Genomic DNA, 72,089 nt, shown 5'->3' with positions numbered 1-72,089 from the left:
GACGAGTCGACTCCCAGTCGAGGATGCACAATAATTCAAATTTGGAACAGTGGCCGAGTCGTCTCCAGTAAAGCACGAGTCGACTCCTGCAACAGGCGAGTCGACTCCTGATCGCGCGAGTCGACTCCGATCCCAACGGTAATATTGTCAGGAAGTGCAGACTGTGTCCAACGGCTCTATTTTTGTCTCTAACGGCTAGATTCTTGTTTCCACGCCATCTAAAGCTATAAAAACAAGAGGAGAGCTAGGGGAGAAAGTATGGAAGTGGGAGAAAACATTTAGGGAAGATATTTGAAAGAGATTACAAGGAAAATCTCCCATAAGCACAAAAGGGCCATTCAAAGTAAAATAGAGAGAAGAAGAGCATCCAAGTGAATCCCAAAGCTTCCTCTCCATCCGTGTGCTGCCTCGGAGATCCTCTACTTCGTGCAAAATCAGAAGAGGGGCAAGTGAAGAAGAAGCCGAGTTCCTCCATCTACAAATTAGTTTGAGGGCTTCTTCTCTTTTCTTTACTTATTTACATTTGCTATATTTGCTTATTTGAGAAGCTTGTATTTGATTTAAACTCTTGTTCTAATATCTTGTAACTTGATTCAATCAAGGGATTGAATCAAGGGGATAAGGTTTGTTGGTGAGCCAAAGGGAAAAACCAACGTTGTAAGGTTGTGGTTGGTGAGCCTTTGGGGAAAACCAACTGAGTTGATTGTGAACCCGGAAAACAATCATTGTAAGGTTGTGGTTGGTGAGCCTTTGGGAAAACCAACTGGGTTGGATTGTGAGCCCGTGAAAACAATCGGTTGGTTCTAGTCGGTGAGCCTGTGAAAACCGACCGAGTTCGTTGTGATCTCGCAAAACAACAAGTTGGGTTGTGAGCTTGTAAAACAACCGACTGTAATCTAAGGGATTATAGTGAAATTCCCAAGAGGTCTTGGGGAGTGGATGTAGGTGCTGGGGTGCACCGAACCACTATACATCTTTGTGTTTGTGATGCCTTATCTCTTGTATTTCATGCCTTCCATTCATGCTTGATTGTGTAATATCTCTAGCTTTGTTTTCTATAGAGTTATAAGTGATTTGCTTAGCTTCCACTCCATTCTTACCATACACATAGATTAAGATTGATCATACAACTATAAGTTAATTTTAGATCAATTGCACCCTAAAGCCATAGTCTAATTGCTCTAGCTTAATCTTCCACTGCATTACTTGTAATTGCCTAGAGCTTAAGTAAATAACATCCTATTATTCTGCTGCAGTCTATTCAAAGTAAAAATTAGGGAACATAATTTTTAGAAAACCCAATTCACCCCCCCTCTTGGGTTGTCACCTTGGGCAACATTGTTTGAAATCCTAACGGCTCTATTTTTGTTTCTAACGGATCTATTGCTTGCAGAAGTATAAAAAGGAGTTTTTAGGTGCATGAAAAAGACTTCTTACCAACCTAACACTAAAGCATTCAAGAGAGAAGAAAGAGAGAGAGTCTCAAGGGAGTTGGTGCTTTCAAGAGGAGAAATCAAGTGCATTCAAGCCTTCTTCATCTGATTTCGTGCTCACTGATGAGAGCACAAAAGTGCGACCTACATGTTACTAAAATTAGTGTTATTGTTAACCGATAATAATAAATTCACTAGATTAATATTATATTTGGATTTAACATAGATTAGTATAAATTATAGATAAAATGCACATTGACTACAAATTTGACTTCAAATCGGGTCCGAGTCGGGTTCGGGTCCGAATCGGATCCATTTCTTTTGAGCCTTTGGAAAATAATTCCGGGCAAATCTAAATTTGCCATAAGGTGCTGGGTGACCCATGACTTGAAAGAATTGCACTTGACCTCCAGCCAGAATAGATGACCCATCCGTCTACAAGCAAAATTTCATATCATACTATATGACTAATCGGATGGAACTTGATGTCTCCCATATCCTCCCAGCCGTCCGCACGCATCACAAAGCTCCCGGCTCCTCCCTCCTTCCGCGTTCAAGATCCACCGCATCCGTGACACGCCTCTGCACCCACGGATCCATCTCATCCCGTGATCCCGTTCTTCTCGCAATCAGCCCAGAAGCAACCTTCCAGCATGCCAGCCCAGCTGCAAGGCGTCTCCAAATCCTCCACGCCATCAACGCGTTCACAGCCAGCCGTCCGTCCTCAGCGGAATCACAGCACAAAGCATCCAGATCAGCCTCTCCCGTGATCTAAGCCGGATTCCCAGCGAGCCCGTGATCCTTCCTTCCGCATCAGGCCGCCATCTTCAAGCATCCCACGGCACCCTCCTGCGATCCCACGGAAATCAGCAACGATTCCGTAGCCAGCCCATCCTCCCAGCGGCATCGCGTGGCTGAAGAAGGAAGTCCACGTCCCCAAACCGTGATCAGCTCCTCCCAGCAATCACGGAAGATCCCAGCATCCGAAGAAGGAAGCCCCAGCCAAGATCGCTCCTCCTCCGCCTCGCAGCCGTCCATCTCACCGCATCCAGCTCCTCCCAGCAGCCGTCCACGAAGCTTCCGCCCGTGATCACCGCATCCAGCTCCTCACAGCGCCCGGATCACGCCAAGATCGACTCCTCCCCGCGTCCTCACCGCGTCTGCCATCTCCCTTCAGCATCAGGCATCCGTCTGCGGCTATAAGAGGAGAAGGAGGAAGAGAAGAGGGGTGTGCTCGGTTGGGGCTGGTCCAAGGAAGAAGAAGGTGCTCCGTTGCTTCGGTTGATCCAAGGAAGAAGAAGAAACAGGGGAACGGAACCTTTTGTTTGTGAGAGAAGAAAGAGGGGAAGAGAATGCTCTGTTTTCAGATTTGAAAACAGAGCATCACGCTTCCTTAGTTTTTTTTTTTATTGTTTTTGTTGTTTATTTTTTAGAAGTTATGTTTTGTATTAGTGATTTTGGGTATTATGTGTTCCTATTTCTTTAGTTTAATTGAGAGCAATGTTTTAATTTTTTTAACTTTAGAGAATTTTATTTTGGTGGAGTGTTTTACTTTTAAGATTTTATTTCTGCTGAAATTTTAATTTCTTTTATGCAATACATTAAATCTTCTTTTATGAAATTTATGTTTGCTTCAATCCTCTTAGTTTCATCCATTTTAATTTTATGCCAGCTTTATTTTTCATTAAAAATGTTTTTTGAATCTAAGTACATGTCTTCTAGTTAATTTCAATTAAAAATCATTCTCCGGTAGACTAGAGAATCCATCAACATCCCCGACGTAATGTTTTTCTTTTGTTATTCAAAAATCGATTTTGAATCCGAGTGAATGTTCTAATTTTTATGCAACTTCAATCGCCTCCCTGTGGATCGACCTCTTACAACCACTATTCTTCGAGTAGAACAGGTAAGAGTAAAATTTAAATTAACTTTTGTTCGTCGGTTCTAACAACGATCTGTCTAGCATATTTTTAGTTAGACAGGAATCGGACGAACAGAATTTTGGCGCCGTTGCCGGGGAGGCAAATCGAGAAGCAAGAACGATCACGAAGATCAAATTGGATTTTGGATGCCCGGAGTGAACGCACTCCGGTAGTAAGTTTTTATTTTTATTATTTTGATTATTTTCAGTTAATAATTTCATAGTTATTAAATTCTGAAATTTGAAATTCGAAAAAAAATTCAAAAAAAAAATTTGAAAAAAAAAATATATTTCAAAATTCAAAAATTCAAAAATTCAAAAAGTTAAATTCAAAATTTGAATTCTGAAATTCGAAATTTGAAATTTAAATTTTAAAAAAATAGAAATAAAAATAAAATAAAATAAAAAAATCTACATTATTTTTGTTAGTAATTGATAAGGTGCAATCCCCCGAGGTGATCATACCTCTATTGGGGCTCCTCACGGAGTAATCTCCAGAGCTTATTCAACGGGCATTCGGAGATTGACTGACGCATAAGGATTGTGTTTAGTTTACATTCAAGTTATTGCTAAAAAAAAATTTTAAATAAAAATTAAAAATTAAGAAAAATAAAAAAAAAATTGCTTGCTCATTTAATCAGTACAACCTAATGACATTGCATAAACTTTAAAAACAAAATATTGATTATTTGCTGCATTTAGTATTAAGCATTTGCATAAAGTAATTAAGGGCAAAACCCATTAAAAAGATAAGGTCGGGAAGTCATTACCTGTCCTTAGCCCAAAAATCACCACCTTGCATACTTATCCTAAGCCAAATTAAATTAAAATCAAATTAGACGTCGGCCTTAGGGTTTTCGAGCTCAATTAGGCTCTTGGAAAGAAGCGGCTGAAAGCCACTCCAGTGAGGATTTAGTAATTGGTGATGTCTAGGAAAGTTTTACAACAGTGAGAACTGTTACGGGTATTGTGGTATCGGTGTATCCCTTCTGGCACCACTGCACACCCCGGGACTTTCCTGGTCACTGGTTACTGGATCACTTAACTGGTAAGCTCAAGCTTAATCTGAAAGGAAGATTAGGAGCTGTCTAATCTAGAGAGAATTTCAGAAACTTTTTTAACCTGATAAGTCTCTATGCAACTAGATTTAAGAAGCTACTAAACCTCACTTAGCTCTAAAATTAATAGGGTCAAATTATTGTGTGGTGTTGATTGTGGTCATCTTGGTCTAGCCCTTCTTCTTATCTTTTAGGATTTCGTTTAAAAAAAAAAAAGTAAATAATTTTGAGTCTAATTAAGTTGTGGAAAATGTATGCATGGTAGAAGGTCATTAAGGGATAAGTTAACCCCATTTGATCCTGAGATTGACAGAACTTTTCATCATAACCTGCGAACTGTAAACCAACCGTCGATCTCTACAATGGGTGAACATATTAGAACCCTGAATGAATTATTCGCTCCTGCATCCGCTAGTCCGCCTACATGTATAGTATTGCCAATAAATAATGCAGCCCAATTTGAAATTCGGGCTGCAACAATAAACATGTTACCCAAGTTTCATGGGTTCGAGAGTGAACAACCCTATATTCATCTAAACAAGTTTTTGACAATCTGTCAAACATTTAGAAATCAAAACTTAGATGAAGAGGGTATTAAATTAAGATTGTTTCCCATGACTTTAGAAGATCGTGCTGCTGCATGGCTGTATTCCCTTGCTTCAAATTCCATCACATCATGGGAACAGTTGTCTAGGAAGTTCATGGCTAAGTTCTATCCCATGGTAAAAACTGAAAAAATTAATGATGCCATTAGAACTTTTAGAGGAAAATCTGAGGAGAAATTTTTTCAACTTTGGGAAAGATTCCATGATCTGTTAGTCAAGTGCCCGCACCATGGGCTTGACAAGGCTGATCTGGTCCACTTCTTTTATAAAGGACTACCTCCGGCACATAGAAACATGATTGAGTCCATGCACAAGGGTAGGTTCATGAACCAAACCCTAGATCAAGCCTATGAATTTCTTGTTGACTTAGCTGAAAACGCCCAAAATTGGAGTAGCTATGGTGAGGAAGTAAATAGAGATGAGTTCGGGTCTAAAAAACCAGGTAATTATGAAATGAAAGCAGACCCAGATCTCAAAAATGTCATGTCCAATCTGGTGACTGGAATGAACAACTTAAGCAAAAAGTTTGATGCTTTCACTGTTTCCACTAGCTCGAGTTCATATAAAGAGTTAAATCCAATCATGAAAGTGGATCACGAGTCAAATAGTTTATATATCTTGTGTAACAGTTCTGAGCATCTAGTGGAGTGTTGTCCTAGTTTACCCAACATAAAGGCCGAGCAAGCAAATGCTCTAAATTCGTATAGTGCCTTCAAGAAGCCCACTCCCAATTCGTTCAGCCCAGTTTACCACCCTGATAATAGGTTCGACCCAAATTTCTCATATAAGCAGAACGAACCTATTCAGCATCAAGGTGGTCCACCAGGTTTTCAGAACAACTTTTCCAGGATAGGGCCACCACAAATGAACCAATCTTTCGTTCCATCTGTACCTCCCTATAATGCTCCTATCCCACAGCAATCTTCACCATTAGAAACCATGATGGCTAATATGATGAAACAACAACAAGATTTTATCAAGCAACAACAACAGACCAATACAGCCCAAGCCCAGACTAACCAATTCCATGCGCAAGCAATTGCAAAACTTGAGGTTAGTCTAAGCCAAATAGCAAACTCTCTAGGGGATAGAAAGAAAGGTGAACTACCTAGTCAACCAGTGCCTAACCCTAGTAGGCAACAGAATCAAGGACCGAGAGGCCAGTTTCAGATTGATTCTAATGGAAACCCTACCCATGAAGTCCAGGCAATTACCACTTTACGGTCTGGCAAGCAAGTGGACAACAAAGTCCAACTTCCTGTGCAAGAAAAAGAAGAAAAGCATGAACCAAACCTCACCCAGAAAAAGGCACAAGAACAAGGAACACAAGGAATAGAGGAGAAACCAATAGAAACTTACACACCTAAGGCTCCCTTTCCTAGTAGACTACAAGACTCAAAGAAAAAATCTTAGTACGATGAAATCATGAAAGTCTTTAAAAATGTTCAAATAAATTTACCCTTCCTAGATGCCATCAGACAGATCCCCTCCTATACAAAATTCTTAAAAGACCTAACCACGGTGAAAAGGAAAACCAGTATTCCTAGACAAGCTGTGATGGCGGCACAAGCCTCATCTCTTATTCAACAACAGATTGCCCTAAAATACAAGGACCCTGGTTGCCCCACTGTTGAAATTAAAATAGGAGACACCATCATTCGGAGAGCCCTATTAGACTTAGGAGCAAGTGTAAACCTATTACCCTATTCTGTCTATACCGAACTAGGTTTGGGGGAATTAAAACCCACAAACATTACCTTGTCATTAGCAGATAGGACTGTGAAGTATCCCAAAGGAATTGTAGAGGATGTGATTGTAAAAGTTAATGAATTCTACTACCCTGTGGATTTTGTAGTCCTTGAAACTGAACCAGTAAAAAATCCAGAAAGTCACATCCCGGTGATCCTAGGTAGACCATTTTTGGCCACTTCAAATGCTGTGATTAGTTGCCGAAATGGAATAATGACTCTAGCCTTTGGGAACATGACTGTCCAGCTCAATGTTTTTCATAGTAGTAGTCAGTCAACTGAGATGGACGATTTGGAAGAAATTCACATGATTGAGAATATAATTAGCAGTTCTTTTGAAGAATCGAGTTATTCTGACCCATTAGAAAGATGTTTGGCTAATTTTGGTCAAGATTGTGTGTCAAGTCAAGAGGTTAATGCATTGTTAGATTCCATTCCAGTGATGGATACTAGCAGATGGGCCACCAAGTTTGAATCATTGCCTATTTCGGAATCTCAGCTAGTGTCATCCAATGTCAAACCTCCACAACTAGAACTTAAAGACCTTTCCGAAAACTTGAAGTATGCATTTCTTGGGGAAAACAAGACCTTACCTGTTATAATTGCATCGAATCTAACTAAAGAACAGGAAGAGAAGCTGTTAAGTATCCTTCGGAAGAATCAGGAAGCTATCGGTTGGTCTATAGCTGATATTAAGGGAATTAGTCCTTCTGTGGTCCAACATAAAATCCATCTAGAAGAAGATGCAAAAATTTCTAGAGAACCACAAAGGCGACTTAATCCAATCATGAAGGACGTAGTTCGAGCCGAGGTCATCAAGCTTTTAGATGCAGGGATTATATACCCTATTTCTGATAGCCAGTGGGTGAGCCCAGTTCAAGTTGTACCCAAGAAATCTGGAATTAGTGTGATCAAGAATGACCAAAATGAGTTAGTCCCAACTCGAATCCAAACTGGATGGCGAGTGTGCATCGACTACAGAAAGCTGAACGCCATGACTAGGAAAGACCACTTCCCACTACCCTTCATTGACCAAATGTTAGAACGTCTAGCTGGCCACTCTCATTACTGTTTTCTTGATGGTTATTCTGGATATAACCAAGTTCCAATTGCACGTGAGGATCAAGAGAAAACCACATTCACCTGTCCTTATGGCACTTTTGCCTATCGTCGCATGCCTTTTGGGTTATGCAATGCACCGGCTACATTCCAACGGTGTATGATGAGCATTTTCTCCGACATGGTGGAGAAATTTTTAGAAGTTTTTATGGATGACTTTTCTGTATTCGGATCTAATTTTAATGAATGTCTCCATCACTTGACCCTTGTTGTAGAACGATGTAAAGAGAAAAATTTAGTTCTTAACTGGGAAAAATGTCATTTTATGGTCCAATCAGGTATTGTTTTGGGACACATTGTGTCACAAAGGGGAATCGAGGTGGATAAAGCTAAAGTAGAATTAATTGCCAAGTTACCACCTCCCAAAACTGTTAGGAAAGTCAGATCCTTTTTAGGGCATGCGGGTTTTTACCGCCGCTTTATCAAGGATTTCAGTAAATTGTCGAAACCCTTATGCGATTTGTTGGCAAAAGATGCTACTTTTAATTTTTCGCCAATTTGTATAACTGCTTTCGAGAGACTAAAGTCTGAACTAACTTCAGCGCCCATCATAAGGAGTCCTGATTGGAGTCGTCCTTTTGAAATCGTGTGTGATGCATCCGATTATGCCATAGGTGCTGTCTTAGGTCAGCGAGTAGAGAAGCTTCCCCATGTGATTCATTATGCAAGCAAAACTCTGAATGACGCCCAACTTAACTATTCTACCACTGAAAAAGAATTGTTGGCAGTGGTTTTTGCCCTAGATAAATTTCGTCCTTACCCGATAGGATCTAAGGTTCTTGTTTATTCCGATCATGCCGCCTTTAAGTACCTTCTCACAAAGAAGGATGCTAAGGCAAGGCTCATTCGTTGGATCCTATTGCTCCAGAAATTTGATCTCGAAATTCGAGATAAAAAGGGATCTGAAAATGTCGTAGCTGACCACTTGTCCAGATTAATTATTGAATCATCTGGAGAATCCATGCCTGTGTCCGAGACCTTCCCTGATGAACAATTAATGATGATTTCCCATACCAATGTTCCATGGTATGCTGATGTAGTCAACTACCTTGTTACTGAACAAATGCCCAGCTCTTGGACCAAACAAGAAAATTTTCGCTTCCTAGCTCGTGTAAAATGGTATTTTTGGGATGAACCATACCTGTTCAAATACTGTCCTGATCAAATCATTAGACGATGCATCCCTGAACACGATCAAAGGAATGTCCTTTTCTTTTGTCATGACCACGCTTGTGGTGGTCATTTCAGTGGTAAAAAGACGGCTGCAAAGGTTTTGCAGTGCGGATTCTATTGGCCCACACTATTTCATGACTCACACGAGTATTGCAAAGCATGTGACCGATGTCAAAGACTAGGAAAAATTTCAAGAAAAAATGAGATGCCCCTAAACCCAATCTTAATTATAGAAATCTTTGATGTTTGGGGTATTGATTTTATGGGTCCTTTTCCTATGTCATTTGGGCACCAGTACATACTCCTAGCTATTGACTATGTATCTAAGTGGATTGAGGCTATCGCGTGTAAGACCAATGATCACAAAGTAGTGATCAAGTTTCTTAAGGAGTCTGTCTTCGCTCGCTTTGGCACCCCTCGTGCTATCATTAGTGATGGGGGGAAACATTTTTGCAATAGAATTTTTAAAGCCCTTGCTAGGAAGTACAACATCACCCATAAGGTCGGTACACCATATCATCCACAAACGAGTGGACAAGTTGAGATTTCCAACAGAGAAATCAAGACCATCCTTGAGAAAACTGTCAATCCATCTCGAAAGGATTGGTCCTTTAGGTTAACAGATGCATTGTGGGCATATCGTACGGCCTACAAAACACCAATTGGAATGTCCCCATACAGGATTGTCTATGGCAAGGCTTGCCATTTACCTGTCGAGTTAGAACACAAGGCCTATTGGGCAATCAAATGCTTAAATTTCGATCTCGACAAGGCGGGAGAACATAGAAAGCTTCAGCTTGACGAGCTTGAAGAAATTAGGAACGATGCTTACGAGTGTGTTAAGAAGTACAAGGATCGCATGAAAGTCATGCATGATAAAATGATTACTCGTAAAGAGTTTTACCAAGGACAAAAAGTTCTCTTATATGATTCTCGATTACATCTATTCCCTGGAAAACTTAAATCCCGCTGGACTGGCCCATACACGGTAGAGAAAGTACATCCGCATGGTGCGGTAGTAATATACAATACTAAAGATGGTAGGTCATTTCAAGTTAATGGACATCGTTTAAAACCATACCTTGAGTATTTGAGTCCAGAAGTCGAGGAGACACTTCTGACCGACCCTGTTTATCATGAATGAATTATAATTGTCTGGCTGAAGACATAAAACTTAGCGCTTTTGGGAGGCAACCCAACATATGAATATCTTCTATAAAAAAAAAAAAAATTACTAACATGCAGGTTTGGGAGATTTTGCCCCAATTTTTAATTTACCTACCCATATCAGGTAACTTCTCCTCTGTCCTCTTACTGCTTTAAATTTTCTTTAACATTGAGGACAATGTTAGATTTAGGTTTGGGGGTATTTTTAAGCATTTGAAATTTTATAAAAATTAAAAAAAAGAGTTTTTATAAAAATTAAAAAAAAAAGAGTTTTTAGGTAAAATTTTTGAAAAAAAAAAAAAAAAATTCAACACACAAGGTATATAAAATCTAAGAGCCCAATGACTAGTTGGAAGTAGTGCAAAGTGAGTTCTTTTTATTAAGTTCCTTTTAGTGAGTTGTAAGCTAATTAGTGCTTTGAATTTCACAACACATCTGGCCTGCATTTTCTAAGGTATAGGTTCGACATTGTGTTGAGAATATGGTAGCAACCTCGAATCCTGATGAACCATCTTTTTTTGATCCAAAAAAAAAAAATGGTGGATTTAGTCAGGTACATCGAAAAGGGCTACCTATTGTCAAAGGTCAGCGGGTTTGTGATGAGGAACCCGAGCATAGGTCCGTAGGGGAGTCTTGATGCCCGACACCTCATGCCAACTGGTGTGAGAATTGTCGACTAATTGCTCGCTACATGGAGGAATCATCACAGGAGTAAAAGTACACAATATATATACATTATCATTTCTCTTTAATGCAAAAAAAAAAAAACACAAAAAAAAATGAAAAAAAAATGTATACTGACCTTAAGAAAGACAATAGTGTGAAAGCCGTCGTTGTAAAAATTCGAGTAAACTGAAATATTACAGATAAAACCCATGAGGTATTAAAGTAAACATCCACAGCTCTCGAAATCCTGCAGAAAAGATGATTTTGAATCAGCAAATAGGTTTTTTGTCCGACCAATTCTTGGAAACTACTAATATTAGCGATATTTTGGAGATCCAAAACCTTAGCTTGTGCATGGTCCAAACTTCACTGAGCACTCAAGTATAAATAAGTCTTACAACTTCCTAACGGAAAACTTAATAACTTCAACTTAAAGTGCATACTAACCTAGAAATTGGGCTACTTAGTAATTAAAACCTTGTGTGCTTTTGAAATTCTTATCAATTATGTACTTGAAAATTAGACTTTCATTTCATAAAACAAATTTTATTTTGGGATTGAAGTTTGTGGGTAACTTCACTGCAAACCCTCACGAGACAACACTCGTCCACTAGGGTAACCTAGGGGTTTAACGGCTTGTTGCACGTGCTAAGTGCAATCGTAATGCTCTAACGAAAATGAGTATTTATCTTAGTATATTTATATAATAAATTACACTTTTGCACTCTTATTTTATCATTTTTCGCACTGAATTGCTAGAGACTAGCAATAAACTAGTTGGGGGGTGTGATGAGAGCACAAAAGTGCGACCTACATGTTACTAAAATTAGTGTTATTGTTAACCGATAATAATAAATTCACTAGATTAATATTATATTTGGATTTAACATAGATTAGTATAAATTATAGATAAAATGCACATTGACTACAAATTTGACTTCAAATCGGGTCCGAGTCGGGTTCGGGTCCGAATCGGATCCATTTATTTTGAGCCTTTGGAAAATAATTTCGGGCAAATCTAAATTTGCCATAAGGTGCTGGGTGACCCATGACTTGAAAAAATTGCACTTGACCTCCAGCCAGAATAGATGACCCATCCGTCTACAAGCAAAATTTCATATCATACTATATGACTAATCGGATGGAACTTGATGTCTCCCATATCCTCCCAGCCGTCCGCACGCATCACAAAGCTCCCGGCTCCTCCCTCCTTCCGCGTTCAAGATCCACCGCATCCGTGACACGCCTCTGCACCCACGGATCCATCTCATCCCGTGATCCCGTTCTTCTCGCGATCAGCCCAGAAGCAACCTTCCAGCATGCCAGCCCAGCTGCAAGGCGTCTCCAAATCCTCCACGCCATCAACGCGTTCACAGCCAGCCGTCCGTCCTCAGCGGAATCACAGCACAAAGCATCCAGATCAGCCTCTCCCGTGATCTAAGCCGGATTCCCAGCGAGCCCGTGATCCTTCCTTCCGCATCAGGCCGCCATCTTCAAGCATCCCACGGCACCCTCCTGCGATCCCACGGAAATCAGCAACGATTCCGTAGCCAGCCCATCCTCCCAGCGGCATCGCGTGGCTGAAGAAGGAAGTCCACGTCCCCAAACCGTGATCGGCTCCTCCCAGCAATCACGGAAGATCCCAGCATCCGAAGAAGGAAGCCCCAGCCAAGATCGCTCCTCCTCCGCCTCGCAGCCGTCCATCTCACCGCATCCAGCTCCTCCCAGCAGCCGTCCACGAAGCTTCCGCCCGTGATCACCGCATCCAGCTCCTCACAGCGCCCGGATCACGCCAAGATCGACTCCTCCCCGCGTCCTCACCGCGTCTGCCATCTCCCTTCAGCATCAGGCATCCGTCCGCGGCTATAAGAGGAGAAGGAGGAAGAGAAGAGGGGTGTGCTCGGTTGGGGCTGGTCCAAGGAAGAAGAAGGTGCTCCGTTGCTTCGGTTGATCCAAGGAAGAAGAAGAAACAGGGGAACGGAACCTTTTGTTTGTGAGAGAAGAAAGAGGGGAAGAGAATGCTCTGTTTTCAGATTTGAAAACAGAGCATCACGCTTCCTTAGTTTTTTTTTTTTTATTGTTTTTGTTGTTTATTTTTTAGAAGTTATGTTTTGTATTAGTGATTTTGGGTATTATGTGTTCCTATTTCTTTAGTTTAATTGAGAGCAATGTTTTAATTTTTTTAACTTTAGAGAATTTTATTTTGGTGGAGTGTTTTACTTTTAAGATTTTATTTCTGCTGAAATTTTAATTTCTTTTATGCAATACATTAAATCTTCTTTTATGAAATTTATGTTTGCTTCAATCCTCTTAGTTTCATCCATTTTAATTTTATGCCAGCTTTATTTTTCATTAAAAATGTTTTTTGAATCTAAGTACATGTCTTCTAGTTAATTTCAATTAAAAATCATTCTCCGGTAGACTAGAGAATCCATCAACATCCCCGACGTAATGTTTTTCTTTTGTTATTCAAAAATCGATTTTGAATCCGAGTGAATGTTCTAATTTTTATGCAACTTCAATCGCCTCCCTGTGGATCGACCTCTTACAACCACTATTCTTCGAGTAGAACAGGTAAGAGTAAAATTTAAATTAACTTTTGTTCGTCGGTTCTAACAACGATCTGTCTAGCATATTTTTAGTTAGACAGGAATCGGACGAACACTCACCTACTCACTCCCACTCGGCAATCAAAGCTTGCATTCAAGCCGACGTGATCCACATCGGAAGAACCACCATCATCCAAGCTTTCAACAGCAAAGAGGGTTCTTCCGGTTTTGTTGTTCTTTATCGATTTATTTGCTTTCATAGAAGCTTTTAAATTCTTGTAAAACTCTTGAACATTGTGCTTGTTCCAGTCAAGGGACTTGGAACAAGGGTTAGGCATCCCAAGCCTAGTTTAAATTGGGGGATTGTAGGGTTCGTTGTTAGCCCGGGTTAAAACAACGAGTTGGGTAGTTCACTCGAAAAACTTCCGGACTGTAAGCGCCGATTATAGTGAAAAATTTCCAAAGGTGTTTGGGGAGTGGATGTAGGAGCAGTGGAAGCTCCGAACCACTATAAACCTCTGTGTTTGCGATTGATTGTGCTTACCACTTTAATTTTATTTTTGCACCTACACTTGTGTGTATTGTTTAATTAGACTAAAAAATTTTAAAACACCCAATTCACCCCCCTCTTGGGTGACCATCTCTGGGCAACAAGTGGTATCAGAGCAGGTGCTCTGTGTATTCTTGAAGACCTAACCGTCTTTGCCAAAGATCAAGATGGCAACACCCTTCAACAATGTTCCTGCTGAGGGGCAGGCTACCAATAGACCTCCACTTTTCAATGGGACAAATTATTCCTATTGAAAAACTAGAATGAGAATTTTTGTTCAAATACAAGATTATGCCTTGTGGAGGGCTATAATCAAATGACCACACGAACCATCTCACACAGTTAATGGGGTTCAGGTTCCCAAACCTGAGGAGGATTGGGATGAGAATGATAGCAAGATGGTTCAACTCAATGCTAGAGCCATGAATACATTGTTTTGTGCTCTAGATGTAAATGAGTTTAATAGAGTCTCCACCTGTAGTTCCGCCAAGGAAATATGGGATAGGCTTGAAGTTACCCACGAGGGTACTAATCAAGTCAAGGAGTCTAAAATGAACATTCTAGTTCACAAATATGAATTATTTAAGATGCAACCCAACGAAACTATTTCGTGCATGTTCACACGCTTCACTGATATAATTAATGGTCTAAAGAATTTGGGTAAATCTTACACTAATTCAGAGCTTGTGAGGAAAATTCTCAGGTCCTTGCCAAAAATTTGGGAAGCGAAGGTCACGGCGATTGTAGAAGCCAAAGACCTCAACACCTTGGCACTTGAAGAACTATTGGGCTCATTGATAACACATGAGCTCACAATGAAGCAACATGAAGAAGATGTGCCAAAGAAGAAGACAATCGCCCTCAAGGCCATTTCAAGTAATTGTGAATAAGAAAGCAGTGAAAGTGAAGAGGGAAGTGAAGATGAAGACTTGGCCTTAATAGTAAGGAAGTTCAAAAAAATCATAAAATGAAAGAAGGCCTTCCCAAGAAAGAAGTTTGGAGGGAGAAATGATTGAAAAAAGGAAAAAGAAAAAGAAAGAGACCCAATCATATGTTATGATTGCAAGAGACCGGGACACATCCGCTCCGAATGCCCTCAACAGAAGAAGCACTATGGAAAGAAGAAGAAGAAGGCGTTGAAAGCGACTTGGGATGATAGTGACGCATCCTCCTCCGAGGAAGAGAAGGAAGAGACCGCCAATTTGTGTTTCATGGCATTCGACGACGATGAGGTATGCCTTGCAGCCGAAAGCAAAAAGAGAATGTGGTATCTTGATAGCGGTTGCTCAAGGCATATGACCGGTGACAAGAGCCTCTTCGTCACCTTGAAATCAAAAGAAGGAGGAGTAGTCACATTTGGAGACAATGCTAAAGGTCAAATCATTGGCGTTGGTAAAATCTCTATATCACCCTCCTCATTTATTGACAATGTATTGTTAGTTAATGGATTAAAACATAATTTATTAAGTATAAGTCAATTTTGTGACAAGGGCTTTAAAGTGTCATTTGAATCTTCCCTATGCATAATTAGTAGTCCAATTGACAATGGGATCATACTTATGGGACATAGGCTTGGAAATGTTTACATGGTAGATCTTGATGATCTCCCCATGAAAGATGGCCAATGTCTTGTAGCCATGGATGCCAAGGTCAATGAGACTAGCTGGTTATGGCATCGTAGGTTAGGACATGCTAGCATGGATTTAATTTCTAAATTGATTACAAAAGATCTAGTTAAAGGACTACCAAAAATAAATTTTGAAAAGAACAAAATTTGTGCTGCATGTCAACTAGGGAAACAAACAAGAAGCTCTTTCAAACCTAAGAACATAGTCTCAACATCAAAATCCTTAGAACTAATTCACATGGATTTATTTGGACCCACTAGAACTGCTAGTCTAGGGGGTAAGAAGTTTGGTCTTGTAATTGTTGATGACTTTTCACGTTTTACATGGGTTTCATTTCTTGCCCACTAAGATGAGTCCTTTCCTGCTTTTATCAAGTTTCATAATAGGATTTCAAATGAACTTAACCTTAAACTAAAAGCAATTAGGAGTGATCATGGTACCGAGTTTGAAAATCAGCATTTTGAAAAGTTTTGTGAAGAAAACAGTATCAATCACAATTTTTCGGCCCCAGGACACCCCAACAAAGGAAGAATCGCACACTAGCAGATATGGCTCGTACCATGTTGTGCGAATCGGATCTACCAAAGTATTTTTGGGCTAAAGCAATCAATACTACCTACCATATTTTAAACCGTGCTTTAGTTAGATCTATTTTAAAGAAAACACCTTATGAGTTGTTGAAAAATAAGAAGCCCAATATAAGTTATTTTCATGTTTTCGGTTGTCGCTACTTTATTTTAAACAATGGAAAGGACAATCTAAGTAAGTTCAGTGCTAAATCAGATGAGGGGATCTTTTTAGGTTATTCCTCATCTAGTAGAGCATACAGGGTCTTCAACAAGAGAACTCTCGTTGTGAAGAATCCATTCATGTTGTTTTTGATGAAGCTAATGGAGATTCTTCTAGAAAAGAAGAAGATGGTGATGCAGGTATACTTGAAGACAGAATGAAGGAGTTCTCCATACAAGACAAACAGCATGAGGATGAAATTAGGCGACATCTCTCAAAGTTGCAGGAAAGAATCTGACCGCCTGATCAATCCGTCCTGCTGTCCATTGAGTCTCACAAATATTTGCATGTCTAACGCGCTAAAAGTAGGAAATTAGTTGCGGACAATCAAGATTGAGATTGAGGAAAGGAAGTTTTCGAATCACTGATCATTTGACAGGGAATCCGAGACCAATGGTTAAGCGACTGAGGATTCTCGAATCAAGAGTTCAGCAAAGAAGATACAATTCAGCAAGATGAAGAAGATCAACCCCCAGCAAGAAATCAAGATCTTCCGAGGGAATGGAGGTACGCACATGGTCATCCAAGGGATCTAATCCTTGGTGACCCTTCACAAGGGGTAAGGACAAGATCCTCTTTAAGAAACACTAGTAATTATCTTGCATTCATTTCACAGATAGAGCCTAAATCACTAGAAGAAGCCGAAAAAGATGAAAATTGGATAAATGCTATGCAAGAGGAATTAAACCAATTTGAAAGAAATCAAGTTTGGACTCTAATGAAAAGACCACCAAATGTTTTAATTATAGGCACCAAGTGGGTATATAGAAATAAACTAGATGAAGATGGAATAGTAATAAAAAACAAAGCTAGGTTGGTAGCCAAAGGCTACAATCAGGAAGAAGGCATAGATTTTGATGAAACCTTCGTCCTGTTGCCAGGTTAGAGGCTATTAGACTACTTTTGGCATATGCATGCTTCATGGATTTCAAACTCTATCAAATGGATGTAAAAAGTGTATTTTTAAATGGTTATATAATGGAAGAAGTTTATGTAGAACAACCTCCAGGTTTTGAAAACCACTTACATCCAGATTATGTTTTTAAATTGCATAAAGCATTGTATGGACTTAAGCAAGCCCCTAGGGCGTGGTATGAAAGATTAAGTAATTTTCTAATTGAAAATGAGTTTAAAAGAGGAAATGTAGATAAAACACTCTTCATTAAAAGAAAAGGGAATGACTTATTGCTTGTGCAAATTTATGTGGACGATATAATTTTTGGTGCTACTAATGATAGTCTTTGTCAAGAGTTTGCTAAGCTTATGCAGGGAGAATTCGAAATGAGCATGATGGGTGAGCTCAACTTCTTCCTTGGGCTACAAATAAAACAATCAGAGGAAGGCATCTTCATCAGTCAGTCCAAGTACATCAAGGAAATGTTGGAGAAGTTCAAGATGAAGGATGCAAAGGAAATCAGCACACCCATGGGCTCAAGTTGCAAGCTAGACAAAGATGAAAAAGGTAAATATGTAGACTGCAAATTGTACAGAGGTATGATAGGGTCTTTACTCTACCTTACTGCTAGTAGACCAGACATATTATTCAGTGTTTGCATGTGTGCTAGATACCAAGCATGTCCTAAGGAATCACATTTACAAGCTGTTAAAAGAATATTCAAATACCTAGTAGGGACATCTAATGCAGGTTTATGGTATTCTAAACAATCTGATTTAAATTTAATTGCTTATTCCGATGCTGATTTTGTCGGGTGCAAACTCGACAGAAAAAGCACAAGTGGCACCTGTCAATTCTTGGGTGCTAACTTGGTTTTTTGGTTTAGCAAGAAACAGAATTCAGTTGCCTTGTCCACAGCTAATGCTGAGTACATTGCAGCCGGAAGCTGTTGTGCCCAAGTTCTTTGGATTAAGCAACAACTTGAAGATTTTGGTATCAAAATGGACAATATTCCAATTAGATGTGATAATACAAGTGCAATCAATTTAACAAAAAATCCTGTCCAACACTCTAAATCAAAATACATAGAGATTAGGCATCACTTTATAAGAGATCATGTGTTGAAAAATGATGTATTGATTGAGTATGTTTGCACTGAAAATCAATTGGCCAATATCTTTACAAAGCCCCTTTGTAAAGATAGGTTCAATTTTTTAAGGAATGCCTTGTGCTTGTATGATCCTAGCAAGTAGATTGAATTTGTAATGCAAGCATGATTTGACTTCAATACTATAGCTTAAATGATTTAACTCCTCAAACATATGCAATGCTTTGTATGCTCTAGAGGTACATATGAATGCTGCTCAAACTAATAATACACTTCAAGGTCACATATAGCAAACCTAGTGCCTAATAAGTGAAAATATGAATCTATCTAATTAGATGACGAATTGTTTGACTTTTCGGAGGATAGTTATCCCCCTTGGACCCTTCATAGAGATATTTTCAGAGCCTATTCCATAGGCATTCGAAATTTGATCAAACATTCCTCATTTCAATATTGATAATTCAAAAATCATTGTCAAGCTTTTATAGGAGGTATTATTAAGGGGAAGGATCACAAGCAAGCTCACTTAATATTCGCCAAAAAAAATTAAACTGATCATTGAGGTTGAATAAAACGAATTGGGAAAAGATTGGAAACATTCTGAAATTTTTTTTTTGGTGCCGGAGACGTCTCTAGCAAATCGCAGAGACGTCCCCCCGGCGAGACGTCTCGCATTAGTCGCGGAGACGTCTCGGGGATAGAATGAAATTTTTTTAAATAGGCCGAAATAGCTCGAGCCATCCCGAGCTGTTTTCCATCGTCCCCAACAAAACCCTAAACCCTAGCATCCATCTTCTCTCCACCACCAATCGAACCAAAATCACTGCCCATTTCCCTAGATTTCCGGTCGATGGCACCTAAGAAAGCTAGGCGTAGTGGTGGGAGGCGTCCTAGGGTGGCGAACGACGAGGAACGGAGGGAAGAGCCCTCCACGCCGTCTCCTCCGGTTGCTCTGCCAACCGTGACTCCCTCCTGTGTGAATCGCACAGTAACAACAGGTAGGCACATAGATTTTCAATTCTTAGCGAGTGAGGGGTTCTCTATTGGAGAGAGACTCCGTGCCCAAGGTTGGGAACACCTATGTTCCCTAAACGTGTCTACCTATCCTGGCCTAATGAGAGAAGTTTTTAGTAATTTGGCCTTAGGGAGCTCGGGGTACACCGGGTATGTCCGAGGCACATTTGTGGAAGTCAATGAGGATATTTTATCTAGTTTATTGCAAATACCTAAGTACGGTGAGGCTTCGACCTCACATCCCCAAAGAGAGATTGCTTTAAACCTAATTCTAGGTAGAGAGAACTGCGGTCCTCTTGACATTGTTAAGTCCCAAGACCTCAATGCTGAAATGAGATTGCTTTTGAGCATAATCAACAGGGTCTTGTTCCCAAAAACCGGTCGCTTCGACTTCGTTTCGGAGCGAGATTTGGCCATTATGCACCACATCCTGTTAGGGATTTCCCTAAATCTTCCTAGGCTCATGTTAAACTACATTTCAATCTGTCATAGGTACTCCAGATTCAGCATACCGTATGGGATGGTCTTTACCCTACTTTTCAAGCATTTTAAGGTTCCTATCCCTGAAAATGAGCCAGAGAAACCCTTGAGAAACACTGACTTCTATAACGAGAGCACACTACATAGGATGGAATTTCACAAGAAAGACGGATCTTGGGTTAAGGTTTGTAAAAGAAAATCCCAAACTATAGAGCCTGAGATCCATCATCAGGAGCCTGTCCACCTCTCTCCTCCACATAGCCCTATACCCTTTACTGATCATATGGAGAGCTTTCCTTTTCCTGATGTACCTTCCAGCTCGGCTGGACCATCCACTTCCATGCCTCCTCCTCCAGTTTGTGGATCGACTCTCTTGTCGGATGAGCAGATGCACACCCTAGCATCCATGGTGTGCCAGCAAATGAGGGAAGAAATCAGATCAGTGGTTTCTGTTGAGATAGCTCCTATCCGCACTTCACATGAAGCACTCTTAGGAGAGTTGAAAGAAATCAGAACTCAAATGGAAGCTATAGGGTCAGAATTGGTTTGTGTGGCATCAAACCAAACTAGAAGATCATGTGAGATACAAGCTGAATTGAAGATCATATCGGATAGTCTTCAAGAGCTGACGAGCCCTGAAGGCAATTTGGGCAGTGTGGCTGCCCAGCTTAGAGGGAGGATTGATAGGGCATCCCATGAAATTGAAGCATTAATGAGAGCACTCTATCAGTCTCAGGGAGATGACTTTAGAAGATTAATGGAAGCAATTAATAGGTTTGTGGAGGCTGCTGCTGCGGCTCTTGAGGGTGCTGGCCGGTGAGGCACATTTTGTGAACATCTAGGGTTCATCTTTTTGTAAAGCCCTAGGTGAAAGTGAATCCTAGGTTCTTCGGTGTTTAGCATGCTGAATTTTTTTTTTTTATAAAACCATGGCTGAACCTGATCGGGTTGCCTACGTACCCCTTCATAAGGGGGATCAAGCCATACGTAGTTCTTTTTAAGTTTTAAAACGCAGCGGAAAAACCGAATCAAACAATTTAATTCATGCATGCTTACAAGATCAAATCTAGAAATCAGCACCTTAAGAACATATAGGATTATGCCGGAATCGTTTAAACAATTATGCTAAAACTTTTATGCATGATTAACTATCAGATCTGAAACTTAAGAACTCTATTCCAATTAATCTCCGAATATCCATCGAATGGATTCTGGAGATATCTCCGTGAGGAGCCCCAAAAGAGGGTAAAACCTCGGGGAATTGGACCTAGACCTTGACACCATAATAAATGATTAATGCTAGATTAATACCTTTTATGATGGATGAAAGTTATGAATCTGATTCTTGACTTCGCAGCCATGCACACGAATGGCCTCTACGAGAAGTACACGCGAAGTCCTGAAGGATCTTCTTCCGCAACAGTGCTAGCAGCCGCAGAACACTTGAAAGCTGAAATCTGCCCGCCGGGATTCAATTAACTCTTGATCAATCGTCTTGAAGCAGATAGAGATGAGGTTTGTAAGGGAAGTAGAGGACTCAGATCTGATCTTGAATCTTCTAGATATTCACCCTGAAAACCCTATCTAAAATGGAGAAGAAGAGGAGGAGGAGACGGGTGAGGAAGAAGGCTGCAATGGATGTGTTTTTGGTGCCCATGTTTGACCCCTTTTAATGGCCTCCGAATTTTCATTCAAAATTCGAAATTTATTTTCAGAAAACCTCTTTTAGTTGGTACATGCAAAGGAATAGGAACAACCCAAATCAGATCTCAACCAAATCTGATTTAAATTCAAATTTTAAACACATGTGCAAGAGGGAAGGAATTTGAAATCCATGCGGCAAGGTAAAACACTTCATAATTTCGAAATCACCTCTTGAAATTCGAATTTAATCCATTCAAAAACTCAGACGCCACCTTGGCTGATGGTTTGAATGATTAAAATCATTTAACACATTGCTTAATGTTTGAATTTAAATTCAAATAACAAACAATGTCGCCATGTGTCAAGCAATGGGTCCATGTGCCATGCAATAATTTTGGTTTATTTAAAATTCATGAAATCCAATTCCATGTCACTAATAATTGCCACATCATCTGAGCCTAATCCCCTTGGGTTGCACCTAATCAAATTTGGTCAAACCCGAATTAAAACAAAGCAATTTGGTTGAACCCAATCTAATCAGGTCAGACCCTGATTGAGCTCAAATTGAATCCAATTCAATTTTGGCTCATGCAAACTCAATCAAATTGAATTATTACTTTGTGTTGGACCTAATTCAATTAGGTCAATCCCCAATTAAGAACAAATTAATTTAAAATTAATTTGATCAGCTTAAGTCCTTTTTGGTTCTGACCTAATCCAATCAGGTCAAAACCCTGATTGAGCCCAAACTTGAATCCAATTCAATTTGGCTCATCCTTAGCACAATTACTCAATCAAATTGAGTTTATTAGTAATTTAATTACTAATTAATCCTTCAATAATTACTTTAATTATTTTATAAGATAATTTGCCAATCAAATTGACCAAATTACCCCTGAATGATTCTTAATCATTCATCAGCTTTCTTGATCAATGAGGAATCTTCTATGCGTGTGACCTCATAGGTTCGAACCTAAGCCGGTAGTATAGGAACAATTTTCTACACTAATCGATGTGACCATCTAGCAATGGTACCCGACGTCCGGATAGGTCGAATATATGCGAAGCAAATATTCTGGAACCCTGAACTATGGTTACTGTATAATTCAATCCCTTTGACTCCTAATGCCAGGATGACTTAGAGCTCACTGTCAACCCTATAATTAGTACATCCATTATGTGATTAACTTTAGATATCCCGTGACTCCTCACTGGGATTACCCTGGCCAAGGTTTTGCTAAATTAATCACAAGACATTATCTCCTGTTTTCAGGAGGGGTCAATTCCATCTTGACTCACAACTGACTACGCAAGTACTTGACTGCACCCAGTGACCTTCCGTCACTGAATTAGAAATTCAGATAGTCCGGTACCAAAGTACAGTGAGTTGCTTGCTAGTCACAGGTTGCGGTCTCAGGTCAGAGGGCCAAACTTATACCCATATCCACTCGGAACATCTCTCGACAGTAGAGCGTTCTGGAATTGGTCACGTTTAGTGAAATGTACTTCTACACTTCACTTGTGTGGCATACCAGTGTCTCCACACTCCTTGGTTAAGAGGACAACCAACGTATATGTCACACAACGACCTAATCTCGATAATGTTGTCGTCCTAGTAACAACATATCATTTCGTCGCAAACAAGTTTAAGGACTCAAAGATAAATCCTCCTTTATCATAACATAAGTCCTAAGGACTTCATCATATAAGAGTTCATTTGAAGATGAAATAATGAATAATGCCAAATAACACTTTATTAATTTGTCAATTCATTTACAAAATTCAATCATCAATATGCTGACGATTGACATTTAGGATACAAATTCCAACAACTCCCACTTAGCCTAATGCCAATCGGCACAGTATCTAATACCCATCTTCGACTTGTGTTCGTCGAACTCTTTGATGCCGAGGACTTTGGTAAATGGGTCAGCCAGATTTTTTTTTGTGTCAATCTTCTGAAGATCAATATCACCTCGATCGATGATCTCTCGAACCAGGTGGTAGCGACGTAGAATATGCTTGGTCCGCTGATGTGCTTTGGGTTCTCTTGCTTGAGCTATGGCCCCAGTATTGTCACAAAATACAGGCACTGGACCATCAATGGAGGGTGTCACTCCAAGCTCGGTGATGAACTTCCGCAACCATACAGCTTCCTTGGCGGCATCAGATGCTGCGATATATTCTGCTTCACATGTAGAATCTGCCACTGTATGCTGCTTGGAACTCTTCCAGCAGATGGCCCCACCCTTAAGAGTGAAGATATATCCTGACACGCTCTTGCTATCATCTTGATCTGACTGAAATCTTAAATCAGTATATCCCTCAAGTTTTAAGTCAGAATCACCATAGACAAGCCACTGATCTTTAGTATTTCTCAAATACTTAAGGATGGTTTTTACAACCTTCCAGTGGTTGCTACCTGGATCAGACTGGTATCTGCTCACTACTCCTAGTGAGTATGCCACGTCTGGTCTAGTACATGTCATGGCATACATTATAGATCCCACTGCCGAAGCATATGGAATTCTATCCATACTCTCTCTTTCTTGAGGGGTTGTCGGACAATCCCTTTTAGAGAGGTTAATTCCATGGCCCATCAGAAGATAGCCTTTCTTGGAATTAATCATACTGAACCTCTTCAGTATAGTATCAATGTATGTGGATTGGGATAATCCAAGCAATCTTCTAAATCTATCTCTATAGATCTTCATCCCTAGGATGTAAGATGCTTCTCCCAAATCCTTCATGGCAAATTGAGATGATAGCCAAACCTTTATTCCTTGTAATGCAGGAATGTCATTCCCGATTAAAAGAATGTCATCCACATACAAAATAAGGAATATAATAACTGAACCATTTGCCCATTTATAAATGCAAGGTTCCTCTTCATTCTTAATGAAGCCATATGTTTTGATTACCTTATCAAAACGTATATTCCAACTCCGTGAAGCTTGCTTTAATCCATAAATGGATTTTTGAAGCTTGCACACTTTAGACTCATCTGCAGATGTAAAACCTTCAGGTTGTATCATATACACTTTCTCTTCTAAATCTCCATTTAGAAATGCGGTCTTTACATCCATTTGCCAGATTTCATAGTCTAAATGTGCTGCTATCGCAAACACAATCCGAATGGACTTGAGCATTGCCATAGGAGAAAACGTCTCGTCATAGTCAATACCATAACGTTGACGATAATCCTTGGCAACCAAACGGGCTTTATAGGTCTCTACCTTTCCGTCTGCGCCCCGTTTTCTTTTGAATATCCACTTACACCTATGGATTTAATTCCTTCGGGTGGGTCAACTAATGTCCAAACATCATTGACCTTCATGGATTCCATTTCGGATTGCATGACTCCAAGCCATTTATCAGAGTCATAATCGGATCCTCATCGTTTTCATCAAGTTCGATAGGATCCCCATTCCGGACCAAGAAACCGTAGTATCTGTCCGGCTGACGTGGTACTCTACCCGATCGCCTTAATGGTGCATCTAATATGGGTTCTGGATCTGATCTAATCAAATCCGACTCAACTGGTTCAGTAGATGGTGTCGGATCTTCTACATGTTGAACTTCTCTAAGCTCAACATTAGAGCTATTTGTTCCTTCACCAAGGAATTCCTTTTCTAAGAAAATTGCTCTATTGCTTACGAACAACTTTTGTTCTTCAGCAAAGTAGAAGTAATATCCTTTATTTTCTTTAGGGTAACCAACAAAGAAACATTTGTCAGACTTGGGTTCAAGTTTGTCTGTCTTCAAATGTTTGACGTACGCCGGACACCCCCAAATCCTAAGGTGAGAGAGCATCGGCTTACGTCCAGTCCACATCTCATGTGGTGTTTTATTTACAGACTTACTTGGAACCTTATTTAGAATATAGCAGGCTGACTCAAGAGCATATCCCCAAAAGGATATGGGCAGATTAGCAAACCCCATCATGGATCGAACCATGTCTAACAGAGTTCGATTTCTCCTTTCTGACACACCATTATATTGTGGTGTACCAGGAGGAGTCCATTGGGAGAGAATCCCATTTTTTCCTAGATATGTCAAAAATTCACTGGAGAGGTATTTACCTCCTTGATCTGATCGAAGAGTTTTAATACTCTTTCCAGTTTGTTTTTCTACTTCATTACGATATAATTTAAACATTTCAAATAATTCAGATTTATGTCTCATTAAATAGACATAACCATACCTAGAAAGGTCGTCTGTAAACGTAATGAAATATGAATACCCATCTCTAGCATCTGTGCTCATTGGCCCATATACATCAGAATGTACAAGGGTCAATAAATCACTGGCTCGTTCACCTTTTCCGGTAAAAGGTGATTTGGTCATTTTACCAAGAAGACATGATTCACAGGTTGTCAATGATTCACAATCATTAACATCAAGGATTCCCTCTTTACTTAACCTGTTCATCCTATTCTTGTTAATATGACCTAGCCTATGATGCCAAAGGTAGACATCCGTGACATTATCTATTCTAGGGCGCTTATTGGATTTTTACATTACATGAACAGGCTGTGACAAAATGTAAATGCCATTACTCAGAATTCCATTCATTACAACAACACCATTCCAAATGACATTGCAATAATCCTTTTTTATTGATATTTTATAACCATTTTTGGCCAAAAGGCCTACAGAAATGATATTCAATAAAAAACTTGGACAATAGTGACAATCACTAAGGACATTTACATGAGAGCTGAATTCAAGTTTAAGAATTCCTAAAGCTAGAACTGGAACTGGTCTTCCATCTCCAACATTCAGGAACCTTTCTCCTTCTTCAAACCTCTTACTGACTTGTAGCCCCTGCAACGAATTGCAAATATTAAAAGGACTACCGGTATCCAATACCCAGGTCGAATTATCACAAATAGAAAAATTGCAAGGTGTTATCATATAAGTACCTTGATTGGCAACTGATTGCCCACTTTTCTTAGGCCGGTTCGGATCGAGGGATGCAATGTAAAGAGGACAGTTCCTCTTCCAATATCCTTGCTTCTTGTAGAAGAAGCACTCCGCCTTGCTCTGATCAGCCTTTTTATTCTTTTTCTGACTAGGCTGAGCATGGTGCACCTGTTTCTTTTGGATTTTATTTTTCTTTTTCCCTTTCTTAAAGGAGCGACCCTTGGATGAACCTCCCACTAAATTCACCGTCTTCTTAAGAAGTTGGTGATCATTCTCAAACGTCTGTAGTAACCCCAACAATTGGTGATAATTCACTACAGGTTTCGTCATACGAAAATGAGTGAGAAAAGGACGGTATGATCCAGGCAATGAGTTTAGTATGGCATCCTTCCCCAATTGATCATGAAGGGGAAAGCCAAGAGAGCTTAGACGCTCGATCAACTCAATCATGTACAGTACATGATCAGTTACCGAGGTCCCATCTTTCATTCGGGCGCTGAAGATGGCACAACTAGTTTTGTGCCTCTCAACGTCGTCAGGAACGCCGAATGATTCATTCAACACTTGAATGATATCTTCCGGCTGCGTATTCTCAAAACGCCTACTAAACTCATCACTCATTGCTGCCAACATGATGCATCGAACAGTGATCCGGTCACTGAGCCACTTCTGATAAGTGTCTCTGGCCGGTCTTGATGCATTAGCAGCGGGCTGCTCAGGTGCTTGATCCGTTATCACATAAAGGATCCTCTCATGCTCTAGCACTATTTTTAGTTTCCTATGCCAATTATTGAAATTTGGACCAGTCAACTTGTCATTGTCCAACAATGAGCGAAGTGATAAATTAGTGGCCATTTCTGCATAAAAAGAAAATTTGGCTATTAGTATATGAATTTACTAAACACAGTAGACTTGGACTTTAGTCTAAAGATATTCCCACTATTTTATACAAATTGGTAGCCTCTACCTCTAATTCGAAAAATTACTCCTAATTCTTTAGTGGGCACTAGAACCCAATAGATCCCATATAGGCCCGAGTGTGGCTCGGCCAACCCATATGCACCTATTGGTAGGTTCTTAATCAATTGCTTCACCAAGCAACTTCTAGTGATGATTTTGCCCTAGGTTTTCCGGCAGGCGTGTGGCGCCTCCACCGAATACCCTAGTCAGGTTCAACCATTAAATGATAGGGTTAAGTCTAATCAACTAATAGACGACCAAGCCCGAGTGTGGCTCGGCTCACCTGACCGCCTATTGAAGGTACACTTAACTCATCATATATTGAATGACAATTCCAATGCTTGATAAGTACCAGGCGTGTGGCGCCTCCAATAATTATCAAAACATTGGACCCATTATCACCCAACTTAATGGGAGGCTATGACCTAGTTATCTCCATAACCATTTCATTTTAAGGACCTAATAATTTTAGAGGATTTCATAATTAGGATAGATGAGAAGATCCGGTTAGTCTAATTTCTCCCACTGACTTCACCAAATCAGATTAGACTCAAACCGGTTAAGGAGACACCTAAATCAGTCATACTGATTTTCCTTAAGGCATGGGCTAACTCGAATCATTAAGTGATCCAATCAAAATGTGATTGACCATGTCGGCCAGGTAAGTGAGATCGGTAGAAGGGATATGCCATTAACTCGACAAAGACGAATCAGTGCGAGTAGCTCCCAATTAAAAACCACCGGTCAAAACTGCCAAACTTACCTTAGACACCGACTGATTAATCAATTTCGATTTGATTACTCAAATGACTCGGGCTACACCTCTGAGCCTAAATCAAGTTCCATCTTGGTCTAATCAAAGACATGGAATTGATCAATCTACAACTATTGTATTTAACCTAGAGTTTCCTTGACCTAATCTAGTTACTACTTAATTAGATTTGATCAATTAACTCTAATTAGACCATGTTTGATTCTAACCTTAGGTCTAACCCAATCCTAAGAACTTGATTCAAGCTAACCTATATGCCCAAAGAATTATGCAATGTCAATTAATTGAGTTACAATTCTATTTCATAACACTTAATTCTCAATTAAGTTTAGACTTATGAAAGTTTTGATCATTGCATATTTCTTTTTAATTACATATTAATTACAATCTTTCAGTTCTTAAAATACATTTTCAGATCTGAGTTTTTGTAATTAATCACATGTAATCAGATTTAATTCATGTTTAAGTCATTATGTTTTATGTTCATGCATCACATATACATAACAACATGAATTAATACAAACAACATACATCTTATGTATTTGTTTTTTCACTTTTATTTTCAGATCTGATTTGTTCATTAAAATTAGAGATCATATGAATCATAAACTTTATTTAGATCTAATCTAAACAATATTATGATTTCAGATTTATTCATGTTACTAATCCTAACACAAACATGCATCATATGCATCCAAAATTTCAGATCTAGTTAATCATGCATAATCAGCAATTAAATCAATCATAAAAAATACTTTAGATCTAATCTAAGCATGCTCATGATTTCAGATTTAATTACAAAAATTAAAACATAAAAGTTTAAACATGAACCTGGCTCTGACACCACTGAAAGTGAATCCTAGGTTCTTCGGTGTTTAGCATGCTGAATTTTTTTTTTTTTTGAAAACCATGGCTGAACCTGATCGGGTTGCCTACGTACCCCTTCATAAGGGGGATCAAGCCATACGTAGTTCTTTTTAAGTTTTAAAACGCAGCGGAAAAACCGAATCAAACAATTTAATTCATGCATGCTTACAAGATCAAATCTAGAAATCAGCACCTTAAGAACATATAGGATTATGCCGGAATCGTTTAAACAATTATGCTAAAACTTTTATGCATGATTAACTATCAGATCTGAAACTTAAGAACTCTATTCCAATTAATCTCCGAATATCCATCGAATGGATTCTGAAGATATCTCCGTGAGGAGCCCCAAAAGAGGGTAAAACCTCGGAGAATTGGACCTAGACCTTGACACCATAATAAATGATTAATGCTAGATTAATACCTTTTATGATGGATGAAAGTTATGAATCTGATTCTTGACTTCGCAGCCACGCACACGAATGGCCTCTACGAGAAGTACACGCGAAGTCCTGAAGGATCTTCTTCCGCAACAGTGCTAGCAGCTGCAGAACACTTGAAAGCTGAAATCTGCCCGCCGGAATTCAATCAACTCTTGATCAATCGTCTTGAAGCAGATAGAGATGAGGTTTGTAAGGAAAGTAGAGGACTCAGATCTGATCTTGAATCTTCTAGATATTCACCCTGAAAACCCTATCTAAAATGGAGAAGAAGAGGAGGAGGAGGCGGGTGAGGAAGAAGGCTGCAATGGATGTGTTTTTGGTGCCCATGTTTGACCCCTTTTAATGGCCTCCGAATTTTCATTCAAATTCGAAATTTATTTTCAGAAAACCTCTTTTAGTTGGCACATGCAAAGGAATAGGAACAACCCAAATCAGATCTCAACCAAATCTGATTTAAATTCAAATTTTAAACACATGTGCAAGAGGGAAGGAATTTGAAATCCATGCGGCAAGGTAAAACACTTCATAATTTCGAAATCACCTCTTGAAATTCGAATTTAATCCATTCAAAAACTCAGACGCCACCTTGGCTGATGGTTTGAGTGATTAAAATCATTTAACACATTGCTTAATGTTTGAATTTAAATTCAAATAACAAACAATGTCGCCATGTGTCAAGCAATGGGTCCATGTGCCATGCAATAATTTTGGTTTATTTAAAATTCATGAAATCCAATTCCATGTCACCAATAATTGCCACATCATCTGAGCCTAATCCCCTTGGGTTGCACCTAATCAAATTTGGTCAAACCCGAATTAAAACAAAGCAATTTGGTTGAACCCAATCTAATCAGGTCAGACCCTGATTGAGCTCAAATTGAATCCAATTCAATTTTGGCTCATGCAAACTCAATCAAATTGAATTATTACTTTGTGTTGGACCTAATTCAATTAGGTCAATCCCCAATTAAGAACAAATTAATTTAAAATTAATTTGATCAACTTAAGTCCTTTTTGGTTCTGACCTAATCCAATCAGGTCAAAACTCTGATTGAGCTCAAACTTGAATCCAATTCAATTTGGCTCATCCTTAGCACAATTACTCAATCAAATTGAGTTTATTAGTAATTTAATTACTAATTAATCCTTCAATAATTACTTTAATTATTTTATAAGATAATTTGCCAATCAAATTGACCAAATTACCCCTGAATAATTCTTAATCATTCATCAGCTTTCTTGATCAATCAGGAATCTTCTATGCGTGTGACCTCATAGGTTCGAACCTAAGCCGGTAGTATAGGAACAATTTTCTACACTAATCGATGTGACCATCTAGCAATGGTACCCGACGTCCGGATAGGTCGAATATATGCGAAGCAAATATTCTGGAACCCTGAACTATGGTTACTGTATAATTCAATCCCTTTGACTCCTAATGCCAGGATGACTTAGAGCTCACTGTCAACCCTATAATTAGTACATCCATTATGTGATTAACTTTAGATATCCCGTGACTCCTCACTGGGATTACCCTGGCCAAGGTTTTGCTAAATTAATCACAAGACATTATCTCCTGTTTTCAGGAGGGGTCAATTCCATCTTGACTCACAACTGACTACGCAAGTACTTGACTGCACCCAGTGACCTTCCGTCACTGAATTAGAAATTCAGGTAGTCCGGTACCAAAGTACAGTGAGTTGCTTGCTAGTCACAGGTTGCGGTCTCAGGTCAGAGGGCCAAACTTATACCCATATCCACTCGGAACATCTCTCGACAGTAGAGCGTTCTGGAATTGGTCACGTTTAGTGAAATGTACTTCTACACTTCACTTGTGTGGCATACCAGTGTCTCCACACTCCTTGGTTAAGAGGACAACCAACGTATATGTCACACAACGACCTAATCTCGATAATGTTGTCGTCCTAGTAACAACATATCATTTCGTCGCAAACAAGTTTAATGACTCAAAGATAAATCCTCCTTTATCATAACATAAGTCCTAAGGACTTCATCATATAAGAGTTCATTTGAAGATGAAATGATGAATAATGCCAAATAACACTTTATTAATTTGTCAATTCATTTACAAAATTCAATCATCAATATGCTGACGATTGACATTTAGGATACAAATTCCAACACTAGGCTTATATGAAACTCTTTCTTTTGTGTTTGCAATCAATCCTTGTAATGGCATCAAATGTTGTAATGCTATATGAATGCCATATCCTTTCTTTTTGAATCTTGGAGTATGTTTTAATATTGTGATGTGCTATGGATGTTAAAATGTCGTAATATACCTTGAATGTTCAAACTTGACAATGTGCAACCATTTCACTATTTTGCCAACTTGACAATGCATAAGAAACAGGGGGAGCACAACTTGTAATAATTAAGTTTAAAAGGTCTGAAATGAATTCCAAAACAAAGGGGGAGTAAAATTCACCTTCCCAAATCATTGAATGTTTCATGTTAATTTGATATAGATGCTGAAATCTTATGTGCAAATCTGAAAAAGGAAGTAGAATCATTCAAATAAGCATCGCATTTTGGGGGAATAGGCAAAATTTGTCCCCTTCATTGTTGATGACAAAAAGGGGGAGTAGAACACCAATGCAAAATGCAAAATTTTTATCACACTCATACTTGAAAGTTTAATTAGAATCAACAAAATGAAAAGATAAAATTGAAGAATATTGGCTTAAAGATAATTGTCCCTCTGGAAAAGAAAGGGGGAGTCAAAAGTATTTGGCTTTTGATTGTCTTTAGCATCAATATTTCATTAATTTACACTTTAACTTGATTCAAATCTAAAAGTGATAGATGATATGCCAAAATTGCTCAAAGAGCTACTAAGATCAATGCTTATGCATAAGTATAGAACTGACAATTAACTATACTGAATTATGCATACTGTATCTAGCTCTAACCAAAACACAATACTTGTACATCTGATCAAATACTGTGTATATGTCTAATTTTAAATTTTGCATATACTCAGTGTTTTATCATCATCAAAAAGGGGGAGATTGTTGACCCCCTAATGAATTTTGATGAATACAAAATACTAGAGTATAATTCCCTTTATATTGACAATTTACTTGAGCATTTCAGGTGTTTAACTAAGAATATTGTTAAGTATTGTCAAGGCATGTTCCCATATTTTTTGGTGGATTTATTGAAGATTTTTGAGATGAAGAAAACGGATCAGGGGTAGCCGAGACGTCTCCGGCTTGTTCCAGAGACGTCTCTGGCACGCAGAGAAGAAGCTGGGACGTCTGGAGACGTCCCCAGCACCTGCCGAGGCATCTCGCAGGGTCGGAGTCGACTCCCGGCTTTCCAGAGTCGACTCTCTCAGAGACGGCAGAAAGGCCAATTTCAAGGGATGCGCGCGAGTCGTCTCCGAAGGACGTGGAGCCGACTCTCTCAGGGATTCCAGAGGACCCGCTTTTTCGTTGAGAAAATGTCGGAGCCGTCTCCGACGTCGCGGAGTCGTCCCCACGCATAAAGCCCAAAAATTCCGAGACGTCCCCCGAGGCATGCGAGCCGGCTCTCTCAGAAAAAAAACAGAAAAACAAGAAATCGGGTTGTTCTTCTTCGGAGTCGTCCCCAGAAAGCGCCGAGTCGACTCCAACATTGTCAAAAGATTTTTTATATACAGCCGAGACGTCTCTCGGTCAAGCGGAGACGTCTCCGGAATGCCTGGGACGCGACTGACACATTTTTGCAGGTTTTGTTTGAAATCGTAACGGCTCTATTTTTGTTTCTAACGGATCTATTGCTTGCAGAAGTATAAAAAGGAGTTTTTAGGTGCATGAAAAAGACTTCTGACCAACCTAACACTAAAGCATTCAAGAGAGAAGAAAGAGAGAGAGTCTCAAGGAAGTTGGTGCTTTCAAGAGGAGAAATCAAGTGCATTCAAGCCTTCTTCATCTGATTTCGTGCTCATCTACTCACTCCCACTCGGCAATCAAAGCTCGTATTCAAGCCGACGTGATCCACATCGGAAGAACCACCATCATCCAAGCTTTCAACGGCAAAGAGGGTTCTTCCGGTTTTGTTGTTCTTTATTGATTTATTTGCTTTCATAGAAGCTTTTAAATTCTTGTAAAACTCTTGAACATTGTGCTTGTTCCAGTCAAGGGACTTGGAACAAGGGTTAGGCGTCCCAAGCCTAGTTTAAATTGGGGGATTGTAGGGTTCGTTGTTAGCCCGGGTTAAAACAACGAGTTGGGTAGTTCACTCGAAAAACTACCGGACTGTAATCGCCGATTATAGTGGAAAATTCCCAAAGGTGTTTGGAGAGTGGATGTAGGAGCAGTGGAAGCTCCGAACCACTATAAACCTCTGTGTTTGCGATTGATTGTGCTTACCACTTTAATTTTATTTTTGCACCTACACTTGTGTGTATTGTTTAATTAGACTAAAAAATTTTAAAACACCCAATTCACCCCCCTCTTGGGTGACCATCTCTGGGCAACAGTTATAATCATATTTCTATTGAATATTATATTTCTATTTTATTATTCACCTTTTAAATATATCAATTTATTATTTCTAACATCATATCAATTATTTAATATTTTTAGCTCAATTTAGTTTTTTATACAAGTTTAAAATTTTATTATTTTATTATTTAAATTTATTTTACATTTTGTATTTAATTTTTTATATCATCTTTTTTTATCAACTGCCATATTTTACAAGTTATCCATTTTTTCCTTTACATTTTCATATTTTCTTATTTAATAACTTTTATGTTTTAGTTTATCTTTTTTACTTGCTAATAATAACTTAATATATTCAGGTAAATTAGAAACAAAAATATATTTAAAATAAATATTTATTATTTGATATAAATAATTATTTTTGATAAATATATATTATATGGCCTTATTTTTGCCATAAATTGCCATAGTTAAAGTTCATTGCTTAATATACAATGTATTAATGATGCCTATTTTAATGTGCTTAGTGATTATTAAAGTTTATTGCTTAATATGCAATAGAAGTTTGATTTTTGAAACCTTCTATTTTAATAATTTTTTATAGGATTTGTTTGGGTGGAGTATGTCAAATTACAGGATAATCTAATGAATCTTGTGAATTACTTATTTAAAAAAATAATTACAGAGGAATTAAGTTTTAGCATGTTTTGTTGGTGAAAAAATTATTCTAGAAAATGTCATTGGAATAAGATTATTATGTTTGGTTGAAAGTAATCTTACATAGGAATATTACAAAATTTTAAACAATACCCTTGAACAAACAATTTAGGTAATAACATTTTTTCTTGCTGCATTTGTTGGCCATTTCTAACCTACTTACATAAACGTAGTCAATTTTGGCTATTTCAAATATTAAAATATATTTACATAAGTTAATAAATATTTTAAAATTAACTATGCATATATTAAAAAATATATTTCTTATTATAAATAAATTTTAGTATATTTTAGTATATAAATATATATATATATTATTAATAAATTCTATATTATATTTATTGATAATTAATAAATATTTGTTAATTATTTATCAGTAATTAATATTTATTCATAAATATATTTATGTATCAAATATATTGTTATTTATAAATATTATGTATCAATATATTAATATATTGATAATATATTAGTATAATTAATATTAATATAATATATATGAGGGTATTTTCATTAAAAAAATGATATTTTTATATATCTCCACCCTATAATCCAGTGTGAGAAAATAAATACCTCATACTAATGGTATTTGTTTTATCTTCTTTATCAAAAAATAGACATAGAATCCAACATTTATTTTACCATCTCTCTCATCCACTTTATGTACTGAATATGATAATCTGACTTGGAATTTATTTTCTTATACTAAATTATGCCAAACCAAATAGGCCCATATTGTTATATTGTATTTTCAAAAATAGTTGAAGAAAGAGAAAAAAAACTATAACTCACGCATTGCACGAGAATGATATTAATGATATTGATGAATGATTGGAGCATCCACTTGCAGGCTTGGCTTGTGTAGAGTTCTTCTGCCATATGGATGTTGGTATTAGTGATGAGAGTTTTAGCTTGGCCATAATTAAAATTTATTGATCAATATACAACAAAAAAATATTATGATTCGTTACATTCTATATTTATTATATTGACTTTATTATACTGCATTGTGTGGGATGTATGCTTGTAGATGTGGGAACAGATGATTGGGATTTTATTGGACCTATTTAGGTGGTGTTTGGTGATCCAAATGGAATCACCACATTTGATATGCTATATTCCAATGATTAAAGATTTTTGCGTATCCACGAGTAATCTATTTGCATGACCATATGATACCAAAACCATCCTTAATATATTCCATAAAGTATATATTTATTATTTGCATAAAATATATTATAATAAAGTATTAACATATTCCTTAATATATTATTTATGCATATATTCAATAGAAATAAATTTATTAATCCAATAAACTATTAATCCTAAAACGATATATAAATTTTTATTATAGAACTAATATTTTTATTTATTCTTATAATATATTAATTTTTAATATAATATGTACTTTGATTAAAAAATAAGGCAAATAAAAATGATGTGTATTAAATAATTTCATTGTATAAATGTAAAGAACAATAATATATTTCTATTATTATTGAATAATAGTATGAAAATATAATATATGTAATATCAATATAATATAGTATAATATATGTAAAATATAAAATATAAAATATATAATATTAATATAATGTATTAATAGTATATTGATGTATTAATTTTTTTTTAGTTTAAAATCACTGTCTTGGGATGATTTTAGAAGTCCGGCCTAAAGAATAGATATTCTATGGCTGATTTGAAATCACTGCCATCATTTTTGATATTCCGATAGTCACCCTATATCACAGGCTCAATTGTAATTCTAATCGGGTTGGGCCAGGTTAGGACAGGTCTTGGAATAAATCCGACCCGTTTAACCCACCGCTAGTCTATTAGTAACCCCGCCAGATCGAATGATGCTCGACTTTTGTTTGCAAGCGAAAAGGGGTCGAAGGATGGCGTTCAGTTTGCGGGGCTTGAAGGTATCGCCGAACTCGGCGAGTTTGGAGGAGGCTCGAAGGCGGACTTTTGATTTCTTCAAGTCGGCCTGCCGATCCATCCCGGCCATTATGGAGATCTACAACCTTCACGACGTCGTCACCGTCTCCCAGCTCCGCTCCACCATCTCCTCCGGGATCCGCAAGAACGCCCACATCACCAACCCCAAGGTCTGCACCTCTCTCCCTCGATCCATCCATCCATCTCCTCCTCTGGCTCTGGAATCGCATCTTTTTTACTTTTCTCGATTCACAGGTCATGAACCCTAAATTTCTGAGCGACTTTGGGCCCTTTTTTTTTATTACTATGATTATCCCCAAGTTCTCATGTTGGAAGTCACCGAAAAAGATCAGTAAACATTGCGAGGCTGATGCTTGGCTTATTTCATAAGACAAAATGGTCTTTGGACTTGTTTTGGTTGCCGTATTAGACTAAAGGATAATCTAGTGCAATACCCTATAAATTATTTGGATATTTGTTTTGTCGACTGATGCACTTCTCGAGAAATTACTATAAAAATGCCGACATTTCTTACAAGAGTGATTTATACTTGTCCAAGATAGAAGCAAACAACCTCTTTTACGTGGACTATGTGCAAGCTTAGGCGATTTTGTGTATTTGAATGAAAATTGGAATATTATATTTGTGGTTCGGAACGAACTTTGGGCTTTTAGATGTGAAATTTGGTGCTTGATTTCTTTTTTTTTTTCAAAAAATGATTTAGTAAATTCAGATTAAAATATGAGTTTGTCCGGGCATTTGTATCCTTATATGGGGATGGGGATTGAATGAGGAAGAAAAGAAAAAACCAACAGAGGCTGTTTCCTCAGAGTGAGCATCATATCAAGTATCTATGGTTACATTGCTTGATCTTTCTGGCAAGTCATAGAAATTTTAAGAACACATCCTGGATAACTTAAGCAAACTTTTGAAGCAAGAGAAGGTACTTAATTTTCTCTTCCAAAGGCACAAAGCTTTAAATGTTTAGTCTCCAAGTTGGTTAGAACATAAAATCCTCTTAATGCTCAGTTTTATGGTGCTTCACTAGTTTACAAACTCACATATGAAATTCACCTTCCTCTCCTTTCATCAGTAAGAAGCCCCTCTTAATCTGGTTAAGAAATCGGCATTGTGTCATTACCATTAAAATTTAAAGTTTATATGTGTCATGAATATATTGCTAATCTTTGATAGGATACCTTAAGCTGTCAATTTGGCTTCCTGAGTATTCTTTTCACGATGTTAAAAATAGATATTGAATTGATCAAAATTGTTATTAGATATGGATCTATCCCTAGGGAAGTTTTAATGTTCACTGATAGTTTCCCTGTGTATCACATTCCTTATAAAACCTGTTTTGAAGCACTATTTTGAATAAGGGATTTTCACTTAATAGTAATTTTATTTGCCTTTTGTTCATAATATTATGTTTGCTAGATACTCTATCATCCTTTTGTGCTGCATTTTTGAAAATCTTTTCACCTTCTCAACTACATAGTTATATAGGGCTACTCTTCATCTTTCTTTGCTAATAGTTTATGTAATATGCTTGCTAACTCTCTCTCTCTCTCTCTCTCCCCCTCTCCCTCTGTATAAAGCAAACTCTTGGGCTTGGGGCCCATATGTCTTCATTCCGTTCCATACTTTATTTCATCTCCACCTCTCTTCTTATATTTACACCCTTCTTTTAAATAATACACCTCTCAATGCAATGAAGGAAGAAATAAAAAGTCCAAACAAATTTATAATTGGCTCCAGAGCTATTCATCAAATTCTCCCTTCTCTTGGATAAAACATGTGTATTGCACGTGGCAGATACTAGCACTATAAATATGTAAATTTCTCTTCTCTTCTCTTATCTATTAGTATAATGCAGACTACTTGAGCCTTTATCTGATGCCCTTGAGCACTCCATCCTACTGAAGCACTGCCATGTGTGTCCGCTTATGATGAACTCTGTATACATTCCCTTTAATAAACTATACTCTTGCTTGTTCATTTCTTGTTTATGCAAAGTGCAGCTTAGAAATAACTTTCTGATGTGGCTATATCTTTCGAACTCATCTTTTTAACTAATCTTTCTGGTAGTGTAGTATATTATTATGATAGTTATAATGATGATTCTTTTGATGAGGCAGCTTAGTGTTATCAATGTATGTCACTAGACTATTTGAAAATAAGTAGATGATCTTTCTCTCCCCGACTTTATTTTCCTCTGAAAGGTCTAGTTGCTGGAGTTAGAGAATTTTTTTGTGAGACAAATCTTGCATAATATATCATATAAGCAAAAAGGGAGAGAGCTTAAAGCATCCTATAGTATCATTTAGAAAGGAAGCATGAAGATTCTTGCATTAGGTGTTAGATCAGTTTGGGTTTATTCATAAAATTATGCATGTGCACATCTTTGGTTGAAGTAAAAAAGGTGTAGGATGGAATGATGCAGTCCCCAAATAGGACTCATATTTGCAATAGGTATAAAAACTTGTTCATTCACATTTTCTAGTCAGCAAGATCCTTAAATCTGACACCATGGTCTGCTGAACCGACCTGTACCGGTCGGTTCAGCCCGAACCGGACCGGTATCGACGGGCACCGGTCCGGTTCCGAGGTATAAAACGGTTCCGACCCATATTGGGTCGGAACCGTTCGGTTTGATGGTTCAACCGGTGCGAACCGAGCTGGTTCGCACCGGTATATACTCGAACCGGTGCGAACCGCTCGGTTCGCACCGGTTCGGGTCGGGTATTTTTGGTGGGCCAGAGGCCTCTGGCTAGCCAGAGGCACTTTCAAAAGCGCCACACTGTGGCACTTTTAAAGTGCTGCTTTGTGCGGCACTTCAATCGAAAGTGCCGCTTTGTGCGGCACTTCGTGCGGCACTTTGAAAGTGCCGCGCTGTGGCTCACAGTGGCACTTTTCAAAGTGCCACAGTGCCTCAAGCCCTCAACGGTTGGCTATAAAAGCCGACCGAATACTGAAGCGAAATCCATCATCTTAGGTGAAGTATTTTGCAGAGAGAAAGGAGGAGAAAAAGAAGAGAAAGGCAAAGACAGGCATGAAAAAAATTAGAAAGGTCGAAGAGCGTCGTTTTTCTTGAAGAAAAATCCAGCAAAAACTAAATAAGGTAAAATTTCTTTCCCCTGCATTGTTTTTTTAATATTTCATTTAAATTGCTTAAAAAAATTAAGTCAAAAATTGCCAAAAAATAGGAAATGATTCAATGATTCCATTTCGTCTTGAATTTTTTATATGTTGTCGATATATGGACGATGTTAATGGTGACATTAACTTTTGTTTTTACAGAATTTATATAATTTAAAATTTAATTAAAAAATTTAAACATTAATTTTTAATTGCAAAAAAATAGAAATTGAAAAAATTTAATGTGGTTGTAGGAATGGAGCCGTCAAGGAGAGGGCAACCCCAAGAGCGTAATATTGGCTGGGAGCATGGAAAGATGTTCGGTGAACGGCACCAGTTTCCGTACAATTATTGCCACAGGTGCTTCAAAGGAGGAGTAACCAGATTAAAACAGCACTTAGCTGGTAATTCTCGTGAGATATCTGCATGCTCGGAGTGCCCACCGAGCACCCGTCAGCTGATGAGGAAAAACCTCGCTGAGATCAAAGCAGCCAAGGAGAGAACTGCCAAGAAGAAAGCGGAGGTGGAACGCCAAGCTGCAGAAGTACCTTCCTATCACTTGATGGAGTCACAGGAGATCGAGGGTCCAAATGAGGAGGCACAGATCCAGGCTGCCATGCGAGCGAGTCTGGATGACCGGTGGCAGCAGGAGAAGGTGGCGAGGCATCGGGCTCGATTTGGGCCCTCGTTTTTCGAGTCGGGCGCCGGTTCTGGTGGAAGCAGACAAGATCCAGAGTTTCAAAGGACAACCTCAGTCAGAGAGGGCGAGAGCGAGGGCAGAGGGCAGAGTTTCGACTGGCTTGCGGCCCAGCAGTACGAGCCCGAGCTTGATGAGCCAGGATCGCCTCGACGACCAGCCAGCATCATAGCCACCGAGGCTATGGTCGATCCACAGCAATGGGCTGAGCGCAACATTCCACGCACTCCTACAGTTGATATGACATGGCTAGAGGGGAGCCAGTCAACGTATGACTGGTACGATGCTTCCGTTCAGAGAGATGATCCTCTCATGCGAGGACGAGGACGCTCTAGTACCCAGTCGACTCGATCAGGAGAGCGTCAATCCCAGCAAAGAAGAAAAGGAAAGGAAAGGGCCCCAATGGAGAGTGTTGAGGAGGAGACTTGGACCAGCAGCGATGAAGGTTCTGGTGGTGATAGATCTACTAGCTATGAAGAAAATGGAGGACAGTATGGTACTACTTATGAGACACAGCCGGAGGAAGGTTTTCGATATACCGGCGAGTCTCAGTTTACGCATGCTACACAAGATACGGACCACGGTAGGCCGTCTGATATAGGCCGGTCGGATACCATTGCATATCGAAGAAGAGCTCCTTGAGGTCGTTCAAGAGGCCAGGATGCAGCTGCAGATGACCTCCCATGTGGAGTCGGATCCATTGATGTATCAAGTTCCGAGTCTTCCTATTATCCGCGGCCTCAGCCAGCCTATGGATATGGTGCATCGGAGTCATCTTCCGGTGGCTACTATCCTGCGCAGTCCAGAGGGTCTTACAGGTCGGATTTTGGTGCCGGCATATTCAGATGGGCCCCTTATCAAGACACGTCTCAGAGCCAGAGCTTCAGCGAGAGATCCGAGAGTTCTTATGACCCGACGTGCATTCCTCGAGGATTGAGCATACAAGTCTACAATGCCGCTTGGTTAGAGGGATGGGTTGATCTGCCTCCATATTATGCTGATGATCCAGATATTGACGAGAAGCATCGCCACTCAACCCGATTTTAGATATCCGAGAGTGCTTTAAATGTATGTAATTGATTGTATCTTAATTTGAAAATATTTTATGTTCTTCATCTCATTATTTGAATCATTTGGAAGTAATAAGTTGCATCATCTAGTTTTAACCTTAAACCTAAACATAAAAACATAAAAAAAAATCCAAAAGTGAAAGAACTCCAAAAAAAAAAAAAAATGACGATGGGGTCGAAACCAGGCCGAATGTGCCCTATCGGTACGGTACCGGTTCGGCTCGGTTTAAGAGTGACTTGCCTCCATGAGCAATAACAACCAATTCAACTCTATCTTGATAAAGCACTACTAAGAGGAGCAAGAAGAAGAACAAAAAAAAAAAAATATAATTCTGCATTAAACTCTATATGTTTATCAATAACAATTTTGCATACAACATTGGTCTGATGGACCTTATGCAATACATACTTATGGTTACATTCTTTCTTCTTGTCAGTTTCCTTTATCTTATTTTTATTAAATCGGCTAGACATTTTAGATCTAGGTTGCATTTTTCTCTTTGATAGCAGTTTTCCGTACAATAAAGGGCAGACCCTAGTGCAATGCTAAGGTTGCTCCATTGTGATCTGCGTGTCACGGGTTCGAAATACATAAATAGTCTCTCTGCACATGGTTAAGGCTATGTACATCTGACCCTCCCTAAACCCCATAATAGTGGGAGCTTTGTGCATTGGGATGTGTTTATCTTAAACTATTTTCAATACAATATTTATTCAAATAACCTTAAGCAACACGTACTGTTACACTCTTTCTTCTTGTTAATTCCCTTTAGTTCATTGTTATTTTGTCGGCTAGACATTTTATTCTAGGTTGCATTTTTCATCTATTTTTTTTTTACTTGCTAACTTATTTAAAGTTCAGCATTGAATTTTGAAAAATTATTGCCTAACCATTTTCTCACTGTTGTTGGCATTGATGGGAGCTTGGAACTCAGATGACGGTTATCCTTTAACCTTTTTTTTAAAAAAAAAATTAATTCGATGCTAACTAACATTTGTGGTTAAGATTTTGGAGACGCTACCAAAAGAGAGTCCTGTGCTAGAAAATGTAGGAGAACATACTGTAATCTGTGAATGAATAATTCGAAACAACTGATAAGAGCATACATTCCTGAAAAATGGTGATCATTATCATCGATAGCCAGAATTAAGAGCCAATCCAAAAAAAATTGCTAATAAATCAGTTAGGTCCTTCATAGAGGTAAGCATGTATAGATATTCTAAGGATAAAGTAGTTCCTTCTGTAGAGGTACACCATTTTCAGCAGAAACTTAGAGTTTGTTGTGCTGGAATCAATGAGAAGGGTGCTGTCAAAGAGAGGCTGCCGATCCAAAAAGGAAAGAAAATTGATGCAGGACCCCCTAGGAATCTGCAATGCATGAAGGACCTGAAAAATAGATTAAACAAAGGTTTTATAATAGTTTGCTGTCCAATTGAGAGCATGGAAGGAGTGAACTAAATTTGAAATTAATGACTGTAGGATGAACAAAAATTTCTTTCCTAATGTTTTAGCGGTGAAGATAAAGGTTTGAGGACCTAATTTAGGGTATGCAGCAAAAACTTGGCATATATTAAGTTCAGATTTAGTTAATTTACAGAAAATTGAACGTAATAGTGACCAAACATCTGAAAACTAAGACTGGAACTTCTGAACTGCTGAGAAAGGAATTAAACTTGCATAAATGAGTGATTTAGCACAGTGGGCAATAAATCCTGCAGAGTTAATCAGCATAAATAGCAACTTAATATTAGTAAGAGCATAAATCTGCAGTTAATAATGGGAGCAGCAATTTTATCCAGCAAGAATTGAGAGAAGGGAAAAGAGAGAGAGAGAATAGGAAGATGTTTTAATAGAGGTAGAGAAAAGAAATAAGAAAAGGAGGGAGAGGATGTAAAGCCCAAACATGGCTGCCGCTGGCCTTTCATTTCTGCCTTTACACTGATATGGTCAAGCTTGCAGGCCGGGAGCTTCAAGTGTTGATTGCTTGACTCAATTGTGTCTTAGTTAGTCGAGTCATTAGGGTCTTATTAGTCTTAGATTTGCTGTTTGTCATTAGTTGTGTCCATGTAATTTCCTAATATTTTCTTTTATTTTCTGTTGTTTTGCTTAGCCATTAAGTTATTGGGGCTTATATTAATGTCTGTGTTGTTATAATTTTATCTGGTCAAAAGTTACTTGGTTAAGGCTAATTGAGCATGAAGTAATGACCGACTTGTAATTAGATTTAAGTGAACTGTTTTTGTTGCGACTCACATCAACATTATCCATAAATAAATAGTGGGTCCTCCCACTCCAAAGGGTTTTCATGTAATGCTGATTATGATAATATGTCAACGAATAAAAAAAGAGATCTTTTTGTTTAAGTTCTCCTTTATGTGGGACAAGTGCAGACATATTTTTCAGAACCAAACTGGACACTAGCCTAGCTAGGGGCCTGTGTCACCGGTATTGGTCTAATGGCTGGGTCTATCAGACTAAAAGCTATTAAAAATTAAATTATATTAAAATCAAGGTCCACCGAATCAGTACCGGATCCTTACCGGTCGGCGTCTAGTATGGTTCGATACTAGTTCGGTACTGGACCAAACCGATAGGGCGTGCTGGTTCACGAACCGACACACCCTAGTTTTTTTGGAGTTCTAAAAAAAATTAATTGGTAATTACTCTTTTTGAACTTTTTCAATAATTTTAAATCTAATTTGATGTTTTTTTGATTTTTCTATGATCTCGGTTTAATCTAAATGATGCATTTTATTGCTTTAAAATGATACAAATTATAAAATGAATAATATAAAATATCCTTAAATCAAGTAGTGACGTGTAAATTAAAAAATAATACAATCAATTGCATACATTTAAAGTCCAACATACATACCGATTTTTAAAATCGGATCGAGTAGCGATTCTTCTTGTAGATATCCGGATCATCAGCATAGTCAGGGGACACATCATCCCCATCCCTCTAACCAAGCGGCGTTGTAATCTTGTACATTAATCCCATGAGGAACGCGCGTCGGATTATAAGCACTCTCATATCTCTTGCTGGAGCTCTAACTTTGAGAGACCCTCTAGCTAATAATACGACTGTGGAGTAATCCATCTGAATATACCGATAGCAAAATCCTACCTGTAAGATGCTTTGGACTGTGTAGGATAGTAGCCACCGGAAGATGCCTCAAACATATTATATCCATATTCATATCCGTATGGGTCATATGCTGCCTGTGGCTGTGGGTGATAGGATCCGTTATACGACTTAGAACCTGATACGTCTATGGATCCTACTCCACGTACGAGGTCATTTGCAGCTGCATCGTATCCTCTTGAATGACCTCGAGGATCCCGTCTTCTATATGCAATCGTATGCTCGCGGGCTCTATTAGATCATGCACCGTAGTCCGAATCCTGTGTAGTATGTGTAAATTGGGACTCACCGGTGAATCGAAGACCATCCTGCGATGGTATCTCATGAGCAATGGTCTCCTGTCCTCCACTTCCTCCTTGGCCGGCAGCATAATCTTTAGAACTGTCATCGCTGCTGCTCCTGGTCTCTAAATCTAAGTGTACTGACTCCTCCACTCTTAATTAGGGCTGCAAGTGCCTTTTGTTTTTTTTGGTGTGTTGGGCAGCTGCCTTCTTATCATTTATGGCCTTTTTCTGCCTAGTTATGCTAGGAGGATGTATGTCGCCCTTCTAACCAAGTCGACCGGATAGCGTAGTGGCCTCGTCTAAGCATCTCTTGATCATATCTTTGAGAGGATGTCTTGGATATGGAGTCGTGTGGTGATTGATTCCTCTGTGGCTGTGGCTGTGGCTGATCAGCTGAAAGAATGCATAGAATATTGCACTCAGCCCATTGTCCTGCATTGACCCTTGCCTCGCTGGCTACGAAAGTGGCCGGTCGTGGAGGTGATCCTGCTCGTTAAGCTCCAGCTCCTGCTGCTGGCCCGCAAGCCATCCGATCACAGGATCATTCTCATCATCAACGAAAGCACTATGGATCGAATCTATATGCTTGAGCTCCACTTCCTTCTGAATGCATTTTAGCCTCAACCTTAGATTGTAGTGAACATATACAAGATCGTTGAGGCTCTTCTAGTAAAATTAAACAAGTGCATGAGCAGTCTAATTTTTAATATTCTTGCTTACCTATTAGATGCAAGTTCCTACTTATTTGGTAGTCCCACTACCGCTCAATAATGTCGATGTACACCTGGGCATGCGTCGGATCTGTCTTAATGATCTGAGTCCTTGCCCTCTCCATCATGTGATACAGAAAGCCCATCTGGGGGTACCTCTCGCTGTCTACAATCCGAAGCACTTCATACAATGGTTTGATAGCATTCATTATTACAGTGGCCCACTGCCAGAATGTCTGCCTCATCACCAAGTCCTCGACACTGCTTCTTTCAGTGTCGACCCTCGCATATCTACTTTTCTGCCACTCAAGACTGACAAACATCTGACGTAGGGCTGCTTTCTTCTCAAGAATGCTATCAAGTGCAATATAATTGGTAGCAAATCATCTGACTTCTGGTCTCAATTTTTTTTCTGCATACCTCCTCATCAGTGAAAAGATCCATGTATGGTTATAAATATATCTGGTGATGGTTTGGGGTGTCTCCACTGTCTGCTGCACCTTACGAATCTTTATAATGTCCATCAAATGAGGTCGATACAATATGCAGCATATGGAATCCAGAAAATATGTGGCCGCTGCTTTATCAATATCTTCTCGGTGGCCTTATATTGCGGCCGATTATCAGTGATGACCTGCATGACATTCTCCTCTCCTACCTGATCAATCGTCTTTTCCATCAGATTGAGGATGTACGCGGTGTCGTGCACCTAATTAGAAGCATCAGCTGACTTGGGGAAGAAAATTTTCGTATCACAATATGTCAGAAAGTTGATGATACTTCGCCTAGTAGGACGGTCAAACCATCACGCATCACAGTCAATCCATATGTGGGCCACTTGCTCTAATAGGAGGCAATCCATTTTTTAGCATCTTCTTACTGTTAAGAAGCTCACCATAGATGTCCTTCGAGCCTAGAGGATCTACACCGGGATTGGCAGCCTATATTGCGAAAATGACAGACCTGTAGTACGTATTATTTATCATATTTGCTGGGATGTGGCTGAAGTGGAACCAGGATCCAATAGCTCGCCACATATTCTTCTTCAGTATTGAGTCAACCCTCTGTTGCTTCGAATTTCTGCTAGAGAAGGTATATGGGTCTAAATCATGGATTGTTGTTGCTGATGGAATCTCTGGCTGACTTCTTTCTGCTACCAAAAGCCTCCAACATAGTTACAATCCGGCCACCGCCTTGCTGACGGCCTTTCTGACTAAGATGGTCCTCCTGAACTCTGGATCTGGCTTGCTACTCGTAGAACCGAAGTCCGACTTATAGTACGAGTGTCCAAATCGAGCCCTATGCCTGGCCACCTCATCTTGCTGCCACTGATCATCCAGGCTTGCTTGCATGGCAGCCTGGATCTGTGCCTCTTCATCATTTGAAGCGGATGTCTTCTCTGATTATCTGGAGTAATAGAAAGCTATGCCGCTCGACGGTCCACCTTTGTCTTCTTCTTGGCAACCTTCTCCTTCGCTGCTCTAAAATCAGAAATGCTTCTTCATCAGCTGTTGAACCTCCTGTGGATATTTTCGGCACATAGATACGTTGGGGTAACCACCAGCTAAGTGCCGCTTTAATCTAGTTACCCCTTGAACTCTGTGTTGCACCAGTTGCACTTTCAATAGTGTTGGCCCGCGAGCATTTGCCCATGATTTCAGGCAATGTCATGCTCTGGATTTTTCTTTTTCCTTGATGGCTCCATTCCTGCGGATTTATCAAGTACGTTAGTTTATCAATTATTTAAAAATAGTAAAATTTCGTTACGATGAACATAATTTGGTTACCTCAGAAATTACATCTAATTTATCTAATACATAACCCTATTTTTTATTTTTTAGTTATTTAAATATTTTTAATATTTTATAAATTTAAAAAAATATGTTTAAATAACATAAATTCAGAAAAATATGATTTCTACTGCAGAAGTTACCTCTGAATTATGTAAGACACACTACTAATTTTTGTAATTTTTTGAATTACTTATATATTTTTAATTATTTTTTGAATTTAAAAATAATTTTTAAATATTAATATTTTAGCTCAGATCCATGTAGAACCCAACAATGAATGCTACATATATTTTTTAGGCCCTCGGACATGCATCAAAGGCAACTTATTTTTCAATTTTTTTCAAATTTAGGTCTAGGTCGTGCGCATGATTGCATCAAAACTTGAATGAATGAAACCAAATTTTTATGAAGAATAGCTTGCATTCCCCTAAATACGTTTTTGATTTTATATTTTTTTATTTTTTATTTTTTTAAAAATTGTTCTTTTTTAATCCAAAAATATATTTTTAATTTTTAAAAATTATAAATAATCTGAAAATTAAAATTTTTTATGTCAGTGTATACATCGTCTATAGATCTACACATATAAAAAATCAAGTTCATCGAAAATTTTGGCATAATAATTTTTTATTTTGTAATTTTCGAGCTATTTTTTCAAGCTCGATGGAAGAGAGGAAGCACACCTTATTTAGCTTTGGATATTTTTTTTTAATAGCCATAATTAGTGTTTGTGGATTTTTTTGGCAAGGAGAAGCGGCGGAGCCGCTTTTTTGTGTGGTAAAAGCAGCTACTCATCTCATATAGATCTAACGTGAGTACAACCATCCAGATCACAGGAAAGTAAAAAGTACAAAGGGGGAGGAGCATCTGATACGGACGTCCAAAGAAAATCTCCAGAATGCCGGACGACGAAGGAGTTAACCCAGTCTGCTGTTCGGTTCGCCTCCCTGAATACATGTACCGCCTGAAAGTCAGCCATCAACTGAGTCGTCCTATGAGACTCCCGGATGAGGGGATGACCATCCCCATACCGATCCACCCTCCAAATCCAGTCGATCACCATAGATGTATCATCCTCGAGGTACACCCGCTCGGTACCAAGCACCTGCCTTGCATAGGATATACCTTTTCAGGCTGCCCGCAACTCTGCCCCAACTATTGTAAGTCCTGGCGTGCACCGCCCTTCTGCTACTATCATCCTACCGAGGTGGTTCCTGATCACAAATCCGACCCCTTTAATCATACCATCCACAGACCTGCTGCCATCGAAGTTCACTTTGAGATAGCCAAGGGATGGGGGTACTCAAGAAACAAGGGCAAAACGGGGCGCTGAAACAGCGTGAAGAGTACCCAGATGTCCCTAGTCATCCCAGAAGTAACTATAGCGGCGGCCACAATGACCTTCCTTGCAAGTAGCGTCGCTCTGTCTACCACCATCCTCGGAGGCGACCTCCCCTCAAATAGGCCGGCATTCCTATCCAGCCATATATAGTAGGACAAGTATGCCAAAAATATCTCTGCCTCAGCAGATCTAGGACTCCGCACGGAGTCTCTCAGCAAATGGATCAGGTCCTACGCCGATATCGCTGAGGCGGGTAGGGGAACCGATGACTTTCCCCATATCTCTCGGACATTAGGGCACTGCATAAGAACATGCTCAATAGTCTCCTCGATATCTGCACACTTCTCATAGCACTGGGAGACCCCCATGCCGCGCCGGGCTAACAAGCTTCTGGTTGGAAGGTAGCCCGAAGCCACCTTCCAGATGAAAAGCACCACCCGAGGATGAATCCGAAGCCTCCATATCCAACCACCCTCAATCTGTCGAATTGGCTCCCTACTGATCAGAGCGTGAAGATCTCTAGCTCGCACCCGCGACCGCCCCGTCGGTGTCCATACTAGCCTATCAGCCTCTCTCGTGATAGGGACCGGCAGAGCCAATACCAACTTCGCCAATTGCTCCCCAAAAGCCTCCCGAACCATCTCCCTCCATCGACCCCCCTTTGCATCTAGTAGATCGCTGACCCTACATCCTGCTAATCTCGCCTGGTCCACCATGGTCGGTATGCGGCAAAGCGGCAACTCGGTCACCCATCTGTCCTCCAGAACATCGATAGAACGACCGTCCCCAATAGCCCATCTGATCTCCGGGAGCACCATCATAGCTCTGGCGCACATCTTTCTTTAGACCGGGGAGTGATGATGCCCAGCTCGCACACTAGGTATCAAAGCACCATACTTGGCCCTCATCAACGAGGACCATAAACTCTCGGGCTCAAGTTCAAATCTAGCCGCGTGTCTAGCTGCTAACGCCTCCCGCCTCACCATCAAGGACTGTACCCCCAATTCTCCATAGCTAGAGCCGCACACAACCTCCCACGCCATCAGGTGGATACCACCTCTACCACTGCTCCCCCATATAAAGTCCCTGAACAATAGCTCCAGGGATCTCAGGAATCTCACCGGGACGATGGCGTTGGAGAGTAGGTAGACAGGAATCGTTGTAAGAACCGATCGCACCAAGGTGATCCTCCCCATCATAGAAAGTGTATGTATCTGCCATCCCTCTAATCTGCATCTGATACTGAGCTCAATAGAAGTACAGTCCCTACTCCGCAACCGCCGGTCGGATAGTGGGACCCCAAGTATGTCACTGTACCCTCTTGCTCTTCCACCCCCAAAATCTCCAGTATCGAGTGCTTCATCAACAATCTAATCTTCGGATTGAAAATAATAGCGACTTGGTCAAGTTGACCCTCTGTCTCGATGTTGCACAATAATTCCGAAGAATCTGATCTATAACCTGGGTCGCCTGCCACGACGACCTAGCTATAAGAAAACAATCATCAGCGAAGAGCAAGTGGGAGATCGGAGAGGCGCCAACTACCGGTCTATAAACCTCCAATTCTTGAGTGACCACTGCCTGCCGTAGGGATCTAGACAAAACATTTGCACAAATAATAAACAGTAGCGGAGCCGCTTTTAAATTACGTTCGGAAGGCCTTTTTGGGCCTTTCCAACACCACCTGATGTATTTCAGTGGCAAGTGGCCCATACCCAACGCGGTTCGAAATCGGGTTGACTTGGTGCGAACCAGCCGATTCGCATCGAGTTGGCACGGAATCGGCCCGTTCCGGCCGGTAGGGGCCGGAACAGAATATGAATGATGAACCGACTCGGTTTTGCACCGGTTCGGTTCGGTACTGCTCGAACCTGGCGGTTCGGCTTGGTTCGATAGATTATAGATATATTTATAATGCCAATATTTTATCATAACTGGTTATGGTGCATCTGTAAATGCACATAGCCAATGCTAAAAATTTCAGGTATAGGATAAGTTTTAAAAAGATTTAGCATGGATCAAGGATTAATATCTTTCTCATAAAATTCTTTTTAGATTCATTTGGTAAATTATGTTCTTAATTTAGATAATTTTCAGTTTTTCAATGATCAACAAGTCACTACAACTTATGCACAGTCATGGAAATCCAACATAAAGAGATTTCCCTGTTTAACTCCTTGGAGTGCAGCAATGTCAGAATCTGTTGGTGGGAGTTTAGCTTGGTTTAGACTTTGAGGGGACAATTCTATTAGAGGTATTATGGAAATTGAAAACTTGGACTTATAGCTGCTTTTATAGTGTTACAATAATAATGTATCTTTGTAATGTGTCTTTGTGTTTAACAGACCTGGCCTCCTACCAGGTCCATATTTTGATTCAGAACTTAAATCTATTCTTCAGGGGAATTTCTTCTAAGAAGAAGTTTGAGCCTGGGTCATTGAGACCTGTTGGTTTGAGCAAACCTTGGCCAGATTTGGCTGGTTTCATTGGGTCAACTGTAATTCTTTCGGTAGAGAGCTCAATCGGACTTAAAGGCCTTGAAGTTCACCAGGCTTCTTGTCTGACTAGCTGGTTCAGTCTAGGTCTGACAACTAAGTCTGAGGCCCACCAGAGCAATGTTCTGTTATGCAGGGCCACTTGGAGTCGGCTTGCGAATACATAAGTTGACCTAAGAAAAAAATTAGAAAAAGATTTAGGTCAAGTGACTACTATAGGGACCTGATGTACAAAACAGACTAGAAAATGTGTTTTTTGATGATCAAAGTTACAATGTTTGAAAAAACATTCTGTTTCAGGTTTTTCTAGGAGGTATGGATCCCAGGTAAAGGAATCTAAAGTTAATTGGATGATTGGTTATAGTCGCTGGTTGTCTTGTAAGTGGTTCTCTGGTATCCTGGGCTGATTTCTGCGAAGTCTTCAACAATAGACCACAAATCTGACATATTTCTTTCAAGGATTAGCAAATAATTATAGAAAATAGTGGATAGTAAGAGAGGAGATAACTAGTTTATTAAGTCAAACTGTGGGATACCTGGCAGCAGCATAATCATAGAGAGCAATGAAAGGAAGGAACTAATGAAAAAGGAAGAATTGAAAGGAAGAGTGCAGAAGAAAGAGATAAGATAGAGGAAAAGCCAAGAATTTTTCTTCAAAAGAGTTCTATATCTCAAATTTGTCACTTTGCAAAGACCCAACAGCGACCAAAACAACTAGAAAACATTGTCTTCTACTCAAAACAGGGCTCTCGACTTACCTATGATTACCATAGAGCTCTTTCCATATAGTTTGATGACAAAAAGACTATTAATCAATCTAAAATCTGCTACGTCCAATAGCTTCGCGAATAACAACCAAATAAAAGGAATAAAATATACAATCAGTTGGTACTCTTAAAATCTCTGTTGGAAGCATGGGGGTGGGGGGGTGGGGGGGAGGTAGAGAGAAAGAGAAGGTAAGTGATCTCTTTCGCTGGACCAAATCTTGAACTTTGGTTGCATCGAGCACTTCAATATGCTTAAGCTACATTCCTAGCAATGGATGTGGTCCCAAAATACTTGAATTGTTTGCTAATCTCATGATTGGAGCCTTCCGTTGCTTGGACTAGTTATTCAAGTGCTTCTGCAGCTCATTCTCATGGTTGTCTCTCCCTCCCTTAAGCATTAAGGATGTTTGATGTTTGCTGCATCACCAGGTATCATATTTCTTCTTTCTCCTGTTCTTTCCTTCTCTTGAGTGCGAGGCTTGAACATGGTGTTAGACCATCTTGTATTGAATCTGGATGTTATCCCTCTTCTTCTTCCTCCTCCTCCTCCTCCTCTTCTTTTTTTAATCTTCCATTTACCCTCCTTTTTAATTTTCTTTTATTTTTGGTTTAACCCTAGATCAACACATTATAGGTTAAACTCTGGCTATCCCTTGCATGCTTTCTAATAACGAAACTTCCCATATAGTTAATTAAAAGATCAAATCTGGACAGAAATTTCAGCCGCATATGTTCTTAGTATCCAAAGCCCCTTCAACCCTAGATGTCTCCCTTCTCCAAGGCTGCCCCACATCCATAACCTGCTCATTCATAAAAAACTGTTGGCCAGCTATCCTTCCATATTTTGGAGTCTCAACAACTGTAAATTCTGGGACTTGAATTAAGTCTAATCTCTTACTTGGAACCAGATAGTTTAACCCCAAGTAGTTAACCAAAAATTTACTATTCATGGTAGTGTAGCATGAAGAGTGCTATGAATATCACATCCCCTTTTATTTCAAAATATTATTTACTAAAGTAACTCGCAGCAAACAATTGAAAAGGAAATAGTCAAAACTCAAAACTAAGACTAAATTAGAACCTTCATTTAACTTCAAGGCTCCTGTTCATTCCTCAGGCACACCGATTGGACAGATGTGGACCAAGTATGCCTTCATATTTTTGATGGTTGCACGATTTGAGCCTCCATGTTTGATCCGACAATTAGGAAACTTTTGGACTAATTTTTTCACACTGTTTATTCCCCCTTGTTGCACATTGGTCGCTTCTTGATTAGTATTGTATCAAGACTCAGTGATGAAACAAAAGAAACATATGGATAATTGGAGATAAATAGATATTGAAGAGAAGAGAAAGAAAAGGGAGCAAAAATTTCCTTAGGCCTCTCTCTTCAAAGCTTCTTTGCATTTGCACATGGGGGAGAAGGAAGATGGGCCTGAACTATTAGGATGAATGCTCTTGTTGTTGATGATTAAACAGGTTATGATGTTCATTTTCGAAAAAAAATGTTTCTAGGGCTTCAAGTTGGAAGTGTGGGTGCAAATAAATTCATATTTTATGACCTTTTAGTCGAAGTATAAGAATTATAATATAAGTGTTTATTTTTAAGATTTTCCAAAATGAATGCTTAAGCTTGACTTTTTTTCTTTTTTGTTTTCTTATTGAGGATACAAAACACTCTTCTAGTAAAGTTCGAAGTATATTTAAGAATTATAATGTAAGTTGTTATTTTTAAGATTTTCCAAAATGAATGCTTAAGCTTGACTTTTTTTCTTTTTTGTTTTCTTATTAAGGATGCAAATCCCTCTTCTAGTAAAGTATTAAGAGTGTCCATATGTTCTAATGATGATAATGCATAGAGTTAATTGTGAATGGGGATGTTTTGTCCCTATTATTCATAAGCTGAAGTCGTCTTTGATAAAGAAGAGTCTTCGATTTATGTGAAAAAAGAGGTAGTGGAAAATAATTAGGGCATGAACGAAGTAGTGAGGTCACTGTTATGAGGTTTGAGTTACTAGCAAGCTAAATGTTAAATTATTAATGATAAGACTCCTCACATAACATACACAATGTCAGAAAAATGGTTTTGCTAATTCACAAATTTTAAGTACAATATATGCAGAATAGATGGTAAAATTGTTCCAAAGTGAGACTTTTTGGATGTTTATATGTGGGATAGGAAAGTGAGAAATAAAGTCTAAATTGGAGCTGTGGCATGCCAGTGAAAAAATTCTAGGGCTAGTTGGATAGAGAAAGTAGAAGTATTAGCTAATTTCTCACCATAGCTACACTAGAGAAGAGCCTTTTGCCTCTGACACCAGTTGATGCAGGCAAAGAAATTGAATACATGTTGCCAGTAAGATATTGCTTATGACTAGAAAGAATACACAGTAAGGAGAAGAAAATTTCGGAAAGTAGTAACTATCAATTTCATTGATCAACTGACTTTTTATTGAGACATGAATCTTTAGCTAATTACACATATAAAGCCAGCAAAAGATTACCTGGTGGAAAACTCGGATTTTATGTTTTATATATCCCAAGAACTATCCAATTACCTCCTAAATGAGGTTTCTGTATAGGATTTATACTTGAATAATGTTCAAGGAAAACCAAAAATGAAAAATATAGATCTATAGTTGCAAAGCACATGCAACTGCTTGGATCAACTACCTTGAAGCAAAGTTTTATGTTTTCCTTCTCCCTATGTTCCTTTCTTCCTAAGTTTCCCTTCTTCCCATGTTTTCTTTCTTCCTAAGTTTTATGTTTTGCTTCTCTCTCTACTTTATGCTACAATTCCCCTTCAGTGCTTTAATGGTTTTTCAGTGCTACTATTCCGTTATATCTTTCCTTGCATTCCTAAGTAAGTTTCGATGGTTTTTTTTTTCTTCTAGTCATCTGTGTCTCTCCACAGTGAAGTATTACTTAATCCAATTTTCAGTACGGCTTTGCTTTCGAAATTATTGTTTTCGTGTCTCTCTATTTCCTTGATTCGTGTTTAGTACTATTTTTACAGCCATTCCATAGTTGGATTCATGCCCTTCTATTCTTATTTGTAGCGGCCAAGTCGCAAAACTGTATTTCTTCGAATTTTCATCATTCTTTTGATCTAGAATGTTTTTTCCTTGCTTGAGATTTGTGGTTACTTAATGTGACGCTGCAACTTATGTAGTGTGTCTTTATTTTATTAATTTGAGGCTCTTGCCTTGGTTGCGCTTTTTGTATTTAGAACCTACCAAGAAAATGTGGCATCCAGCTATGAGGAAAATCCCGCAATTAGGAAGATGTTTCGTTTTTCCTATTTTTTAGTTTCAAGGTGGGTGGGATCTCTTTTCCTTTTCCTTTGTTTTTTCTTTTGGGTTTTTTTAAGGGGGGAGGAGGGGTAATCATTGCTTAATACCTCATTCTCTCTCTCTCTCTCTCTCTCTCTCTCTCTCTCTCTCTCTCTCTCTCTCCCCCCCCCCCCCCTCTCTTTGTTGGAAAGGAAGGTCTAGAAGAAAGTTTCTAGTAATTGACTCCAACATATAGTTATGTATGTAATTTTGATATGTTTGGACCATGTTCTTCATTTCTTAGACTAGCCTCCCTGTATCTGTGTGTAATCAGTTTCTGTTTAGGAAGTACAGATTCTTCAAATCATGTCTTCTTTTTTTTGTCTTGGATACTGATACCTGTCGAATCCTTTGATGTGTCTAATACTTGTGTAAAGCATCTTATTTTTCAATTTCTTTAGAAAAACACTCTAGATACTTTGCAAATTCACTTAAGATACTTCCTCAACACCTCCAAATATGAGGGGAGGGTGTTTGCTTTCCATTCCTGTTATTAACATCTTCGATGAATGGGTCAAATTTGTAGTCTATAATGTTAATACTAAGTCTGATGTACAGGTTGCAGTCTGTACATCTGAATGGTGATTAAACATGAACTACATTATTTTGGTAACCTACTAAACTTTATGGACGCTTTTTACTGACATTTGTGTATGTACATATGTTGTTTACTGCATGTATGCGTGTATGCACGTGCATGGCACATGTGTTTGTGCATGTATGTATATTTGAAATATATATATACACACAGACAATAACATATCCTAGCCATATCTTGTCCCATGTTTTCAAGGTTTGTCATTTTGGTATATTCGTATTATGCCATGCCCTTAATTTGTTCTGGCCATGACTGCACACCTGCTTGCTTTTCAGTCTACGTACGCTTCTATGCAGTCATGTAACATTTATGAGTCGCACCTTTTGCATGGAATCCAGTTAGTTTCTTCTGGCCTTCTTGATGCTTATTTAAAATATTCCCATTCTTAAGCTTCTACTACATAAATATTGAGTGCAATTTCTATTTAGAAAGCTTATTCATTTCATATATCTAATCACCAATTCCTCATAATTCACACTTTTCCAAATCACCAACTCTTCTGTAAGATACAGCTTCCTCTTGCTGTCTGAGTTTTCAATTTAACTGTTAACTCACACTTGTAATTGTCATTCATTTTTCATTCACTTAGTGTCTTGTTCAACTCCTTAACTGCCCACTGTGGCTATGTGTGTTGCTTCATTACTTTCACATTCTTCATTTGATATGATGATGTTTTGTCTTCTTGCTTTCTTTTCTAACCTTTTGGCCAACTTTTGGGTTAATCTCTTCTTTTTCTAAAGTTTATTGCTTTTTCTTGGAATCACTGCTAGCTTCTCATGCTAGTCGGCTGTACTCTTGGAATCATCCATTTCATCTTACCTGCAGTGATTTTAGCCTCTACATCCCTTACCCTTGTTTTTGATACGTTATGTCCTCACGACATTGAGATTAGTATGTTTCACTTCGCATGGTCTTGCATGCCATGACCTTTCTTCAGAGGTGTGAATTTCTCTAGATTCATATCATAAAATTCAGATTTTCATCATGTTTGACATCTAAAAGTGGTTTTTTTCCTTATTAAATCTCTTTTAAAGAAGGTCAATATCATGTAACTTCAATCTTGTATCACCATACCATAATTCCATCGGCATATCTATCTTTTTGCTAAAATAGGCCTATCTTGACTCTTACCCTCTCTGTCAGCTGGTTATCTTATTGCCATATTCATCAGCATGAATTTTTTCATTGTTCGAGGTTGCCATTTGAAAGTTTCACTTGCTTTTGCACGATACCGCATTGGATTTTTGTTCATGGTTGGACCAATATGTTGCAATGTCTTTAAGTCTTATCATAATTGTGTGCTTCTCTCGTGTTAAAATATAACCATGCTTTCAGAAGCTTCCTTCACACCATCTCTGTATCAGAACTTGTCACCATTTTCTCACCTGATAACTTCTGTCTGCCGAGTCTTATAGAATTGCTTGTGATCCTTCATCCTTAGTTTAATGCCCTCTAGAATCATCTTACTCATGCTTCAGATTGCACCGTTGCCAGTTCTGGCAATGAATTTTGTTGCAATTTCTCTATTTTGCTCTTCCTTACTTGGAAGTGGTTTGAGTGTTAACATTGTGCAAACACTTTTGGCTGAAAACATGTCTCAGGCATGCCTGAGGAGCAAGGCACACTCAGCAAATTCAGCACATTGCATACCTCAAGGTGAGGTGGCTCCATCAAGGTGTTAAAAATGTCTGCTGTACATGCACCTTGCTAAAGTACAGCAATGGCCCAGAAAAATTTTACCTTTGTGACTGGTGTGTTGTGTATGTGATTAGCTGGGTGTGTCTTCTGATGGCTGTGTTCATGTATGTTGGTGATGTGTGTTTGTGTGACTTCTACTGGATGAGCATTGCATTCTATGTGTTTGTGTGTGTTTTCTGTTTGTATTTATTAACTTTTGCCAAATAGGTTTAACTTTATGAATTCATTATTTGCTTAGGTGTATATACATTCATAAATACCTACAAACATAGGTGTCTAAAATATGTATATACATATGTGCATATAAGTATGTTCGTACATACATATATACATACACACTAGTAAAATGCAGGTGCTATGCACGTGACAAATCCGCTTCTCTATGGTTACCTTATAAATGGTACATCCAATTCTAATGAAAGTCCTTTTATTAATAATATCTTTATTAAATTTCTATTTTTGGAAGGAAAACCACATATCTTTAGTATAGATTTAGAGGTCTTGACATTTTCCCCCTTAAATATATATGAATATATAAATGATTACAACCTCTTGCTTGAATACACCTAGTATATGAGATTTTAAGGTGGGAAAATGACTCGTGCGGGAAATACAATACGAGGAGATGTTCTCTCTTTTTTTTTTATGGAAGAGGAGGTTGTCTTTATGACTAAAATATTTAAGGATGTTAATTGCTTCTAAGAAAGAGATGTGGATTAGTTGAAAATATATAGCAGAGAGAGATAGAGAGAGACTCTAATCTCTCCAATCTCTCTAATCGAAGTACTTAAAAAACTTTTATTCAAATTAATTAAGTATTTTAAGAGTGAAAAGACTGATGTAGCTGGGGTTATAGGGGGGGAGAGAGGGAGATGAGGCACTCATTTAATCAAAGAAAGAGCAACACTCATCATGTATTCTTTAGGACTCATATTTAGATTAATTATTAGATTAATTGAATTAATTCATCAGGATATTTTTATCATTTATATGAGGGTGACCAAAGACTCCAATATGACCAAAGACTCCAACTATTTGCTTTTACGAGTACTATGCACACACATACTTTAGACACATTTTATATATTTATTTATTTATGTTTATATTTTGTGCCTTACTTTGTTCAGGCACGTGCCTTGATTTGCTTCTTATGCTTGGATACTGAGATCTTGGTGCTTCAGTGTGCCTTGAGCCTTTAATAATGTTGCAAACACTTAAGGGGGCGTTTGACAACCCCAACTGGATCACCACGGTGATCTAAGATCCTCGGTGATCCGAATGCCAGGGTGATTTGATCTCCGGTGATTTAAGATCAATGTGTTTGGTAGGCCATGGTCCAGTGATTAAAAATTTTCGAATATTTATGAGTAACATGTTTGGTATGGTACGGAGATCCAAGATCACTGACCACATAATACCACAAATATACTTGATATATCTTAGATGGATTTTTTATGTATTTTTAATTCTCATGAATTAAAAATGTAAGTCAATATACTAATTCCTATAATAGCTCCATAATTCTGTCACATATTCTACTTTTAGTAGCTCTTATCATATATTTATTAATCATATAAAATATATTATAATAAAATATTAATATATTTATCAATATATTTATTATTAATATATTTTATAAAAATATATTTGTTACTCCTATAAATTATTAATCTTATAAAATATGTTATTTTTCATTATAGAATTAATACTTTTATTTATACTTATAATAGATTTTTTTAATACTAATAATTATTTTGATTAGAAAAATAAGGTAAATAGGAGTCATATAGTAATATAAATATAAAATATAATAATATATTTCTACTAGAATTTAAAATTATCCTTGAATAATAATAGGATAATAATATGATTAGAAATATATTATAATATAATATATTATTAATATAATATATATTATTAATATAATATATAATATCAACATAATATATATATATATATATATATATATATATATATATATATATATATATATATATATATATATATATATATAACATAATATTGATGGTATATTGATATATCAATTTTTCTGCTAACTTGAGGGGTATTTTTGTTTTTAACTTTCAACGTAGGATCACTGCCCTGGGATGATCTTGGATTTCCGACCTCAAGGACAGATATCCTACCACCGAGTTGGGGGATGATTTGATGAGGAGTGGAGGTGATTTAAGATCACCACCATGTAGGATCACTGTGGTGCAACCAAACGCGGTGATCTCATCACCTCCACCCACATCACTCTTGATCCTAAGACGATCACCCCATACCAAATGCCCCCTAATACGTTGTTTTTATGGCCGAGATTCAATCTGTGTTGTGTACTTTTGACAGTTGTGTGCTGCTTGCATGTATCAATTCTTTCCTTGAATCAGTCAATATTTGTAGCAGCGGGCATGTCTTGGAGGAACTCAATAATGTAGGAATTCTCATTAAAACACAAAAAAAGCTGTAGCATCAAAAGTTTGATCCAAGGATTATCCGTAATAATTGTGGTATTGTTTCTGTCCATCCTATTATGTATGCATATAAATCTATACTCTGCTGCATGCAGCACAAGACAAAGTCCAATTCCATGTTACATATAGCCTTATTGATGGCAATGAGGTTTGACTGTCATAAGATATCTGGTTGTAGGTTTAGAGAAACTGCAGGACGTCTAATTTGAGTTGCTTTTATTTTTGGCAACAGGTAATTGACGTGCTTCTTTTCAAGGGAATGGAGGAGCTCAACAACATTGTTGAGCATGCAAAGCAACGGCACCATGTAATTGGCCAATACGTCCTTGGTCGCGGAGGGCTTGTACAGGACTTGGGCCCCAAAGACGAGGGAACTTCTGAGTTTCTGAAACAGTTCTATGCAAGCAACTATTTCTAAACCAAGTCAAGACAACTATGAGTTGCATTTTCTAGTCTGTCATGTTTGGTGTTGATAGGTCTCTTGACCATTGACCATGGTAATAAAATTCTGAAAGCATCCAACTCATTTTATGTTTTTGTTGGAGAAAATTAAGCAAGATTTATGTAGCATTGATGCTGCAAAATTAAGAGAAATTTGCTGGTCTAAAATCCAGGACAATTCTTTGAAGGAACTAAGTTATTATGCAGGCACAGAATGGTGTCAGACAAACCATGGTAAGGTTGCTGAAAGAATGCTGCTTGTCTAATGTAGCTCATGGAACGCTTTTATTTTCTGAGCAATGGGAACTAGTGTTTAAAATGTAATGCTGCTTTATTATTTAAATGTAGAAATGGCTTATACCGGGGTTGTCACACTGCAGAATGAAGAATAGCAACTAGGTTGGTCTCTAATTACAGAATGTCTGAACCCTGTAATTTCAAGTATTAACGTGATCCTCCTTGTACTTGCCTCTCTTTTTTTTTAATTTAGGACTCGATTTCGTTTGCGGAAAGATTTTTTCTTCATTGAAATGTTTTTTTTTAAAAGTTGATTTTGGAGGTATGATGTTTGGAAAAATAATTTTGATGTTTGATTGACTATAAAAAAAGGTACATTATAGAGTGGATTATATTTAGTTGAGCATCTATTTTTTTCAAAAAAGTTGTGTGGAATATCTATTATATCTTAATAAAAAAAATTTATCCATGAATTTAATGATTTAAGAATAGTTTTGAAATATAAAATTAATTTCAATTTTTAATCGGTTTAAAATAACTTTTTTATGTTCTTCATGAATTTTTTTTTTAATAAAACATGAAAAAATTACTTTTATTGGAATGTTATTTTTATTTTTTTGTTGACTTTTTTTTTTCCCTGCAAACCAATCGAGGCTTTAAAGATATTGAAGTCTAGCGGTGAATAAAGTCATTTGAAGAATTTTTAACTATTACAACAACAAATGCTTGCTTTTTGACCGCAGCGTTATGTTAAACCATTCTACAGAGTTGGCCCTTATAAAAAAATAATAATAATTGGAGGCACCATGATGAGTAAGTAAATTTCTCTATCTTGCTATGTAATAATAATTTGGAGTAAAAATTTGCCATATCGAAGGCTTAATGGAATATTGGAACTTTAGGAAGCTGTAGCTTCTAATTTGGAATTGATGGTTTAGAAATCAAGATTTGGCTTTTGTCTAAATTTAAAATTTTAAAATATTCTTATTATTTTTAGCAGAGGAATCCAACCCTATTTAGATTGAATTTTATTAGCCTAAAAGGAGAAGTTTTCAACCCTCTAATCAGAAAAGGAATCGGATCTAAGTAAAAAGAATTTTTCTTCATTGGAATATTTGTTCTGAAAAGTTGATGCTTGAGTATATGATGCTCGGAAAAGAAGATTTTGCATGTTTGGTTAGCCAGAAAAAATGCTATATTTCCAAGTGGCTTATATTTAGTTGAATATCTATTTTTGAAAGCAAATTATATAAAATACCTATTAGGCTCTTAATGAAGATAAAGACTTAAAGTTTAAGGATACTTTTAGAAAAGAATTATTCCAATTTTCAACCCATAGAAAAGTGACTTTCCTGCTTAACCTTTGGTGAACGCAGTATGTCGTTGAGATTTATGGTGGAGAGTGCTCGTGTGCAGGTGGCGGAGATCAAGTACATCATATATGTCGGAGAGACCTTGACAGCTCGGACATCTGGGGTTCCCTTTCTACTTCGGTAGCATCTCATACGGTATTTTTTACCTAGGAGCCCCCACCTCCGAGTTTCCTCAAGGTCAACTTCGATGGGTCTATCTTAGACAGTGGTATGAGAGGTGACACAGGTTTTATTATTCGGGACCCGTCTGTTAGAGTCGTGGTACAGGGGGCGTCAACTCTTTCACATATCGGTTCCAGGTGTATAGCTGAGGGCCGCTTGGGCGGGCTTTTGTCACGCTCGGTGTGTTTTACGGGCTAGTTCCATCATCCTGGAGGGGAACTTGGCCATGGCCATTAGCTGGATCCAAGAGGGTACAAGGGGTAACGGTTGTGTCTACCCTTTGCTTTGAGATATTTGGGCAATGGTGAGGAATGGAGGAGATTTTCAGGCTAAGTATGTTTTCTGTGAAGCTAATGGGGCCGCGGACTGGGTGGCTGCTTATGTAGCTAGTCACTCGGGTAGTACCCTGTGGGTTGGAGATGAAGAGTTGCCTCTGGCACTCTGAGGTATTTTGTTTTTTGATTTTATTGGGTGCATCCGTATTCGTCTGGTATGATTCACTCGCTTTAGCAAAAAAAAAAAAAAAAGGACTTTCCTAGCTAATGGAAAAGTGACTTTCTCGTGTTGCACATCGGTTTTTCTCTTTTATAAAATGTGGAAATCTTATTTTCAAAACAAAAGCTATTTTTTCATCTTTTTTTTTTCAAAACTCCAACAAGATATAAGGTATTTCTCAATTTTTTCGTTAACTACACTTCCCCCTCCTTCTCTTGTGAACCAAAGGAGTCTTTGTAGGACTTGCAATTTATCTAATTTTAGCTAGAAGAAGAATCCAACTCAAATAAGGAGGTTCTATCTAGCATAAATATCCATATGTTATAGTCTTGGAGAATGGGAATAGAGGGAGTGAAATCAAAATGTATACTCTGCTTTGCATCCAATAGAATCCCGAAATAGAGAGTGAAAGAAAAAAAGTATATACTCTACTTTCTACAATGATATGTACCATAACTTATGGAGCATGAAAAATTAATGAAAGTAACAAGCTTAGAGTGTTGTTTTATGAAATTTTTATTATTTATTATTTAATTTAAGAGATTTAATTTGAGCGGGTTGAAAGAATTACTTTTTTTTTCTCTCCAATCGGATTAAAAAGAAAAAAAAAGGCCTTTTACATAATATTTAGATTTTCACCTATCCTTTGCAAGGCTTCAAGTTTGAGCTGGTGCATCGAAATTAGGACTTAGCTTATCTTGGGTACACCTTCCTTCCATTTTTTTCCTTTAAAAAAATAAAATAGAGAAATCTTACAAATCGCGTAATATGAAAGAGTATCATATAATCTCTTTTTATTTTTCTTTCCTTTGGAAGGAAATATTATACTTAGCTTTCTTGAAATGATAGGAAAGATACATGTTTCATTGTAATAAATTAGCAACAGAAACTATATTAAAGAAATATGTAAAGATATTATGTATACATTCATACACACACATATGTATATATATCCATAAATATGTGCTCGAGAGAACAAATCTTAGTTAACTAAATTCTGATAAGAATAAAACCTTTTCAAAGAATCCAGTTGGATAAGAATCAACAAGAAGAGTCAAACAAATCGTGGAATTTAGCAGAAGATGTCATCCATAAGGTAGTAGAAATAAACATCAAAATTATCTAAAGTGTTGATGAATCAGGACACTTTCCTCCGCATCAAAGCCATTAAGGCCAGGAGAATTCTAATATTAATCAAGAGACCATTAAAGGCCCCTTGAGAGTCTAGCTAATAAGATTAAATGATGTATTGGGGGCAAATGATCCTGTATAGTGGCTTTCTAGTCTTCAGCTTTCAAGCATGGCAACCATGAAATCTTCTTACGATTTATGTTTAAAAAACATTAACAAGAAAAATATAACATCTAGTCTTTTGCTGGGCTGTCACAATTAGTATTTTATGTTTTGTCCATGGATATAATTAGATCTATGTTCTGCATAGTTTGGAATATTAATTATGCTATTTATTTACTGGTCCTCCATGGACTCCAGTATAACGAAAAATTCTTGTTGACTAGAAATTCTATTTTGGGTCTACAAGGCAAGTTATTCCGTAATTCCTAATCCCATGATATAATTGTTAAAATACCAATCATACCCCCAGCCCAGGATTCCCATAATGGCGCATCATCTAGGCATTCCGTTAAGGAAATACACATGTCCAAATCCCTTCTTCTCCGTTTGGTCATCTTCTTCCTCGAAAGAAGCCCTCACCTCAAAGATCCCTATGCTTATTCCATCAATCCCTAAAAAAGTTCTTAAAAAAGAGTCCTCACTCTATTTCACCATTCTCTTTTCATCTACGGTTAACGAAAAAAAAAATGTAGAAAATTCTTCCCAACTCTATGTCTTCATTCTCCTTTTCTACGTTATTAAAAATCTATAGAAAATCTCTTCCCACTCTGTTTCAATATTCTGTTCCTACATCATTAAAAAGCTGCAGAAAAACTCTCCACACTTTGTTTTACCATTCTTTTTTGGTCCATGATTAAAATATGTTATACAGAAATCTCTCACATGCTCTATTTCACCATTCTTCTTTTATCTTTCAACTAAAAATCTGTAAAGAATTCCCTCACCACTCTGTTACACTATTCTTTTATCCTACCTCATCTAAAAAATTCGTAAATAAAATTCTAGCCGACTATATTACACCATCACCTTTTCCTCCTTCAGGGAGAGAAATCTCTAGAAAAATCCACCCCTTCTCTTCAAACAATCTCATCCAATATTCAAATGATCATGGCTAGAGGACCTAAGCAGCTTGGTTTCCATGGCCGTGTGCTCTTATGGCAGCAACGCTCACATCATTTCCATCTCACAAGATACAACCCTTGATCATATTTACAATGAAATAGTGGAGGTAGAAGCATCTACCTTCTACAATGGCTGATAAAAATATAAGGAATATGTATGAAACAAATATCAAGTTATATGTTGCAATAATTGAGATGATTGTCCGTAATTTTGCAGGATTAACCATAAGGTTCTAATATGGTAATTAACATGAGGTGATATGTACATTATTGGTACTTTTCTTTTTTTGATATTCTACTTTTTAATTAATCTTGTTGTGCATATCCAGTGGCTGCTTGTACACACTAATTATGATATATATATATATATATATATATATATATATATATATATATATATGCAATCAATTTTAAGTGCAAAATCATTTGTTAATATGTTGAAGAAATTGTCCTGTTATGTTGCAGGGATAGCGGGCCATCTTAGAATATTGAGCATACATGCCATTGCAAAAATGCTCTAAAGAGTAGCTCATCTTATTTTGCCTCCTTTGGCGACTCAAGTAATTTTGGTCAACTTGTTGAAGAAACAAGAGTTACAATTGAATAAGAACCAAGTCAAAAAAATACTTTGGATGCTTGCAAGTGCTCCATAAGAATGTTGGTCAAGAGTTCAAGGGTGTAGAAATCCTTTGTGACACAATTCGTAATTTCTACAATGCAAATTATAGAAATTTTATATATGTGAAGAATGACCATCAGCATGTGATCGTGGAATATGCATATAAGGGTTGTGGATGGAGTATTCATGCTTCTCGACTTAAGAATCAAGATAGTTTGCTGTTAAAACAATGAACCATGATCATACATGCGGGGGAGGTTTGCAATCCTACGGCTTTGAAATATTAGTTTCAAATATTATGAAAGATAAACTTCAAGATATGCCACTATATAGGCCAATAGATATAGTAAAAGATATTCGTTGAGATTATGATGTGGAATTACCATATTATCAAGCTTGACATAGGATGGAGATGGCCAAAAAGGAACTTTATGGTCATAAGTTACTATCTTATGACCAGATACACTAGTATTGCGATGTCATTCTTCAAACCAACCGTAGCCACATAGCGAAGTATGAAACCAACGAAGGTCAATTCGTCAGCCTAGTCATTTTATTTCATGCTTCAATCAATGGTTTTGTAAAAGGAAGTAGATTTTTGATTTTCATGGATCGAATATTTATAAAGCTTAAGGATGGAATAGTACTACTTAGCACCACTTGTAATGATGCAACTCATGATATATTCCCCATAGCATATGGTTTGGTTGATATAGAGATAGATAACAATTGAAAGTGGTTTTTGTCGGATTTTGCAAGGAGCAATAGATATTTGTGATGACTATCATGGTCAGTAGTTTATGATTATGATGGGAAAGCACTAGAAACTTATCAAAATAGTGCCAAAGTACTTTCTTGATATTTACCACTTATATTGTATCGATTATATAAAAGACAACTTTAACAATCAGGCTTGTAGCATCATTTTTCAAAATGGTAAGCTCCAGCTTTAAATTATCCATATACATTATGGTAGTGTTGGCCTCATATCTTTTGATAATTGCTCATGTAGGTGCTTGTCCATTATTATGCAGTTGAGAGAAAGAGGCTGCTTGATTTATTAAATAATATCGTCCATACTCCAAGGCTGAATGTTTTTTCGAAACTAATTAGCAAACTAATAGTGGATGCTCTAGAAATAAGAAACTTTCTTATACATGCGAAGGCTTTTCCTAGGTTTGTAATAGGGGATCATGATATCTAATGTGGCAGAATGTTTTAACAGCTGGATTCTAGAGACTTGGCATCATTTTGTACCTCATATGGTTAATCATATTAGGCTACAAATTATGCAATTGATGCATGATCGATGGAATCAAGGTTACCATATCCAAACCCATCTTCGCCTTGATCTTGAGAAAGTCATATAGAGAAATGCAAAAGACGGACAAAGTTTACCTGTGTCTACATCAATCATTATGATATATGACATAGAGAATACGAACTATTCATGCAGTTGATATTTAGGAATGCACCTGCTCTTGTGGCGAATGAAAAATCTTTCACATGCCACGTAGGCATGCATGTGAAAGCATTGAGAAGGCTGGTTGACTGTTGTACCATTTTATTGATTTCTTTCTTCCTTAAATCCTTTTTCTCTTATTTGTTCTCCCTCTAGTCTCCATTTCATCATTAAACCGATATCAGCATTTGAGTAAAGCAGCTACGACCCAGTTGAATCCATCCAAGAATATGGCTACAAACCTTACAATGGCTTATATTAAAAATGTCAAATGCTAAAATTTCATGTTTGAATATTATAAGACTTCAATCAAATCTAACCCAGAGTTGGCTAGAATTGCTTTGGACGATGTCTTTAGCTAAAATTTGATATTCAGTTTGGATTTGGATCTAGAACCATTCAACAATCAAAGGAGCCAGCTGCTCATTAAGAATTCTAGCACGTGGATAGTAATTTTAAACTAATTTACATAATTTTATAAATTGAATCAAATGATATAAATTATTTAAGTTTGAGTATCTTATTATTTTAGTAGGATTCTAGCTATTTATTTAGTTACTTGTTTTTCTCTATTTAAATTACTTGTGATAGGTCTGTTAGATGTATACCCTAGAGCCAATCTAGCGGACACATTATTAATTCTGGGACATAAATTTGTACTTGATTTTATTATTATTAAATAATAAATGGGCATCTTTTGTTCATATTGTTTATGTGTCTATGAATCGTCCAAAGAATTAATAAGATGATGATACATATTCTCAAGAGTTGAGAATTTGAGCTATGTATCATTGGTGATTAATTTCTAAATGCTCCTGATCAATGGATCATCACGAGGACGGTAATCGATCCGATCAGTGCACATATTGCTTTTCTTATGGATGGACGAGACTCGAGTTCACAGTGTAGGGACACTGAAGTGATAGTGCAGGTGCTTGTTAGAGAACAAGGATACTGAGCGTGACCAAGACAAGAAGTCACTTGGATGTCTATCCACTCGTCAGTGACTTGCTTGGTGTTGCAGTGGTGTGACTGGTCCTTTGACCTGGTGCTTCGGCTATTCACAGTGAGATTATTGTAGTTTGACTGCACATATACATGGTCTCTAGTCATATGGGTCCTTGTTGTGTAGATTGGCTGCAGTAGGTTTACTGTAGGAGTAGGGTACACACTTACATGTAATCTAAAAAATCTTGATAGATGAGGAGAGATCCTATGTGATTTATAAGACTGAGTTCTAAGACCTTGGCTAGGGCAGAATATATAGTGGAAAAGAGTTTTCTACTCTCGAATTCAAGTCGAATAAATCTAGACATATGACAGACGACGGGATTTGACAAGTTATCCATGACCTCCGGTCTGTAGGGATCCATGATAGAAGGACTGTATCATACGATAACTGCATCTAGAGGTTCATTATTCTATTCTGCTGGGTAGCCACTACATACTGCTAGGTGTCACTGGTGGATGGTGAGACTCACAAGGATCATATCGATGGTCGATGATCCCTGGTGAGTTGAGTTGAAATTGTTTCAACCCATTGAAAGGAGTTTTCAATGATATTGTGATAGAGATCGTAATATATCTCACTACCAGTCAGAATAGAACCTATGGGGTCACACACATTAGAGGTATTGACCGATCTAATGGTTGAATGTGATTAAGAATCACAAATAATCAATTAGATTGATAAATGGATAATCCGCTAAGAGTTAGTGGTTAGAAGAAGAAATAATTGCAATCGGATTGCAATTTAATTTAATTAATTGGACTTGATCATGAGTTCTACTTGGAGTAGGATTCTTGAAATCCTAATTTGCTCTGATACCACCTGAATCAGATTTGCGGAGACCATCTACCCGCACAAGGTGAATATCTGATCTTCTTAATGATTTTAAAATGGTTTAAAATAATTTAATTCTAATCTATCTACAAACGAAAGGTTTTAAAACACGTTTATGCGATGAACGGATCCCGCATATATTTTTCTGCTGTAATCTGAAAATTATTTCAAAATTTTCATGGCATATGAGGGATCCTAACAGTGTTATCAGAGCCATGGTTATATAGATTAAGATTAGAATTAAATTTTTCAAGGCATTTTAGATCTGAAATTTAAGGGATTATGCTTGCTGAAATTTATGTATGCAGAATTTTCAGCTTGCTGATTTTTCTGCATACTAATTATTGGATGTTTAGATTAATGATCTAATGCTTTGATAATGTGATTACAAATATTTAAAATCATATCTTGCATAATCAGCAAGTCACGAGATGAAATAATCAGTTAAATATCAGATCTGAAAATAATTTTTATGCATGAGATGCGTATGGTGATGATCATGGATAGACCCTTATGAATGTGCTGAAATGTTCTGCGATGTTCTGTGATACATGTAATTTTAATTTTTCACTGTGTGCATCTTAAATTCATGTATTAGAGACCTGCGTGTCTCATGAAAAAGGGTTGTGATTTTATTTTTATTTTTATTTAATTTTTTAAAGCAATCTGGGATGTATTCTGTGATGTATGTTGCACGTCGATGGTTGATCGATATGTACATCAATAAGCTCAAGATGCGCGGATCGAGATCAAGGGTTGATTGAAGATGGATTAAGGAGTTGATCACAATTGGACCTAAGGGATCAAGATCAAGTCAAGAGTTGAAGACGATCAAACTAATTGACGTGCATGTGCTTGTAAAATGACCCCATCCTGGATCCATGATCATCACCATTTAATTTTATTTTTGATAAATGCCTGGATGTTTAATCTTATGTTTATGCGGGTAGATTTATATTTGCATGAGATGTGAATACGCGATCGAATGAGACCTAAATCGAAACCTCTCTAATCAGTCAAGGGTGAACCAACATGAGTTAGTCATATTAGATTAATTGATCTAATTGGTGTCTAGGCAAGCCTAAAAGGTGGTTACTTAATTAGGACCTTACTCTCTGAGTAAGGAGAGCCTCCCACCTGCTTACCTGGCCAATTGTTCGATTACCTCTTATGAAGAACTCAAGTTGCAAACACTAAGACTTGATTATGCAATATTAAGTCCATAGATCTTCCACCGTAGTAGAGCTGCTAAGGTCTTTTCGGTGTTGATTTGTCTCGGCTGGACACAGTGGGCAAGTTGCATCGGGAAACTGGACCTCTCTATTAGACATGAGATGTTGTAGGGTAAAGGTGGGGTTGGGCACCAATAACTGTTAGGTGATAACCCAATGACGACTTTATGTGGAGTGATTGATTAAAACCCCATTTGATTTTGATGAGCTCAAAGCATTTGAGTATATCTTTTGATTACTAATGAATTCAATTGAGTGTTTCAGTGAAAATCCTGTCTAAGTGTCCCAAGACTTGGTTCATAATTTTTGGATAAGTTAAGGAGTCTGTTTGAACCAATGTCTGAGACTCGAGTCGACTCCCGAGTATCACGAGTCGACTCCAAGCGTATCAAGTTCACTGGCACGAGCTCGAGTCGACTCCAGATAAGTACGAGTCGACTCCGACTGAGAACAGACAGAAGGACAGAAAGCTTCAACTCAGAACCTGTCAGCGAGTCGACTCCCGAAGTGCGCGAGTCGACTCCGATGTTCACCGAGTTGACTCCAAGGAAGTAAGAGTCGACTCCAAGCAGTCACAGGCAGAAATGTCAGAGAACAGTTTTCGGGTCTGAGATTCGAGTCGACTCCAGTGGAACGCGAGTCGACTCCGATAGGTGGCAAGTCGACTCCAGAGAAAGCAAGAGTCGACTCTCAGTGGTACACAAAGAAAAAGTCAGAGAGCATTTTATGGACTCTGAGATTCGAGTCGACTCCCGCAATACGCGAGTCGACTCCAAGACACCGCGACCCCAAGACAGACAGAAAACCAAGTTACTGCCTCTGAGATTCGAGTCGACTCCCAGACAGCTCGAGTCGACTCCAAGACAGCTTCACGTCAAAAGGCAGAAGACCATCTTTCGGAAACTGAGAGCCGAGTCGACTCCAAGGAAGTTCGAGTCGACTCCAAGACTGGACGAGCCAAAAGACAGAGGATCAGGAGTTCGGGCTCTGAGATTCGAGTCGACTCCCAGGACAGTCGAGTCGACTCGAGTGGACAAAATTCAAAATTGGATCCACGGACTTCAGTGGATGAGCCGACTCCAAAATTGCCAAGTCAGCTCCAGAAGTTGACGAGTCGACTCCAGGTCAAGACGAGTCGACTCCCAGTCGTGAAGGCAACTTTAATTCAAATTTGGAACAGTTGCCGAGTCGACTCCAGAAAAGCTTGAGTCGACTCCCGCTACAGCCAAGTCGACTCCTGATCGCGCGAGTCGACTCCAACCCACCAACGGTCATATTGTCAGGCTGCGCAGAGTGTTCAGAACGGGCAGAAAAAGCACTCTAACGGCTAGTTTCCGTGGGGGTTGGCTTAAATAGCCACAGAGGACTGTAGCAAGGCAGAGAACAACCATTCCACTCCAACTAATCAAGCATTCAAGCTCTGCAACGTGCTCTTCAACGAAAAAGAGGAAGATCTGCATTTACTGCTTCCAACTACATCTTCCCAGCAATTAAAGCCTCCTTCTCCTGCATTCAAGTCGACTACTCTTTCAAGAGGAGACCAGAAGTTTAAGAAGCCATTCCTCATCTCCAATCTAAAAGCGTTTGAGGCTTCTTAACTTCATTTATTGTTCATATTGTTTTCATCTGCTTTTGAGAAGCTCATTTTCTGTTTTCTTTCTACAACTTGTATTTACTTGGTTCAATCGGAGATTGAATCAAGGGAATTGAGGTTGGTTGGTGAGCCGAGTTAAAACCAACATGTGTAAGGGTTTGATTGTGATCCTGGGAAAACAATCGGGGCGGTTCTAGTCGGTGAG

General features: G+C 38.2%; 2 protein-coding genes across 2 annotated transcripts; both read left to right on the top strand.

Annotated features, from left to right (window-relative positions):
• The first annotated feature begins 36,534 nt into the window (after positions 1-36,534).
• LOC103695479 (LYR family of Fe/S cluster biogenesis protein) lies at positions 36,535-60,936 on the top strand. The gene is made up of 2 exons (XM_008776818.6): positions 36,535-36,794; positions 60,404-60,936. The coding sequence occupies exons 1-2, from the start codon at positions 36,540-36,542 to the stop codon at positions 60,587-60,589; spliced, it is 441 nt and encodes a 146-aa protein (XP_008775040.4). The 5' UTR covers positions 36,535-36,539; the 3' UTR covers positions 60,590-60,936.
• Positions 36,801-52,164, top strand: LOC149750866 (uncharacterized). The gene is made up of 2 exons (XM_089928363.1): positions 36,801-39,745; positions 40,017-52,164. The coding sequence occupies exon 2, from the start codon at positions 40,019-40,021 to the stop codon at positions 41,099-41,101; it is 1,083 nt and encodes a 360-aa protein (XP_089784489.1). The 5' UTR covers positions 36,801-39,745; positions 40,017-40,018; the 3' UTR covers positions 41,102-52,164.
• Positions 60,937-72,089: the final 11,153 nt, after the last annotated feature.

The sequence above is a fragment of the Phoenix dactylifera genome, chromosome 18, assembly GCF_051530095.1.
Source record: "Phoenix dactylifera cultivar Ajwa chromosome 18, Ajwa_hap1_PhDact_Kaust_v1.1, whole genome shotgun sequence".
NCBI classification, from domain to species: Eukaryota; Viridiplantae; Streptophyta; class Magnoliopsida; order Arecales; family Arecaceae; genus Phoenix; species Phoenix dactylifera.
The sequence above is the reverse complement of the archived record's forward strand: the minus strand, read 5'-3'. Positions and strand labels throughout refer to the sequence as shown.

What these genes read in the sequence shown, in the direction of transcription:
- LOC149750866 (XM_089928363.1), top strand. Translation starts at nt 40,019, where the DNA reads ATGGAGCCGTCAAGGAGAGGGCAACCCCAAGAGCGTAATATTGGCTGG.
- LOC103695479 (XM_008776818.6), top strand. Translation starts at nt 36,540, where the DNA reads ATGATGCTCGACTTTTGTTTGCAAGCGAAAAGGGGTCGAAGGATGGCG. An exon ending in CCCACATCACCAACCCCAAG is followed by an intron (nt 36,795 to 60,403) that starts GTCTGCACCTCT and finishes TTTTGGCAACAG; the next exon opens with GTAATTGACGTGCTTCTTTT.